The sequence below is a fragment of the Cryptomeria japonica genome, chromosome 3, assembly GCF_030272615.1.
Source record: "Cryptomeria japonica chromosome 3, Sugi_1.0, whole genome shotgun sequence".
Taxonomy (NCBI): Eukaryota; Viridiplantae; Streptophyta; class Pinopsida; order Cupressales; family Cupressaceae; genus Cryptomeria; species Cryptomeria japonica.
The window spans coordinates 489,554,861-489,626,949 of record NC_081407.1 but is presented as its reverse complement, the minus strand read 5'-3'; the positions used below and the strand labels follow the sequence as shown (position 1 = coordinate 489,626,949).

General features: G+C 34.6%; 1 pseudogene; it reads left to right on the top strand.

The window, feature by feature from the left end:
* The first annotated feature begins 14,901 nt into the window (after window positions 1–14,901).
* Window positions 14,902–70,306, top strand: LOC131045957 (NAD(P)H-quinone oxidoreductase subunit 2 A, chloroplastic-like; annotated as a pseudogene).
* Window positions 70,307–72,089: the final 1,783 nt, after the last annotated feature.

Sequence of the window (72,089 nt, the reverse complement as noted above, 5' to 3'; positions counted from 1 at the left end):
TGCCAATATGTATGGTGATGCTTATAAGTGTTATGTGATGTATGTGCAATGCAATGCTTTCTATTTTTAAGATATTTTTATGATTTTCTCATGCATGTTAATATGAGATGGATACAATGCAATGCAATGGTGCTATTTTATATGATTTGAGATTAGATGAATGTCATGCAATGATCTAACTAAATGAATGAATGATTTGATGCTTTATATGAATGATGCGTTAGCATGCAATGGTTACATGAAATGAACTAACTTATCATGCAGGATGAATGAATTGATTATTTTTGTTATTGCCCAATGTACTTAATCATGTAATAAGAGAGATAACACCATGTTAGTCTTTTTCCTTGGAAAGGATGAGCATCGTGATCCCATGCAAAATTAAATGCAAATCTATTTTAAAATACAAATGCAAAAATAAATGTAATGCAGTGATCAGACCAGTCATGGAGTCATTGCTTTGTTTCACCATCGAGCCTTTAAGATGTGGGAAGTGAGTGAAAACATCAATGGTATAATTGAACCATGATGACCTGAGCACTACTTTCCTTGGTTTTTATATTGCAAGTTAGCACAAGCATCAAGGTATAATTGAACCAAGATGACCTAAGTGTTGCTTGCGTAAAACAAGCAGTATTAACCATTTCTATATGCAAGTCTGAAATGCCTTCCATGATACTTCAATGATCATGTCCTGAGGCAACTTTGCACATATTAATGATTAATTTACAGATAGTAGACAAGAAAAATATCATGTTCCTTCCTCGTTCCTCTAGTCAAAGACATCCTAGAGTTACTCAAAAATCCTGATAGTGAAAATCAAAATAAAATAGTTGAACCATTATTACCAAAGTGTTAAAATCATGAGTCAAGATATATCATCCATTGATATGTGTTTTCTCATGTTTAGATTGATATGTGATAGTTAATGGTTGACAATGTGATCTTATGTTCAATGTTGGATGTGTCTCAGTTTTTTGCTTGACCAGTGTTGTCTAACTCTTGTTCTCCCTATTTGATTAAGCTCAAAATGATCGAAACTTTTGGCCCCCAGCCAGGTTCAGGATTTTTCCCCCAGCCTAGAAACAAACCTTTATTATGATATATATAATGATCCAAACCATGACGATAAATCACCTGGGATGCCTGCATATGTACAAAGGATTTATGATGGATATGACCAACGCTAATGGAAATGAATGCAAGTGGAAGGATGCATGAACCAATAGATGGAAGAGCTAGCTAACAGATAGCGCATGTTTGCCAAGTTTTCACCATTTGTTTTTATTGCACTTTTTCTCATATTTGATTTTTTTTCATTATTTTTCACTTTTTTTGTATTTTCTGCTTTTTCACTATTTTTGGATTTTTTTGCTTTTTCAGTGTTTTTGGATTTTTTGCTTTTTCACTGTTTTTGGATTTTTCTGCCTTTTCAAATATAAAAATTCTTCAGATGCATGTTATTGATGGGTTCCTCAAGCTGATCTTCATCTTGTGTTGATAGCTGATATGCTCCTGATCCAAATACTGTTGTGACCACAAATGGACCTAACCAGTTTGGTTCAAACTTTCCTTTATTTTCTCGATCTGCCTGGTTGTGTGGATTTTCTTTTAGTACTAGTTCTCCAACTTGAAATACTTGTGGTTTAACCTTATGATTATAACTCTGACACATTCTTTGCTGATATACCTTTAAATAATCAAAGGCCTTTTGTCTTCGTTCAGGGATCAATTCTAACTCTTACAGTCTAGATACTCATTGATTAATATGGGGAGACATTAATTAATCAAAGGGGGATATGAAATGAACTATATAAATAAATCATGTAGATTTATTTACTAGTAGATGAATAGAGAAATTAATTAAATTTCTTGTGAATTTAATCAATTGGGAAGGGGAATTAATCAAATAACTATGTATTTAATTAACTATCTTCAAACCATTTTTAGGTGTATACATTTTGCCCCTCTTTCAAGCGATGTGTGACGATGCGTTGGTTCAAAGAAAACTTGATTGATGATGTTGTTGATATTGATTTTGATAGGAAGTAGATTCGATCTTGATTTGATGCAGATTTGGTTTCGATATGATACTGATTTGATTTTGAGATGATAAATCATGATATGATGCATGTTTGATCTTTGAGATGATAAATCTTGATATGATGCAGATTTGATGCAGTTTTGATCTTTAAGATGATAAATATCATAAATTGATATGAGACAGGATATCCATCCCTTGCATTCATAGTTTTAGCATCATTACTATAGGCAATTTTCATTTCAATTATCTAGCATTTTGCTTTTGGATTAATCATAGCATGTTAATCTAGTTTCTTAAATCATGCATTTCATATCATCTCCATAGTCAATCAAGATCAAATAGCTACTCAGCTCTTGAGTTGCCACTTTGGAGGTCATTGCTCCACTGAGAGCCCATCAATCCAACACCTTCAAGGTCCTCAAGAATAGAGGAAAATGGGACATTTCAAGGAAGGCTTATGGTTTGCATTTCTAATCTAGTTTTTAATTAAACTTTTCAATTACATTTTATTGTCTCATTATTATATGTGTATGCCTCCTATATACCTAATTTCTAGCATCACATTAATTGGCACCCACATGGTTTGGAGGAATTTCAGTAATGCATCTTCTAGTCAAGTGGGTGCCAAATTTTGTAGTCGCAAAAAGGAAAATAAAGAAAACAATATCAGGTCTAATGTTGAAAACCATTTCTTGGCAACATTAGATCAGGAAAAAGTAAAAAGAAAGGATGCATCTAACGGTCAAAACCTCCTCGAGGAACCGAAAGATGGGAGATTCGACACTTTACTTGAGTACTATCAAGAAAGGTCATCAATTTTGATCAAACCAACATAGGTAGTTAACATTGGGACAATGGAGCAACCAAAGATCTTACATCCAGCAACTTCTCTGTCAGAAGAAGAAAGGAAACAATATATGGATTTTTTCAAATGAAGGAAAATCAATTTCGCTTGGTCATATACAGACATGCCAGGTTTGGATCCAGAGCTTATTATGCATCACTTAAATGTCAATCTAGGAGCCAAACCAGTCAAACAAAAATTAAGAAAGATGCATCCACATATCACTCTCCTGGTCAAAGATGAACTAAAGAAATTACTGGATGTAGGATTCATCAGACCTATAGCATATCCTCAATGGGTATCAAACATCATTCCTATTTCAGAACCAGACAAAAGTATCAGAGTATGCACAGACTTTAGATATCTTAATAATGCATGTCCAAAGGATGACTTTCCTTTTCTTAACATTAAAATCATTGTAGATTTAACAGCTGGACACTCCATGTTTTCTCTAATGGATGGTTTCTCCAGATACAATCAGATTAAAATAGCACCCAAAGATCAAAAAAAGACAACTTTCACATGTCCGAGGGTTACTTTCTGCTGGAACATCATGCCTTTTGGGATAAAGAACACAAGTGCCACATATCAGAGAGCTATGACAATGATATTCCATGACAGGATGCATACATTCATGGAAGACTATGTGGATGACATCTTGGCCAAATCATACAACAAAGAAGAACATATCAAGATACTAGAAAAAATCTTTGACCACTTAGAACAGTACAAGCTATGGCTAAATCCTAAGAAATATGCCTTTGGTGTCACTTAAGGCAAGCTATTGGGATACATTGTTTCAGCTAGAGGTATCAAAGTAAATCTAGCTAAGGTCAAAGCAATCATAGAAATGGCATCTCCCAAGAATATAAGTCAACTCAGATCACTCCAAGGAAGACTCGAGTCAATCAAAAGATTTGTGGCTCAACTAGTAGATAAATGTCAACCATTTACTCATCTATTGCATAAAAATGTTCATTTCAAATGGGACCACCAATGTGAAGACACATTCAACAAGATCAAGGCATATCTCATTAATCAATGAGTATCTAGACTGCAAGAGTTAGAATTGATCCATGAACAAAGACAAAATGCCTTTGATTATTTAAAGGTGTATCAGCAAAGAATGTGTCAGAGTTATAATCATAAGGTTAAACCACAAGTCTTTCAAGTTGGAGAAATAGTACTAAAGGAAAATCCATGCAACCAGGCAGATCGAGAAAAGAAAGGAAAGTTTCAACCAAACTAGTTAGGTCCATTTGTGGTCACAATAGTATTTGGATCAGGAGCATATCAGCTATCAACACAAGATGAAGATCAACTCGAGGAACCCATCAATAGCATGCATCTGAAGAATTTTTATGTTTGAAAAAGCGAAAAATTCCAAAAACAGTGAAAAAGCAAAAAATCCAAAAACACTGAAAAAGCAGAAAAATCCAAAAACAGTGAAAAAGCAGAAAATACAAAAACAGTGAAAAACAATGAAAAAAAAAATCAAATATGAGAAAAAGTGCAATAAAAACAAATGATGAAAACCTAGCAAACAACTCTATCTATCAGCTAGCTCTTCCATCTATTGGTTCATGCATCCTTCCACTTGCATTCATTTCCATCAGCGTTGTTCATATCCATCGTAAATCCTTTGTACATATGCAAGCATCCCAGGTGATTTCTCATCATGGTTTGGATCATTATATATATCATAATAAAGGTTTGTTTCTAGGCTAGGGGAAAAATCCTGAACCTGGCTGGGGGCAAAAAGTTTTGATCATTTTGAGCTTAATCAAATAGGTAGAACAATAGTTAGACAACACTCGTCAAACAAAAAATTGAGACACATCCAATGTTGAACATAAGATCACATTGTCAACCATTAACTATAACATATCAATCTAAATATGAGAAAACACATATCAATGGATGATATATCTTGACTCGTGATTTTAACACTTTGGTAATAATGGTTCAACTATTTTATTTTGATTTTCACTAGCATGATTTCTGAGTAACTCCAAGATGTCTTTGAATAGAGGAACAAGGAAGGAACATGATATTTTTCTTGTCTACTATCTATAAATTAATCATTAATATGTGCAAAGTTGTCTTAGGATATGATCATCGAAGTATCATGGAAGACATTTCGGACTTGCATATAGAAATGGTTAATACTGCTTGTTTTACACAAGCAACACTCAGGTCATCTTGGTTCAATTATACCTCGACGCTTGTGCTAACTTGCAATATCAAAAACAAGGAAAGTAGTGCTCAGGTCATCATGGTTCAATTATATCATTGATGTTTGCACTCACTTCCAACATCTTAAAGGCTTAATGATGAAAAAAAGCAATGGCTCCATGACCAGTCCGATCACTGCATTCGATTTCATTTTTGCATTTGCATTTTAAAATAGATTTGCATTTCATTTTGCATGGGATCACGATGCTCATCCTTTCCAAGGCAAAAGACTAACATGGTGTTATCTCTCTTATTACGTGATTAAGTACATTGGGCAATAACAAAAATAATCAATTCATTCATCCTGCATAATAAGTTAGTTCATTTCATGTAACCATTGCATACTAAGGCATCATTCATATAAAGCATCAAATCATTCATTCATTTAGTTAGATCATTGCATGACATTCATCTAATCTCAAATCATATAAAGTAGCACCATTGCATTGCATTGCATCCATCTCATATTAACATGCATGAGAAAATCATAATAATAGAAAGCATTGCATTGCACATACATCACATATCACTGATGTGTATCACCATACATATTGGCATTTGCATACATCATGTAAATACTGCATCATCATATATCCATCATCTAGAATTCATAAAGCATATAGAAATTAAAGCATACATTAAGCATACATCATGAAAGTAACTGCACAGCATAATCATTTATCAAATAGAATGCATCTATCATCTCATAGGTCATGTACAGCGCATAGGATCAACTGCATATCATATCATCAAAACAAGATCAATGTCCAAGGTACAATGATATCACAAAATATATGAGATACATCACAGGAATCATCAATATCTCATCACAAAAAGGTGTGTACATAGATGGATCAATCTCCCATATCAGTGTGACCACTAGGACGTGGAGCAGAACTCTCTCCTGAGGCAGCAAGTAGAATAACACTAGATGCTACCCCTATACCTGAGTCCCCACCTGGGGGAACTCTCTAAAGTGGCCCTATCACTCCTTGACTCTCAATTTGGCTCTGTCTTGATCTCCTGCTCAGCTCTGAAAAATCCTGGAGACCTCCAATCAGTAGGAACAACAGTAAATTATAAAGTCCTACAATACTTAGCCTCTCGGATCCCCTGGTGCATCATCTTCAGGGCAGTCTTCCTTGAAATAGATTCTCCTAACAACTGTACCTGTGCCTCGGCCTGCCGACACCTATACCGAGCTGCGTCTCAAGAGTTGAGTAGCTATTTGATCATGATTGACTATGGAGATGATATGAAATGCAAGATTTAAGAAACTAGATTAACATGCTATGATTAATCCAAATGCTAATTACTAGATAAATGAAATGAAAATTGCCTATAGTAATGATGCTAAATCTATGAATGTAAGGGATGGATATGCCTATAGTAAAAATGCCTAAATTGATATGAGATGGGATCCTTATTTCTCAAAAAATGGGGGATATTTATAGGAATTCCAAGGCCAAATCTGAGGTGGCAGGAATTAACGGTCCAGATCTGATATGAAGATATCAAGGGTCAAGATTGAGGAAGCTGGAGAAGAGGTTGGAGGAAGGGACACTTGAGACATTAGAAATAGAGTGTCAAGGAGCCTTGCTCATGAGAGGTAAAGTGTCCAAGGGAGGAGACATGTGGCAAAAGTGCCATGTGTCTCAAGGAGAGAATATCCAGACCATAGGAGGCTAGGATAAGGAGGTTAGGATGTACAAGATAGGATAGGGTTAGCTAGACCAAGGATTAGGTGGAATGGGTTATGTTAGGGGATGGTTAGGTTAGGTGGTTAAAAGTTAGGAGCCATGTGCTCATTTGAATTTAGAAATTCAAATAATTGGAAAATTATAATTAATCTCAACAAACTTGAGTTTGCTAATTTTAATTAAAGATTAGAAGAATTGATTAATATGGCAAGACATTAATTAATTTAAAATTAATTAATCAAAGCGGGATATGAAATTAACTATATAAATAAATCATGTAGATTTATTTACTAGTAGATGAGTAGAGAAATTAATTAAATTTCTTGTGAATTTAATTAATTGGGAAGGGGAATTAATCAGATAACTATGTATTTAATTAACTATTTTCAGACCATGTTTAGGTGTATACATTTTGGCCCTCTTTGAAGCAATGTGTGATGATGTGTTGGTTCAAAGAAAACTTGAGTGATGATGTTGCTGATATTGATTTTGATAGGAAGTAGATTCGATCTTGATTTGATGCGGATTTGGTTTCGATATGATACTGATTTGATTTTCAAATGATAAATCTTGATATGATGCGGTGGACGCCAATTAATGTGATGCTAAAAATGTGGTATATAGGAGGCATACACATATAATGAGACAATAAAATGTAATTGAAAAGCTTAATTAAAAACCAGATTAGAAATGCAAACCATAAGCCTTCCTTGAAATGTCTCATTTTCCTCTATTCTTGAGGACCTTGAAGGTGTTGGATTGATGGGCTCTCAGTAGAGTAATGACCTCCAAAGTGGCAACTCAAGAGTTGAGTAGCTATTTGATCATGATTGACTATGGAGATGATATGAAATGCATGATTTAAGAAACTAGATTAACATGCTATGATTAATCCAAAAGCTAAATGCTAGATAATTGAAATGAAAATTATCTATAGTAATGATGCTAAAGATATGAATGCAAGGGATGGATATTCCTATAGTAACAATGCCTAAATTTATATGAGATGGGATCCTTATTGCTCCAAAATGGGGGATATTTATAGGAATTCCAAGGCCAAAGCTGAGGTGGTAGGAATCAACGGTCCAGATCTGATCTGAAGATGTCAAGGGCCAAGATTGAGGAAGTTGGAGAAGAGGTTGGAGGAAGGGACACTTGTCATCTCTATGGTGACAAGTGTCAAGGAGCCTTTATCATGAGAGGGCAAGTGTCCAAGGGAGGACACATGTGGAAAAAGTGCCATGTATCTCAAGGGGAGAATATCCACACCATAGGAGGTTAGGATAAGGAGGTTAGTTAGGGGCCATGTGCTCATTTCAATTTAGAAATTCAAATAATTGGAAAATGATAATTAATCTCAACAAACTTGAGTTTGTTAATTTTAATCAAGGATTAGAAGAATTGATTAATATGGGGAGACATTAATTAATTTAGAATTAATTAATCGAAGGGGGATATGAAATAAACTATATAAATATATCATGTAGATTTATTTACTAGTAGATGAATAGAAAAATTAATTAAATTGCTTGTGAATTTAATTAATTGGGAAGGGGAATTAATCAAATAACTGCATATTTAATTAACTATCAAATTAATGTGATTCTAAAAATGTGATATATAGGAGGCATACACATATAATGAGACAATAAAATGTAATTGAAAAGCTTAATTAAAAACTAGATTAGAAATGCAAACCATAAGACTTCCTTGAAATGTCCCATTTTCCTCTATTCTTGAGGACCTTGAAGGTGTTGGATTGATGCGATCTCAATGGAGCAATGACCTCCAAAGTGGAAACTCAAGAGTTGAGTAGCTATTTGATCATGATTGACTATGGAGATGATATGAAATGCATTATTTAAGAAACTAGATTAACATGCTATGATTAATCCAAAAGCTAAATGCTAGATAATTGAATTGAAAATTGCCTATAGTAATTATGCTAAAGATATGAATGCAAGGGATGGATATGCCTATAGTAACAATGCCTAAATTGATATGAGATGGGATGCTTATTGCTCCAAAATGGGGGATATTTATGGGAATTTCAAGACCAAAGTTGAGGTGGCAGGAATCAATGGTCCAGATCTGATCTGAAGATATTAAGGGCCAAGATTGAGGAAGTTGGAGAAGAGGTTGGAGCAAGGGACACTTGTCATCTCTGTGGTGACAAGTGTCAATGAGACTTGATCATGAGAGGGCAAGTGTCCAAGGGAGGAGACATGTGGCAAAAGTGCAATGTCTCTCAAGGGGAGAATATCCACACCATAGGAGGTTAGGATAAGGAGCTTAGGATGTGCAAGATAGGATAGGGTTAGTTAAACCCAAGGTTAGGTGTAATGGGTTAGGTTAGGGGATGGTTAGGTTAGGCAGTTAAAATTTAGGAGCCATGTGCTCATTTGAATTTAGAAATTCAAATAATTGGAAAATGATAATTAATCTCAACAAACTTGAGTTTGTTAATTTTAATTAAGGATTAGAAGAATTGATTAATATGGGGAGAAATTAATTAATTTAGAATTAATTAATCAAAGGGGGATATGAAATTAACTATATAAATAAATCATGTAGATTTATTTACTAGTAGATGAATAGAGAAATTAATTAAATTTCTTGTGAATTTAATTAATTAAGGGGAATTAATTAGATAACTTCATATTTAATTAACTATCTTTAGACCATTTTTAGGTGTATATAGGTATAATACATGGGAATGAAACCTAAACTATTGCACATGGAAAATGATTAGAAGAAAAATATCTTCAGGAATTGTCAATGTGTTGGCAGTTCCATATTTTCTCCATCCATATTTTTCAAAAAATATGAATCTGCTCCATTTCTTTCAATGACGACAAAAGGACTAATCCACAATGCCTAAAATTTTCCATGTTTCCCTTTGTACTAAGCCCTGGCATTCCACATGAGAACTAATTCACTTTGTTGGAACTTCCTATCCTTGGTTCTTTTATCAAAAGATATTTTTCCTTTTGTTGTTCCTTAATATTCAATTTTTGTGCTTATAGTCTTACTTCATTGAGTTCTACAATTTGTTCCATTATTTCTTTCATTGGTTCAGGGACATCTAAGCCTTCCTTGACTATAAATTTATTTATAGGCAAGAGATTGTGCATGGGCATCCTTTCTTGTGTTCCATAAACTAATTCAAATGGAGACTTGCATGTAGCCTTGTTGATTGTGATCCTATATGCTCAAGGTGCAAGCCTCAGTTTTGCTTCCCATGCTCTTTTGTGTTTGCCTAAGATCTTCTTTATTATTTTCAGAAGATTTTTGTTGCTAGATTCAGCCTACCCATTTGCTTGAGGGTGGTATAGTGAAGAATATAAAATTGTGATGCCATAACTACCACTAAATGAAGTGAACTCATCAGAACGGAAACACATACTATTATCAATAGTGATCCTTGTGGGTACTTCAAATCTCATTATGATGTTATCTTCTAAGAATTTTATCACCACCTTACTATTAGCTTGATTAGTGGGGATTGCTTCAACCCATTTAGTGAAATACTTGGTGGCAACCAAGATCCAAATGTGTCCTCCACTTGATTTTTCTGATATTTTTCCTATAAAGTCTATACCCCATTGGTTGAAAGGTGCTTATTTATGTATTGGCCTCAAAGATAAATCTCCCTGGTATTTGAGTTTTCCTGAATTTTTTTGACAGGGCTCACATCTCCTTACATAATCATGGGCATCATTAAAAATTCTAGGCCAATAATATCCTGATCTGAGCATTTTATGAGAAGTGGTCTTTGCTGAGAAATGTCCCCCACATACACCCGAATGCCACTCCTCTAGGACCTTCTTAGGTTGGCATTCATCCAAGCAAAGAAATAACATTCCATCCCTATTTTATAATACAAATCCCCCTGTAGTATGACATATTTAGATGCTCATAATTTTAATGTCCTTTTTTGGTTTTCATTCATCTCCTTGAGGCACTTCATATGTTTTAGGTAATATATTATGTTAGTATACCATGAGGTGTTTTCAAGGCTAAGAGAAGAATTCTCCCATTCCACATTATTCACTTGCACTACTTCCAGATTTGAATTTTCCATTAGTTTATCCAGATCTTGTCCCCTAACTAACTTAGTGATTTGAATGTCTATGTTGAACTCTTGGATCTGATTTATCCATCTGCACCTCCTTCCAGTTACCTCTATTTGTCTAAAAATATCTTTCACTTCTACATTAGAAACATAGGCCACCACTTCTGCACCAACTAAATATGGTCTGAAATGTTGTACAACTTTGACTAGAGCATAGGCTTACTTCTCATTGATGTCATATTTTAGCTTGGCTTCCTGGAGTGACTTAATAAAGAAGGCTATTGGTTACTCATGTACCTCATCATTATTTTTTAACACAACAACATCAATAGAATGAAAAGATGTAAAGGAAAAAAATTGGAATGGCTTACTAAAATCCAGTGATTTCAAGACCAGAGCATAAATTTTTAAGTCTCTTTTTTTTAAACTTTTTTATTATTATTTTTTTTTGTTTTTATGATATATATATATATATATATATATGTATGTATGTATCAGACTCTAGGGTTAGAATTTCTTGTTCTTTTTTACATGTAGGAAATACCAAAATAGTGACAGCATATAACAGATACACATTCATTTCTTCTTTTTTTCTTTTGCAAAAAGTGATCTAGTTAAACATGTATACAATATTCATTTAGTTAGATAAAATAGATTTTTATTATGCAACTCTAACAATATTATGTCTGTCAGTTTTAACAGTTTGATAAACATATCAACCAGTTCATTTCCTCTTTTAAAATAGTCATAAATCTATTTGCAGATTTCTGGTTTTCTAAGTCTATGTATGCATATATTTTCTTTTTAAAAATCACATAACAATAGACTTTTCTAAACTAGCAGATTTATCTAACAACATTTCTTTTCATTTTAACTTCTAATAGTTAACTGTAGGGAAAGGTAAATTTAAATTTGTCTACTTTAGCTTTCTGCATTTTTTTTAAGTAGAAAAATGACAGTAATAAATACAATAACAACAACATTTAAATAGTACAGAAAAACACTTAAAACATTATCATTTATCTTTCTGCATTTCTTTTTTTTTTGAAAATATGACAGAGATAGATAAATGACAGATTTCAATATAAGACATTTAAATAAAAGGCAGCAGCATAATACATTTTTTATTTTTTATTTTTATCTGCAACTCTTACAAAACAGAATCAATCAAATGCATTCTTTTTATATATATTTAAATGATCCATACATCAATAAAGTACAACTTAAAACTCAGTTAATAATGCAATTTCTTATTCTTTTACAATATCATTACAACAAAAAAACTCCTTCCTTTCCCTTCTTTTCTTTTCAACAAAAATACAATATTACATTCTTTTTCTTTCTGCAACTAAAGTAAAATCAGCAACTCCTAGCTTTCTTTTTTTTCTTCTTTTCCAAGCAACCTGCATACAAAATATTAAGGCTGTGACCATGGAATGCTCACCTCCCAACCTAGGCTTACTAGAAGCCACCCCTGAGCTTGGAGAGCCAAGTCCTAGATGGGTTACACTCAAGAAAACACAAACAAGCATGAGAAAACCTCAACAAACATTGTCCCATCCCAAGGCTGGAACTTCATCACATAATGTGATGTTTAAAAGGATGGAAGTGGACCAAGTACCTTGAGGAGAACTGCAAGATAGTAGATCATGGCAACCAAGAACACAACAAAAATCCATCTTAACCCAACATCCTTATGACCCCCAAGGCATACATGCCATACTTTCTCCCCTTATGACCCCCGAATGCATAAACAAAACTATGCATCAAGGGTCACATAAACAAACCCTTGAGATCACTCTCATAATGAGAGCCTCTCACTCTAAGGTTGTCAAACTCATTCCACCCCCAAGACCATTCTACCCTCCCAAGGGTAAGAAGGCCTTGGATACTCTCAAAACACAAGAAAATGCATAAAAAGAAATAAGAGAAAGATCACACAATATTTTCACAAAGGAGAAACAAGGAAAAACAACATTTACATTCAAGCAATCCTACAAACAGATTTCCAACATACAAGTAAGAAAATACACCAACCTTGAATCTGCCAAGGGTTTTCTAGGGATAGCTTGGAGAAGAGCAACCCAATTCCACAATTCTTTTCTACAACACTTAACCAAAATTCTATTCTAAAACTGGTTTTTTTTTCAAAATTGCAAGATCTCCAAAGATGGAGAGTGGGTGATTAACTCACTAAGTCTCAATCTCTTGCCTAAGAAGGCTTCTCCCACTCTTTCCAACCTCTTGGATAGAGTGAGAGGCTTCCATTGGTTGGCCCTAGGTCTTACACACTCCCTAACCAAGGCACCTCAAGAAGAGGAATGTAATGGGGAGGAGGAATGCTACATACCAAGAAGGCTATCTACCCAAGGATGGCACTCCTAAAGATGAAATTCGGCCATCTAGGAAAACGTACTTTTTTGGGAGGTTAAACAAGTCCTAGGGGAAGGACACATAGCCAAATTTGGCCTTCACCCATAGGTACCCCATGAGGCCCAATAAAAATGCTCCAAAACTGACTCTAGGAGTTGGTTTAACCCTTTGAAAGTCCACCTAAAGTTTACCTACGGGTCAACTCTAAGTTGACCCTCCTTATGGCTCACTATCCTAGATTTCTTGGAACCTTCAAGGATAATTTGGAAATATATCAATTAAACAAAAATAAATCTCTCAAAAGGTGACATGACAATTGCCAACACAACATACAACATATGTGTCAAGTGACACTACAAAAATAATTCCACATCACAAATACACACATGGCAATTGTCTCTTGAATGATTTAAACAATTTAATAAATACAATTTACACACATGCAAAGATTTACGTTTATGAATAAAATACGATACATACAAGGTGTTGTCTCTCCAAATAGACAACCCCTGGTTTTACGAACGTACATAGGCCTAGGCTTGATTCTCCATAATGTTTCCATGGTCCCATGGATAATTTTCCTGCGCATCTCAATTACACATTAGTACTTCCCAATATCCTCATATAATATTAAACACATAAATAAGAATACAAATCAATCACTCTGCATACAATTGACATCATACAAATCAATTTACCATATAACAAGGCAAATCCACATAAGCAATTATCATAATCCTCATAAATTTAATCCATTCATAAGATATGCATCATATTTATAGCATCATAATAAAGTCCTGCAAATCAAATAATGACCTACACCATCTCAATGTTATCCTATTCTAGAATCATATAAAATTCTATATCCACAATGCATAGAAATGAAGCATCAATATATCAATGTTATCCAATTCCTGGGATCATATAAAGTTCTATATCCATAATGCCTAAAAATAAAGCATCCATAATAGTTCCAACATGAAAAACACTGAAATGCTAGGATGGGTCAGGGTAGGGCCTCACAACGTCCTATTTAATTTGAGGGATTAAACAAATTTTGACTCCCACCCCGAAGTCATTCTCATAAATTGGCTATATTAATAAACTAGCCATATACATATAAGCATTTCAAAAAAAACAAAAACACACACACACACACACACAGATATATATATATATATATATATATATATTCTTCTTCTTTTTCCATGTTATTTTTTTGTCTTTTCTTTTTTAACATGGAAATTGTGTCCTTAACTTATCGACTATCAAAATAATACTTCATTGTATCAATCAAATAAAAATATGAACCTCTCTATTCAAAAGTATATAAACATATTTTGAAATAGATCCACAGATTTGTTGCATTCTAGCCAATTAAAGAAAACTTACTTTGTCAAAAAATTTCCGAATTTTCTTTTATTGGAACGAAAACGAAAGGAAAACAAGAATGAAAAATAAATTGTAGATAAATGATAATAAGGAGATTATGAATGAATATTCAATCTTATTCATCAAGTTTATAGATATGTAAATGAAAGAAAATGTTACTTGAAGATTCATTGAAGTTTCTAAATTATGATCCAGACAAAATGAAAAATTAATTTTCAATTAATACTTTTAAATCATTTTTATGAAAGAATTTCATTTGCTTCTCTTCTATGGAAGTTACATTTTTCTAGAATGTATCCTGATTTTCAGCCTATTCCTTCTAGTGAGACTTCATTTCTGATAAAAAAAAGACAACTTGGTTTTATTTCATATCTTTAACAAGTTTAGTGCTAAGCACAACCTTTTTGTTATTTCAATGGAGAGAAGAACCTACAATCAGTTTTTTTGGTAATTTCCAGACAAACAATTTTAATAAAATATTTCGATTTCTCATTTTATTATGTTCCACTTTATATATTCCTCTATCCGTGCAATACATTCAATGTACAGAAATGGTTGTAACAAATTTTTTGTTATTCATATTAACAGCTACTCTAGGAGGAATGTTTTTATGTGGTGCTAATGATTTAACAACTATCTTCGTATTTAGAATGTTTAAGTCTATGTTCTTATCTATTATCTGGATATACCAAAAGAGATGTATGGTCTAATGAGGCTATTATGAAATATTTACTTATGGGTGGAACAAGTTCTTCCATTCTTGCTTATGGTCTTTCTTGGCTATATGGTCTATCTGGAGGAGAGATTGAACTTAAAGAAATAGCCAATAGTCTTATAAATACACAAATATATAACTCTCGAGGAATTTGGATTACACTTCTATCTATAACAGTAGGAATTGCATTCAAGATTTCTCAAGTTCCTTTTCATCAATGGACCCCCGATGTATATGAAGGTGTAATGCCCTACCAGGAAACCCCGAAGGGATTAAGCCATAACACAAGAATAGAGTGCAATAATTTTTTTTTTAAGTTACACAACATTAAGATACAACAAGATATCAAAGATTTAGATTACATAGCGGAAGACATCAACTAACACCTAAAGAGTTTCCCAATGTGATTACTTAATTACACATTTAACTTAACTCACACTAATAAATCTAATAAGTTGATTATCTTATAACGAGATAATTCTTAAACAAGGATAATTTCTTTTAGATAGATGAAAATATAGATCACAATATAAGGTTCATCCATTAAGATTTATCTATTCCTTTCGTTCATACTTTTCATTAAAATATAAGCCATGCATCTAATATTCTAACACACAAGAATTTCATCATAAACTTATGAGATCTTTCCATGCATACTTAATTTCCTTAACCACAACTGAATATATTCCATTACTCTAAGCTACATTCTTTCATGATACAATTTACAACATTTAAAAGGTGACTGCATACATGCATTTAAGATTAATTCCATCTTATCCACTTATACATTATATCAAAATGTCGATTCATACATGCTAACACTAAACATGAAACATAAGAATAAAAGCATCACATAACACCAAGATGATCTCGGAGTTCACCCCTAAAGGGCTACATCTCTAGGTCTGCTCAACTACAAGACCCCTCTAATAATAAATAAAGTTAAGAATACATGAGGTTCTCATAATTTACAATCCTGCCATCAAGGTGAAACATAATCAATATACAAATGACCACATCAGTCAATAAATACATAAATGATCCCTGAAAAGGAAAGGATCCAGCTGAACATAATCGAAGCAAATACAAAGGTCCAATTGAGCATCCACAAAACGGAGTCATCACCACCCAAAGTTTAACGTGAAACCAGGTACTCACAAGGGCATAGACAATAGGATGACCCACAAACATGCTCGTATCAGACAATACAACAACACACTAGTGAACGTAGGGACAAGTGTCATCACACAACCTGGTATGGTTACCATGGCAGGTCTTCATAGGTTCTAGCCCCATACACTGGGTTACCCTGACAACCTAATCCGAGCCTCCGGCCCATCCAAGCTTCATGTGGACCCACACATCCTTTCATGAAGACAAGGATGATGGTTTGCCATTTCAGGCCTTCTCACAGCATATCGAGTCTGTGTTAGCACTCTTCCATGTGTGAGGCACAATTATCTTACTTAGAGATTACATTCTAATCTACTGTTAGGTTATCACTTATTAGACTCACTTTCGATGGGTTACCCAGCAGCCACTTTGGGCGCGGCCCCCAATCGAAAGCCACTTTCCCATACGACACTAGACTATACTCAGACAAACTCAAAACCCAAGGAATACACATGGTTAAGCGAATGAAGTTCGAAATGGAGAAAACAACCATTTGGTCAAATATGACATCATATGAGGTGCATTGATAGATGGTACTCTAACTAGAGACTTGACCAATTATGGTCAACTATGAGTCATCATTCGACACCCTCATAAAGGATATGACCAATACAACACCACAATAAAAATAACAATCGACTCGAGATCGAGGATAGAAATAGGTACCCAAATCAACCATACGACAGGGTCCAGTCAAACAAAGCAAGGCTTGCCATTACTGAAGCAAAAGCGAATACAGAAATTAAACTCGCATAGGCAACCATTGGTAAATACAATCTTTTTTTTTCAAATTGATTTAAACATGAAATGTCGATCAAGTTTTCTAAAAGATCTAAGTTAGATTGCAGTTATCTACCTCATCTAGGTACAGGTTGTTCTTGGTTTTCTAACTCTCTAAAGTTCAATTGCCTCAAACATTCATAAATATGCCATTATGAGTTCTTAAACCAATTTCACGTAAATATAATTAAACAACCACCCTCCTTCCACGTGATGGGGAAACTCATCCACGTGGGGGGGGGTATTATTATTTTATTTTTTTTGTTTTTATTCTATTTTTTAAAAATTACTGTTAAACAAACAGTAAAAATTTAAAAAAAAAACCAATCCCAGTGACTTTAAATAAAATTTTATTTTATTTTTTATTTTTATTTTCCAAATACCCAGATTTGGGAAGGAAAATCTTTCCAACACAATACCATACTGGCAAAATGAGATGGATTTACATAATTTAACATCAAATCTGCCAAATCCCAATCTAAATTTCATTTTTAAACTCATATAAGAGAGATTCATTGGAGTTTTAGACAAATATTTCTTAAGAACAGCCAAACCCCAAAATTTGGTTTTAATTTTTGAGAATCCATTTATACAAACAAAAAATTGACATCTGGAGGTTTGGAAAGGAAGCAAGGAGGATTTAAGATCCATAGATTCAAACTACATCTCCTCCATTTCCCAAAAGCATAAGATCTTTCAAACTTCCCAAACAGATTTCTTCAAAATCAAAACAATTTCTGATAAACAAAGAAACAAAAAAAAAATATAAACCAAAATCTTACCTCATATAGCATTCTTGGAAAGGATCTGATGAAGAGCCCCAACCTATAGCTCAATAAATTTCTCCTACTCCAAAACCCCCAAATTTTCCTCCAAAATATTTTTCCAAAAAATATATTTTTCCCCAAAAAATTCAATCCCCAATATTTTCCAAAAGTCTAGGTTAAATGGGAAAGATTTGACCAATATTTATTTTTGGAATTAAATTTTTTATTTAAAATAATTCACAAAAATCATTCTTTTAAACTATATCAATAATTTAAATTTGCTCTTCAATTTAAAAATTGATTTTCTCAATTAACGGAAATTAACCTTTCTATTTCAAAAATGCCAAAAGATTAAATTAATTCTATTGCAATTGAATTTAAATCTTTCTTTCTTTTCAACAGCATAAACATAACAAATTTAACATTAAAATTAACTATTTAATTGAACTTGCTCCCAATTTAAATCGAACAATTCAATTTAATGATAATCGCATAAAGGAACTTTGTTCAATATAATCTCTTAATCTTTAATTCATAAATACATATTTAATCGAATTAAATACTAAGGACTAATTACTCAATTTAACCATACACACCAAACATGTAAACCAAGAAGGTCAACCAGACAGACGACTCGTAAACCCAACCAAAAGGGAATACCGATGACGACTGACGATGCTCTCTTGAGCATGACTATGGTCAAACAAGGATAACATGACCACCTAATCCAACTCTAAGGATTAAAGAGGTACACTCAAACCTGCGAATCCAGGTGAAGATGAACCTTGCACTCATGTGGTACTGTACCTAAAATCTCCTACAACCAAGAGTCATACATGCATACATATATAAACTTAATGAAAGCGTTAGCCCGAGATAATAACACGAAATAGGAGAATTAATTAACTTACATACAAATTGGTGCAAAAACCACATTAACAGCTATGCACTAAATCAAAACAACTGACTATAATCATTATATTATGATAAACTAACCAAGGTCAAACCGAGATTAGGAATTGATTAGGGTAGGGGTACTACAGAAGGAGTGCGATTCATTTTAAAAATTATGACATTTCTAAATATTTTTCTAGAGATGTTTCTATTCATAAAAACTCTATAGACATGTGGCATAAAGGCTATTATTCCCAGTTGGGCTAAGACACTAGTTTTACCAAAAATTCAATTTAATTAAATTAAGGTAAAGGAAAGTAAGAAACAAACTAAATTGTTTGATTGAATCAACAAATAGCTTTTACAAGTTAGTTATTACGGGTAGTTTTTACAAAGGATCATATTAATGACGTGTACAATATTTTTATTCTTTACGTAGATGCTACATAGTAAGTTTCCATTCTTAGAAAACTATGAGTGTAAAAAAGAAGGCATCCATTGACAAAAAGATTACCCTAAGATGAGCATCGCATGACTATTCAAAACGATTTAAATCAGATGGTTTTCTTTTTTCTTTTTAATTCTTTCATAACTGCTGAACTTAAAAAAAAAAAAAGGATTTACTATAATAACCATTGAGTAAGGATTGTTGGTATTTTGGATATGTTGATATGGTTTTGTCATTGATGTCAACACTTGTCAACACTTATCAGCACTTGGAGATCTTTGGTTATGTTCACTGGTATGATCAGTGACTTATGCATAGTCACCACTATCTGGTTCACCGACAGGTTATATTGTTCACTGGCACTTGGAATGACTTGGATATTACTTGGTTATGTCGAAGACATCATTTGGACACTTGGTTTTGGTGGTTTTTTCATTGGTCTAATTGGGTTTGCATATTTGTTGTTACCGGTAAATAGGTCTAGGTTATGGACCAACAAGTATATCTATTCCAGATCAGCATGACATGTCATGAAGATGATATATTGTTATTGTAAATGCATTGAGACGACATCATGCATCACATATTGATTCATTTGTAATTGATTTTATTGTAATATCTTAGTGAGCCAGCCTACTCATTTGGTCTTAGGTTTTGGTGTATATGTAAGATCTCATTTATGAGATTGTGTGGTAGAGTGTGGAAAAGGATTATAATAAGGTATATATGAATATAAGTAGATCTATACACACAGAAATCATTCAAGATTGAAGGAAGGTTTGAAGAAGGCAAATCAGAGTTTAACCGGTATTGAATCTAGCATATGCAGATGCTATTTTGAGTAGTACATTATCATTGGATTTAACCATCCAATTGTAGTCAATGTGACTCCCATTTTGTGATTGAGCAGTGAGCTCTAGGTAGTTGGCCTTTCTACATGTGCAGACAACATATTGTACACACAAACTATTTGCAGTAGTATCATCTGATTGTGGGTAAGGTTTCCCACCGTGGTTTTTCCCCTTATAGGTTTTCCACGTACAAATAACTATGTTATGTGTTGTGTATGTTATTTGTCTTTCTGTTTCATGCATTAAACTTTACCAGTACTGCAATTAACTATTAAACTGTCTATCGACATTAAAGTTTGGTTTACCGGCATTAAGCATTAAGTTTGGTTAAGTTAGTTTTGGTTTGTATTTATTGGATAACTAATTCACCCCCCCCACTCTCAGTTTCATTCGGGACTTAACAATTGGTATCAAAGCCTAGTCCTCTTTTTGCAGAAGTCTAACAACTTGAGGAGATCCAATGTCCTCTAACTATTTCAAGAAGGACAGTCTGAAGCTTGATGGAACCAACTATGTCATGTTGAAAATCAGGATGGAGACACATCTGAATTGTATTGGAAAGGACATTTGGGATGTTACAAAGAATGACTATGTTGTTCCTACTGAAGGTCAACCTATTCCACCAACCTTGGCTAAAGATGAGGAAAATGATTGCAAAGCAAGAGAAGCACTTTTGAGCGCATTGTCTGATCAGGAAATCATGGGATTATTAGATAGATCTACTGCTAAAGCTATTTGGGATAAATTGGAAACATTGAATGAAGGTGATACCACAGTCAAAATTGCAAAACTGGAATGCTTCTGGGTCAGGTATGAAAATTTGAAAATGGAAGAAGATGAAAGAATTTCTGCTTTTATGGAAAGAGTAAATGAAATTGTTTTGGGTATACAATGTTGTGGAGGAATCTTAAGTGAAGATGAAATTGTTTCTAAAGTTTTAAGAGAATTTCCACTAGCATATAAAATGAAAGTAACTGCTATTAATGAATTGAGAACAATGCCTAATGCATCAGTATCTAGAGACACTTTGGTTGGAAAATTTTCAGCTTTTGAACTTGAGGAATTTGGTCTTGTTGCTACTATTAAGATAGATTTAGCTTTCAAAACATCATCATCATCTGTAGCATCATCATCATCATCTCAGAAATCTGATTGGAAAGCCTTTATGCAAGAGAACTTGAAGAAATTAGAAAGGAGAATGAAGAACTGGAAGAGCTTGAAGCACTATTTGCAAGGAAAATGCCTAAAGGTCCAATTGGAAGTAAGTATGAAGGTAAAGCACAATTTAAATGTTTTAACTGCAATAAGATAGGTCATATGGCTTCTAGGTGACCTGATAGACATGCAAGATTGAAAGAAGAAGCTAAAAGGACATATAAGCCTACCCCTGAATATCAAAGGTACAGATTTAAGAAGAATAGAGACAAATCATGTTACTATGTTGATGAAGAAGTTACTGATCATTCTTATGAGGAACCAGAAGACAATGGATGAGCTTTTGTTTCTATAATAGAAGATCAACCAACACCCACTATTCAACCGGTAGAGTAGGCCTTGGCAGCTAAAATGTGAAGATTGATGAATAGTTTAGAAGGTCTATAGACTCTGAACCGGTAGTTGAGATAATCACAAATGAACCTACTATAAGCACACCGGTACAGAATGTTGATCCAGTCACACCTACATCATCTGATAATTCTAGAGTGACTGAAGAACAATAACAAGTGAAAACACCCTGGTATGTAAGATTGAATCACTCTAAAAATAAGATAATTGGGAGCAAGTATTAAGGAGTTATGACTAGAGGAAGACTAGCAAATGAAGAGGTATGTCTTATTTCTCAAATTGAACTAGCATCAATTAATGAGGCATGTGAAGATAAACATTGGATTAAAGCTATGGAAGATGAATTGGAACAAATTGAAAAGAATAACACATGGACATTAGTTCCCCGGCCTAAAGACAAAATTGTAATTGGAACTAAATGGGTATTTAGGATAAACTTAATGAAGATGGTAAGGTAATCAGAAATAAAGCAAGATTAGTGTGTAAGGGTTATTCACAGAAGGAAGGAATTGATTATAATGAAACCTTTGCACCGGTAGCTAGAATTGAGGCAGTCATAATATTCTTAGCTTTTGGAGAACACAAGAACTATAAAGTATATCAAATGGATGTTAAATGTGCATTTCTGAATGGTGATCTTGAAGAAGAAGTTTACATTGAACAACCTGATGGACTTTCTTTGACAGATGACAAAGATATGGTTTGCGGGTTAAGGAAATCTTTTTATGGATTGAAGCAAGCTCCTAGAGCTTGGTATGCTAGATTGGACAAATATCTTTTGAAGATTGGTTTTACTAAAGGTAATGTTGAAAGCAATCTATATTACAAAGTAACTAATGATGACATCTTGGTTATTGAATTTTTTGTTGATGATAATATTTGGAGGAGAAGATGGTTTATGTAAAGACTTTTCTAAAAAGATGCAGGAAGAATTTGAAATGTCTATGATTGGGGAGATAAAATTCTTTTTAGGATTGTAGATCTCACAAACTAATAAAGGTATATTCATAAATCAATCAAATTACTTGAAGGAATTACTAAAGAAATTTGGCATGGAAAACTCTAAAACGGTAAGCATGCCTATGACTACAATAGATAAACTATCATTGAAGGATGAATCAACACCTGTTAATCCGACTAGGTACAAGTCTATGATAGGAGGTTTACTATATTTGACACAAACAAGACCTGATATTATGAATGCAGTATGTATTGTTTCAAGATTTCAGAGTAATCCTAAAGAAAATCATGAATCAACAGTGAAAAGGATTTTCTGGTATGTACAAGGAACTACAAATCTTGGTTTATGGTATCCTAGAGATGAAAACTTTGATTTATGTGCATACACAGATGTAAATTGGGCAGGAGATGTAGATGACAGAAAAAGCACCACCGGTGGAGCATTTTTTCTTGGCAGTAGATTAATCTCTTGGTTGAGCAAGAAACAAAGTTGTACATATTTATCAACAATAGAATCTGAATATGTTGCAGCAGCAACTAACTGTACATAGGTATTATGGATCAAGCAAATGTTGAAGGACATAAAGGTAAAATGCAAGGAACCTATAACAATTTACTATGATAATATGGCAGCAATTGATATATCAAATAATCTGGTATTTCACTCTAAAACTAAACATGTTTCTATCAAATTCAATTTTCTAAAAGAGAATGTTGAAGAAAAAGAAGTGAAATTGGTTTATGTGAATAGTAAAGAGCATATTGCAGATATCTTTACTAAGCCTTTGCCTAAGGAAACTTTTGAATATCTAAGAGAGAAACTTGGAGTTATACCCTCACCGATAGAAACTTAGATAATTGATGATTGTCATCAACTGGCAGAATTAACAGAGAAATCTTTTTTCCGGATTTGATGAGGAGAGCTACTTCTCAAGGGAAGTAGTTGGATAAATTGATACGTTGGTATTTTGTGATAAGTTCTTTGAACTGATTGAATTTGGTTTTGTATTGCTTTGGCATTTGATGTCAAAGGGGGGGATATATCTATGGAAAAACACTTTATCTTTTGGGGAGAGATTATTCCTTGGGGGAAAGATATTATGTATTTTGATTTCTGGTTAATGATCTCTTTGGGAGATTGTTGGTCTTTGATTTTTGGCATTTCTATTTTGACACTTTGATGGTTTTTCCATCTTGTGTTGCCTTCGATGCCAAAGGGGGAGATTGTTGGTATTTTGGATATGTTGATATGGTTTTGTCATTGATTTCAACACTTGTCAACACTTATCAGCACTTGGAGATCTTTGGTTATGTTCACCGAAATGATCAGTGACTTATTCACAATCACCGGTATCTAGTTCACCGGCAAGTTATATTGTTCACCGACACTTGGAATGAATTGGAGATTACTTGGTTATGTCAAAGACATCATTTGGACACTTGGTTTTGGTGATTTGTTCATTGGTCTAATCGGGTTTTCATATTTGTTGTTATTGGTAAATAGGTCTAGGTTATGGATCGACAAGCATATCTATTCTAGATCAGCACGACACGTCATGAAGATGATTTATTGTTATTGTAAATGCATTGAGACAACATCATGCATCGCATATTGATTCATTTGTAATTAATTTTATTGTAATATCTTAGTGAGCCGACCTACTCATTTGGTCTTAGGTTTTGGTATATATGTAAGATCTCATTTATGAGATTGTGTGGTAGAGTGTGGGAAAAGATTATAATAAGGTATATGCGAACATAAGTAGAGCTATACACACAGACATCATTCAAGATTGAAGAAAGGTTTGAAGAAGGCAAATCAGAGCTTAACCGGTACTGAATCTATCATATGAAGATGTTATTCTGAGCAGTACATTATAATTGGATTTAACCATCCAATTGTAGTCAGTGTGACTCCCATTTTGTGATTGAGTAGTGAGCTCTAGGTAGTTGGCTTTTCTGCATGTGTAGACTCCATATTGTACACATATACTATCTGCAATAGTATCATCTAATTGTGGGTAAGGTTTCCCATCATGGTTTTTCCCCTTATAGGGTTTCTGCATACAAATAATTGTGTTGTCTTGTGTATGTTATTTGTCTTTCTGTTTCATGCATTAAACTTTACCGATACTGCAATTAACTATTAAACTATCTATCGGCATTAAAGTTTGGTTTACCGACATTAAGAATTAAGTTTGGTTAAGTTAGTTTTGGTTTGTATTTATTGGACAACTGATTTTGTTAGGTCCCGGAGACAACTGAGAGGGGGGGGTGAATCAGTTGTCAAATAAATTCAAAACAAAACAACTTAACCAACTTACTGCTTAATACCGGTGAACGAGTGTTTTATACCGGTGGATGGTTTTATCAAATAATTGCAATACCGATAAAGATTAATGCATGAAACAAAAGGCAAAGTCATCCACAACACTTAACACCAATATTTGTACATGGAAACCCTGTAAGGGGAAAAACCACAGTGGGAAACCTTACCCACAATCAGATGATACTACTGCAGATAGTAAGTGTATACAAATGGGGTCTGCACATGTAGAAAGGCCAAGCACCTAGAGCTCACTGCTCAAACACAAAATAGGAGTCACACTGACTACAATTGGATGGTTAAATCCAATAAGGATGTACTGGTCAAAATAGCATCTTCATATGCTGGATTCAGTACCGGTGTAGTTCTGATATGCTTTCACAAAAACCTTGCTTCACCTTCAAATGATGTCTGCAAGTATAGCTCTACTTATTCTCGCATATACCTTCACACAATTCTTCTTCACATTCCTCTGCCGATCTTACAAATAAGATCTTACATTTATATCATAACCTAGGACCAATTTTAGTAGGTCGGCTCTAAAAGATATTACAATAAAATCAATTTACAAATAAATTGATGCCCGATGCAATAATTGATTCAACATGTCAGCTTAATGCATTTACAACAATAATAAGTCATCTCCATAGCGTGCCATGCTGATCTGGAAAAGATAAACCTACCGGTGTATAACCTAGACCTATTTGCTGGTAAGAACAAATATGCAAATATGAATATACCAATAAACAAATCTCCAAGACAATGTCTTCGACATAACCAAGTGTTTTCCATGCCCTTCCAAGTTTCGGTGATCATTATATCCTATCGGTGTACTAGATACAAGTGACTATGCATAAGTCACTTGCTTGCTGGTGAATATTGTTGATTCTCCAAAGTGCTAGAGTTGATAAAGTTTAGTAGGTGTTGAAATCAATGACAAAACCATACCAAAATACCAACAATCTCCCCCTTTGGCATTGATGGCAACACAAGTTTGAAAAACCATCAAAGTGCCAAAACAAAAATGCCAAATACCAAAATACCAATAATTATCAAAATATAAGTAAGCTCTCCCAAAGTGACAATCTCTCCCCCTGAGAGTGACATATGTTTCCTTTTGTTTTTCCATACCAATCTCTCCCCCTTTGACAACAAATGCCAAAGTTACTAAAAAAACAAGTTCATATACAAAATACCAACCAATTTAGTATACCAACTACTCCCCCTGAGAAGTAGCTTCCTCATCAAAGCTGGAATAAAGAGATTTCTCTGTTAATTTTGTCAGTTGATGATAAACATCAACTTTCTAAGTATCTACCAGTGGGGGAATGACCCCAAGCTAATCTCTAAGATATTCAAAGGTATCCTTAGGAAAAGGTTTAGTGAAAATATCTGCAATCTGCTTTTTAGTATTCACATAAACCAGTTTAATTTCTTTTGCTTCAACATTCTCCCTTAGAAAATTCAGTTTGATAGAAACATGTTTGGTTTTAGAATGTAGTACTGGGTTCTTTGATATATCAATTGTTATAGTGTTGTCACAATAGATAGTAATAGGTTCCTTGCATTTTACCTTTATGTCTTTCAACATTTGTTTAAGCAATAGTACCTGTGTACAATTAGTTGCTACTGCAACATATTCTGATTTTATTGTTGATAAGGATGTACTACTTTGTTTCTTACTCAACCAAGAAGCTAGTCTACTTCCAAGAAAAAATGCTCCTCCAGTGGTGCTTTTTCTATCATCCACATCTCCTACCCAATTTGCATCTGTGTATGCACATAATTCAAAGTTTTCATCTCTAGGATACCATAATCCAAGATTTGTTGTGCCTTGTAAGTACCGGACAATGTTTTTTTACTGTCGATTCATGATTTTCTCTAGGATTACTCTGAAATCTTGGAACAATACATACTGCATTCATGATATCAAGTCTGGTTTGTGTCAAATACAGTAAACCTCCTATCATAGATTTGTACCTAGTTGGATTAATAGGTGTAGATTCATCCCTTAGTGATAGTTTGTCACTTGTAGTCATAGGTGTGCTTACCGGTTTAGAGTTCCCCATCCCAAATTTCTTTAGTAACTCATTTAAGTACTTGGATTGACTCAATAATATACCTTTTTCAGTCTGTGTAATCTACAATCTTAAAAAGAATTTTATCTCTCCAATCATAGACATTTCAAATTCTTGTTGCATTTCAATAGAAAATTCTTTACATAGTCCATCTTCTCCTCCAAAGATTATATCATCAAAAAAAACTTCTATAACCAAGATGTCATCATTAGTCACTTTATAATATAAGTTGTTGTCAGCATTACCTTTAGAAAAATCAATCTTCAAAAGATACTTATCCAATCTTGCATACCAAGCTCTTGGAGCTTGTTTCAATCCATACAAAGCTTTCCATAGCCTGCAAACCATATCTTTGTTATCTGTCAAAGAAAATCCATCAGGTTGTTCAATGTAAACTTCTTCTTCAAGATCTCCATTTAGAAATGCACATTTAATATCCATTTGATATATTTTGTAGTTCTTGTGTGCTGCAAAAGCCAAAACTAATCTGACTGCCTCAATTCTGGCTACCGGTGCAAAGGTCTCATTGTAATCAATTCCTTCTTTCTGAGAATATCCCTTACACACTAGCCTTGCTTTATTTCGGATAACCTTACCATCTTTATTAATTTTGTTTCTGAATACCCATTTAGTTCCAATTACATTTTTATCTTTAGGCCGGGGAACTAATGTCCAAGTTGTATTCTTCTCAATTTGTTCTAATTCTTCTTCCATAGCTTTAATCCAGTATTTATCTTTACATGCCTCATTAACTGATGATGGTTCTATTTGAGAAATAAGACATACCTCTTCATTTTCCAATCTTCCTCTTGTTATAACTCCTTTATACTTGTTTCCAATTATCTGATCTTGAGAGTGATTCAATCTTACATACCAGGGTGTCTTAGTTTGTTGTTGTTCCTCAGTCACAGTAGAATTTTCAGATGATACCAGTGTAACTGTGTAATGCCCATACCCTAGTCGGACTTTTAAAACCCGTTTAACCTTGATTGACTTCCTATGTGGCATTCTTGAATGGTAGATTAACCGATATGCAATGTGTAGTTTAGATAATATAAATAAATGGTGCATACTTATTATTGTGCTTTTGCATTGATTTTTGTGTAAATGTAATTGATTCCTAACCTTTGAGATAAATCTTGAGCTAACGCCTTCATTGAATATGTATATGTATATGCATGCTTGTATGAATTCATGGGTGCAGGGGATTGCAGGTACAACACCGCTTAGGGCAAGGTTTATCCCCTTTGGAATTTGCAAGGTTGAGTATGCTCCTTCATCTTTTGAATTCGGATTTAGTGGTCATATAACTCTCATCTTGCCTTAGCCATGGTTAGGTGAGCATCGTGTGTGGATTCGTGGGGCTTGCCTTTCATTGGGATGCGTGTCGAGAGATTTGGAGGACTTCCTCGATTTGCGTGCCTTGCGCGAGGTAAGTGAGGTTTGTTATCCTAAGTATTAAATTTAAAATTATGATTAAACGTACACATTAGAGATATAGAAATTTAAAAAGGTAGTTTCTTTTATACGATTAATCAGTAATTAAAGAGATTTGCTTTAAATTATTATTGTAGCTAGCTTAAGGTATTTAACTGGGGTTAGTGTGCTCATTTACGCATTTGTAACATTTATGCATTTGTAGTTGAGAGATTTGAATAAACAAGACCCTTGCATTAGATTAGTCATTTATTTAAAAATGTCGCTTTATTATGTTATAGAGAGTTAATTTGATAGCTAATTTTAAAATAACGAATTTATTGAGTTATACGTTTTAGAAAGGAAAAATTTTAAAGTCGTTTGGGAGATAGAAATAAATTACTCATTTTCGCATTTTGGAAGAAAAAAAAAGGGGTAAATTATTATTATTAAACGAGATTATTTCCTTTTTACTTGTAAAGTCAATAAAGTATAAAAGTTTGACTTTTAGAAAATTAAATTAATCAAATGCCTTACCCCGGGTCAATAGTTCCAAAATATAAAAGTAGCTCTAAAATTAATACTGAGGAATTAAAAATTTTAAAACTCAATAAGAAAAGAAGCATTTTAATTTTAATAAGGGAAAACATATAAGATTAATAAATAATGGTAATGAATGACTTCCATTTGGGATTTCCATTCATTTTTATTTTAAAAACAAATGCCTAATTTCGAAATTAAAAATTAGGGCAAAATTAGGGCTTTTTCTTTTTAACCTAGTTTTGGAGACTTTTGGGGGGTTCTTGGCTTGGGAGTTTTTTTGAAGAAAAATGGGGGACTTGCAATGGAGCAGCAGATTGGGGAAACTCTTCATCAAGATTCATGCCCGGAATTGCACTATGAGGTAGGATTTGAATCTACCTTTCTACTTCTTGTTAAAAAAAAAGAGAGAGAGAGAATATTACTCATGAATGTGTTTTCTTTGAAGAATAGTTGCAGTTGTTCTTTTAAGCTTGGTTGATTTAGAATGAAGTTTGATTTTGTGTTTCAGCCTGATGAGGAAATATAGTTTTCTCATAATGAAGTTTATTTTTTGGAAAAATTTGATAAAAAAATGGGGCTGTGAATAAGAAATGAAGGAAAGAAAAATAATAATAGTAAATGCAAAATGGGAGAATGAGGGTTTTTACATTTGTTTTGGTTGCTTGGTTCATGGTCATTTCAAAAAATACAGCTTCCCCAATTGGTTGTTTGCTATGAGAAATCTGGAAATTTATTTGAAGACTGTAAAAAAATGGGGGTTTATTTTAAATTTCATTTTGAGTGTTTTGTTCATGATATTCAAAAAATATATAAAAACAGAGAAGCTGCTGGAAACTGTTCTTTTTTTTTCCCTGTCTGGCTGTGTGGGTGCACTGGGAATTTATTATATTCTTTAGACTGTTTTCTTTATTTATTATGGAAAATAAATTTTTTTTAAAAAAATTAAAAAAAAAATGTTTTTGTTGTGCCCCACAGCAGCTGCTACCAGCTAGTAGCAGCGCTACCAGAGGTAGCGAACTGCTACCAAATGGTAGCAGCGCTACCAAAGGTAGCGCTCTGCTACCATTTGGTAGCAGCGCTACCAATGGTAGCTAGGCTGCCAGGGGGGAGGGCCCACGTGGGTGTCCACGTGGGTACCCTCCCACTCTCTATTTTTTTTTTTTTTTTAAATTTAAAAAAAAAGAAGTTTATCGTATTTTATTTTTTTAAAGAAATTTATTTATTTTTATTTATTTTATATAATTGTTTTAAAAATAAATAAATGAATATATGCTTATAAGATATAAAAAAAAAATAGAGAAGAATCATATTAACAAGTGAATTCAAGGTTAGTACAAGGGATTTACATTTAGTTCCTTGATAATATTCAATTTTAAATTCAGTTCTTATACTATTAATCTTGGATTATAAATTAATATATTTGGACTTTAGGGAATCAACATTAGTAAATCCATACTTGAATACAAGTTTTCTTTTAAATTTCATATTGGTTTCAGCATACCCAAGTTAACACTTATTTTTTTACATGGACTAAATAGTCATGGTGGACTAGTACGAATTTTTGAATAAAAGTTAAATTATCAAACCCGTAAACTTGTTCGACATTAATGGTTAGACAGATATGGTAAACGAACACCTCTTCCGGATTATGCTTATGTAGGTTTAAATTTCTATAATAGAATTTGGTTATGGAATGGCAAGACTTGTTATGATAGTGATTGGTTATAAGTCGGTTAAACCCCTTAGTTAGGCTACCGTCAAGCAATAGCATCTAGGTTGTTGTTTTCTCTTGGTTATAAATCAATTTGACCTGTTTTTTAAAAGGGATAACTATGTAATGATCAATCGGGGTAGATGTTGAATAGTGTATGTGTTCGCCTAAAGGGCAAAGTTGTAAAGACATGTAAATATGTAACCTTAACTATATTAAATGCCAAAGGGGTCTTGCAGTTGAGCAGACCCGGAGATGTAGCCCATCCGGGGTGAACTCCGAGATCATATCTATGTTATGTGATGTTTATAGCGTGCTTTGTTTTATGTTTTAAATTATCATGAATGGTTGTATTCTTGCATGAGTGTATGGTGGAAATTTAATGAATTCAAATTAAAGTGCATGACATTATTCATATGGATAAATGTAGTTATTTAAATTCATAAAACTTTGTGAATCATGGTTATGGCAAGCATTTAAAATATTGTAATTAGAGTTGTGGAAAGGAGTATTGTGATAAGGTTAAATAAACGTAGTAATAATGGAAGGAACCTTGCTAGTTTTCATTAATGGAATGAATGTAAAGGGGAAAACAAAGTTAAAATTTATGTCACAATTCCTAGATTGAAAACTAAAGGATGAACATCATATAATATCTATCCTTTTTTACCTTAGTAAATGAATTACGCCATGTCAATTATGTTCATTACATTGGATAAATTTGTTAAATTATTTCACATTTTAATCTTAACAATAATCCTCACCGGATTAATTTGATAATCGTGTGGACTCAATCAAGTATTCATGTTGTATATTGAATGAATATACTTAGTAATTTATGTTGTAATTACAATCAATAACCCTCACCAGATTTAATTTATAATTGGGTGAACTCAATTAGATATCCTTACTCTAATCTTTATAAAAGGAATTCCCTCATGATTTCTAAAGTTGATCTAAAATGGGAAATAATTGATTTGTAGTTTATACATTAAAACTTAGTAAAAGTATCTCTCTCATTTTAGGTTCATCTAACAAAAAGAGAAAAAAAAAAGATATGCAAAAAGATAATTGTATTTTAATCCGAATAGAAGAACGTCACTATGATCCTATTACTCAATTCTTGAAATGATGAATGCCATCTAGTAACGATACTTTAATTTAAAGGATGCTCTCGTTTGTCCTAATGCATACCCATCTTAATGAAATTAGTCCATTTAATTGCATTATCAAAACTCCTAATGAATTCCATGGCTACTCACATCATACCTTTCATAAAAGAACTTCAACTCATCAGTTGGCTATGCACGAAATCTAATGAAGGGAATCTCATTCTATTAACTGTAGTTAATCTTTAAGGAATGAATTTCTCTTATCAACCATGCTTTTAATATTTAAGAAGGATATCAAACGAGGGTGAATATTTTAAAATCAAATGAAGGAATCCTCGTATAACTAATCGTAGTTTAACCTTAAAGGAATGAATCTCAATAGGCATATTTTTAAACATTAAAGGATGAAATCAACTATGAATGGATACCACAAAACCAAGGAATGAACTTCATCATATTAAACACATGAACCCTTTTGGGGGCCTCATAATGTAATTATGAAATTAAGTGCATTGGATAAATAACTCCTCGATGGCCTCCTAACCACTAAAGTAAATGAACGCCTCCTAAAATTTTAAGATGTCATATCCCTGAACACATATGTAATTAAGATCTATGCATTATCCCATAATTAAGATATCCAGATTAATGGATCTGTTGACGCAAGTTGGGTTAGGTGTAAGGTTATGTAATCACGTTAGGAAACTCCTTAGGATTGTTTGAGCCTTCCGCTGTGATATCTAAGTTGACAGATAACTCCAATGTATTTTAATGTCGTGCCTAATTATGAATTGAGTTAACTTCAACTATCTTAATGTTGTAACTTTGTATTAACGCTCTTAATTATTATTAAAAAAAAAAAAATTGCACTCTAATTGAGTGTTTTTAACTTAAACCCTTAGGGGTTTCCTGGCGGGGTATTACACTTGGTATCAGAGCCCATGTTGCAACACTGGGATCTCTGGTTTTGCTTGTGCCCTTAGTTGTTATGTGTGTGTTTATCTTATGTTGTATGCTTGTCCACCTTGATGTGAGGGTGTGATTTAACAAACCCTGCTTGTGTGTAACGTGTGCGTTCACACCTTGCTTTCACCTTCTTGATGTGGGTGTTTTGTGAATGGTTATAGGTGTTTTGTCTCCTTAATGAGGTCTTGGTCTATGATTTCTCTTACTTCAAAAGGGAGTCGTATGTACCTTCATTTTCGATTTATTTTCCTCTTTGACTAATCCATCTAAGTTGGTTGTTAATGTCTTGAACCTAAAAGTACGAAATGTGTTTGTTTGTGGTTTTGGCTCTATCTTCATGATTGTCCACTTGAAAGACTAGTATGGCAAATGTTAATGCTTATCATGTAGTACATTGAGTGATTATGACTCATCTTCTTTTCTCTCTCTCTAAGTAAATTAAAATGAATTGATATGTGTAGTTACCTCTTAGTTAAGTTTTCTAATTGCAAGAGAAAGGATGATATTTCTTGAGCTTTGTGTGAGCTTCATAACGTTTTTGTGCTTTAGATTGTGAAAAGGATTGATTTAGGAGTTAATTTTTGGTTAATGATAGAAAATTGTATGGTTGCATTAAAGGGTGCTCCATGTGCTTGGTAGGAGTAATATAATTAAATTTCATCTTAAGTAAGGTGCTTCAAAATGCGTAAAGTTGATTTTGTGAAAATTGCTTGATGTGGAAGGAAAACCAAAAGGGGACATGTTGTAGTAGCTTCAAGAGTAAATTGATGTGCTCCTCAAAAGATTTTTTTATGTGCTTACTCAACTAGTGTGATTAGGACCTATTAAGTGGCGCACTTTTAACTTACTTTGGATATGGGTAATTGTCTTGTTTCGAAATGAGTAAATAAAAGACTTGCTGATTTGTATGCATTAAATGTGTAAAAAAGTCTAGGAGATAGCTCTTCATTTACCTCCTTGTTATATTATGAATTTCCAATGTTAGATTTGATGTATTATTGTATTGTATTGTATTACGAATAGTGATTGTGCTCTAGAAGACTTGTGTTACAAAAAGAAAATTTGGTCATTTTGAATTCTTGTTCGGAAAACTAGAACATTATAGTGCAGCAATAATGATTAGAAATGTCATGTTAGGATGCTTTGACACCTTCCTAAAAGATAGCAAAATGAAAACCGTGCAACTCAAATGATAAACTTATGTCCGAGCATATGGTGTGATTTTGAAATTCTTGTGTATTCGTAGGAAATAGTTGATTTTCCAACTCTCTTCCTCCTCTCGTTTAAAATATAGGAATTGTTGTTTTTGAAACACTATTTAGAATGCAGTGATTTAAGAAGAAGTTTTGCTATAATGCATGTGAAATTTTATGTTGCTTTGGGCTTCTAATTGAAAGGGGAAAGTTTTTCATCTTGAAAAGGGAAATTGCATAGTTAGTAACGTGAATGAAAATGCTTAGGGAATATTGAGAAAGATATCAGAATGATGTTATTTCTTTGTGTAAATTTGAATTGTTGAAAATATCAGTACGTGGATCTAGAGTAAACTTTGTTTGGTGATTCATGTGTAAAGCATAAATAAAGCTTCCCTTAAGTATATGTTAGCAGAATGTAAAGTACTCCCCGTAAATGTGACTAAACCAGTAATAGTGCTATTCTGTGTGTGTTGTGAGAAAACCCGTACATGTTTTGTGTGCCCATGGGGTGGTGAAGTAATCAACCATGGGGAATATGTTTGCTTATGAGTATGGGAGACCATACCTATCTATGTGATGTTGCTTATTTGTTTCCTTACTGAGTGCCAACCCACGGGTTGTTGATAAGTCAGTATGTGAAGGGGTAGTAGTAGAAGACACCGTTCCTTGAATAGTATGAACAGCGTACGAGTAATGTCGACGCGAAGCGACTTTAGCTTCCCTATTTCGAGGAAAAGCATGGTTTTGTAACGAAACTATAACATAGGTGTACTCAATACTTCCCCTTGTGATGAACCAATTTACGAGGTTCATATGTGCCAGCCTATTCCTATCCTTTATCTTGAGCATATTGATGACAGTTTTTGGGCATATTGTTGGATTCCATTGGAGCATTTGTTGCCTTGTCTTCATGAGAGGCGTGTTATTTTCTTACATAAGTTGCCAACTAACTAGTGTTGGTAGACTTGTGGGTAGACCTTAGCCATGTATACCTCTGGCTTACGGCGAGTATCCTGAGAGGAACATCGCTATGCGGAGTGTGACCAGCGCGTGCCTTATCCGCGGGGTACACTGCCATGCGGGATACGTCCATTGCGTGCTTTGTCTGCTTGGAGTATTGCCATGCCGTGCTGAGACACGATGCGGGATGTAGTAGACATTTCCATGTGGCCTACCGCTAGGTATTGGGTAGAGCCATGCCACGTGACGACGTGATGCGGGGTGATGTCGAGGTGCACACTGTCATGCCATGTGGATGTGTGACTTGGCCACACCACATGATGAGCTACTAGGATAGCTAGATGATTGTTCCTTCCTTCCTCGTTGGTGGCTATCTATTAGTCACATAGTGATGTAATGTGCACTTATGAAATTCTTTTATTTATTTATTTATTTACTTTCTTGTGGGCCAGCAATTTATTTTACTTTGACCTTGACAGTTTAGCCACGATCTTGCGATCTTGATTTTACTTGATTTGAAGTTGCAAATCCAGAAATTATTTTCTTGTTTTATTGTTGGATTTGACCAATATTATCTTTAATCTTTTGTACTTTGGTGGCTAAACCGGTTTATCCTTGTTGTTTTCGTATATGGGTCTTGTGTTGTAATGTGAATTCCTCTCCAAGAACGTAGGAGACGGGCTTGGATGAGCGTATACGAGGAAGTAGACGCAAGGAACCTTGAGGATGGAGGTATGTGAGGCTGTGAAAACAGCTAGAATCCACTACCTACCTATGAGTGGTGACTATCTCTTGGAGGCTAAACACCTTACACAACAAGGGATATTCACGAGGGACTTGTATGGAAGGTGGCACCGCTATGGTGTACCCTAGCACCATCAAGCCCTCGAGTAAGATGTTGGATATTTGTTGATCATGTATTTATTCTGAGAGCAGGCATAGAGATGTGGATCATATATGTTACCTTTGATCGAGCATTTGACATGCTCACATGTGGCCTATTGTGTTGTGCAAACCGGTCTTGTGGACGGATATTATGTGTGATCATGGATTAAATGGTACTAACTTGTCACTATGTTATGGGGCATAGTCATTGGAACGGTTCCTGTATGTTTGAAAAAAGTAAACAATTGAGTTCTTACGTTGTTCTTATTTGTTGAAAAGTTAACTTGGTGGTAGAAATTGTTATTTGAGGCTAGTTTTATGTGATAAAGTTTTGTGAAAGAGAAGAATTGGTGAGAGAAATTGACCATGAGAGCATATTTTCTTGTCATGATTGATAAAGGAGGATGATAACTGTGCTTATATATTTCAATTGCTTTAAATTTGGTGAAATAAAAAGGGAAAAGTCTCGTATCCTTGCTATGATTGAGTGTAGATTATAGAATGTTTGAAGGTGTGAATGATGTTAGATGCATTTTTATTGGTGAATAATGTTTTAAATTGTTGACAAAATAGTTGTTTGTGCGAATTGATAATTGTTAATTGAGTTTAAGGACTAATAAGTGTTGCAGGACTTCCGTTTAACTTTGCGACTTCCAGGAGTAAGTCGGAACCTAGGGGGGGAGAATGTAATGCCCATACCCTAGTCGGACTTTTAAAACCCGTTTAACCTTGATTGACTTCCTATGTGGCATTCTTGAATGGTAGATTAACCGATATGCAATGTGTAGTTTAGATAATATAAATAAATGGTGCATACTTATTATTGTGCTTTTGCATCGATTTTCATGTAAATGTAATTGATTCCTAACCCTTGAGATAAATCTTGAGCTAACACCTTCATTGAATATGTATATGTATATGCATGCTTGTATGAATTCATGGGTGCAGGGGATTGCAGGTACAACACCGCTTAGGGCAAGGTTTATCCCCTTTGGAATTTGCAAGGTTGAGTATGCTCCTTCATCTTTTGAATTCGGATTTAGTGGTCATATAACTCTCGTCTTGCCTTAGCCATGGTTAGGTGAGCATCGTGTGTGGATTCGTGGGGCTTGCCTTTCATTGGGATGCGTGTCGAGAGATTTGGAGGACTTCCTCGATTTGCGTGCCTTGCGCGAGGTAAGTGAGGTTTGTTATCCTAAGTATTAAATTTAAAATTATGATTAAACGTACACATTAGAGATATAGAAATTTAAAAAGGTAGTTTCTTTTATACGATTAATCAGTAATTAAAGAGATTTGCTTTAAATTATTATTGTAGCTAGCTTAAGGTATTTAACTGGGGTTAGTGTGCTCATTTACGCATTTGTAACATTTATGCATTTGTAGTTGAGAGATTTGAATAAACAAGACCCTTGCATTAGATTAGTCATTTATTTAAAAATGTCGCTTTATTATGTTATAGCGAGTTAATTTGATAGCTAATTTTAAAATAACGAATTTATTGAGTTATACGTTTTAGAAAGGAAAAATTTTAAAGTCGTTTGGGAGATAGAAATAAATTACTCATTTTCGCATTTTGGAAGAAAAAAAAAGGGGTAAATTATTATTATTAAGCGAGATTATTTCCTTTTTACTTGTAAAGTCGATAAAGTATAAAAGTTTGACTTTTAGAAAATTAAATTAATCAAATGCCTTACCCCGGGTCAATAGTTCCGAAATATAAAAGTAGCTCTTAAATTAATACTGAGGAATTAAATTTTTTAAAACTCAATAAGAAAAGAAGCATTTTAATTTTAATAAGGGAAAACATATAAGATTAATAAACAATGGTAATGAATGACTTCCATTTGGGATTTCCATTCATTTTTATTTTAAAAACAAATGCCTAATTTCGAAATTAAAAATTAGGGCAAAATTAGGGCTTTTTCTTTTTAACCTAGTTTTGGAGACTTTTTGGGGGTTCTTGGCTTGGGAGTTTTTTTGAAGAAAAATGGGGGACTTGCAATGGAGCAATAGATTGGGGAAAATCTTCATCAAGATTCATGCCCGGAATTGCACTATGAGGTAGGATTTGAATCTACCTTTCTACTTCTTGTTAAAAAAAAAAGAGAGAGAATATTACTCATGAATGTGTTTTCTTTGAAGAATAGTTGCAGTTGTTCTTTTAAGCTTGGTTGATTTAGAATGAAGTTTGATTTTGTGTTTCAGCCTGATGAGGAAATATAGTTTTCTCATAATGAAGTTTATTTTTTGGAAAAATTTGATAAAAGAATGGGGCTGTGAATAAGAAATGAAGGAAAGAAAAATAATAATAGTAAATGCAAAATGGGAGAATGAGGGTTTTTACATTTGTTTTGGTTGCTTGGTTCATGGTCATTTCAAAAAATACAGCTTCCCCAATTGGTTGTTTGCTATGAGAAATATGGAAATTTATTTGAAGACTGTAAAAAAATGGGAGTTTATTTTACATTTTCATTTTGAGTGTTTTGTTCATGATATTCAAAAAATATATAAAAATAGAGAAGCTGCTGGAAACTGTTCTTTTTTTTTCCCTGTCTGGCTGTGTGGGTGCACTGGGAATTTATTATATTCTTTAGACTGTTTTCTTTATTTATTATGGCAAATAAATTTTTTTTTAAAAAAAAATTTAAAAAAAATGTTTTTGTTGTGCCCCACGGCAGCTGCTACCAGCTGGTAGCAGCGCTACCAGAGGTAGCGAACTGCTACCAAATGGTAGCAGCGCTACCAAAGGTAGCGCTCTGCTACCATTTGGTAGCAGCGCTACCAATGGTAGTTGGGCTGCCAGGGGGGAGGGCCCACGTGGGTGTCCACGTGGGTACCCTCCCACTCTCTATTTTTTTTTTTTTTTTTAATTTAAAAAAAAAGAAGTTTATCGTATTTTATTTTTTTAAAGAAATTTATTTATTTTTATTTATTTTATATAATTGTTTTAAAAATAAATAAATGAATATATGCTTATAAGATATTAAAAAAAAATAGAGAAGAATCATATTAACAAGTGAATTCAAGGTTAGTACAAGGGATTTACATTTAGTTCCTTGATAATATTCAATTTTAAATTCAGTTCTTATACTATTAATCTTGGATTATAAATTAATATATTTGGACTTTAGGGAATCAACATTAGTAAATCCATACTTGAATACAAGTTTTCTTTTAAATTTCATATTGGTTTCAGCATACCCAAGTTAACACTTATTTTTTTACATGCACTAAATAGTCATGGTGGACTAGTACGAATTTTTGAATAAAAGTTAAATTATCAAACCCGTAAACTTGTTCGACATTAATGGTTAGACAGATATTGTAAACGAACACCTCTTCCGGATTATGCTTATGTAGGTTTAAATTTCTATAAATGAATTTGGTTATGGAATGGCAAGACTTGTTATGATAGTGATTGGTTATAAGTCGGTTAAACCCCTTAGTTAGGCTACCGTCAAGCAATTGCATCTAGGTTGTTGTTTTCTCTTGGTTATAAATCAATTTGACCCATTTTTTAAAAGGGATAACTATGTAATGATCAATCGGGGTAGATGTTGAATAGTGTATGTGTTCGCCTAAAGGGCAAAGTTGTAAAGACATGTAAATATGTAACCTTAACTATATTAAATGCCAAAGGGGTCTTGTAGTTGAGCACACCCGAAGATGTAGCCCATCCGGGGTGAACTCCGAGATCATATCTGTGTTATGTGATGTTTATAGCGTGCTTTGTTTTATGTTTTAAATTATCATGAATGGTTGTATTCTTGCATGAGTGTATGGTGGAAATTTAATGAATTCAAATTAAAGTGCATGACATTATTCATATGGATAAATGTAGTTATTTAAATTCATAAAACTTTGTGAATCATGGTTATGGCAAGCATTTAAAATATTGTAATTAGAGTTGTGGAAAGGAGTATTGTGATAAGGTTAAATAAACGTAGTAATAATGGAAGGAACCTTGATAGTTTTCATTATTGGGTTAATTTGTTAATAAGTATGTTAATGGAATGAATGTAAAGGGGAAAACAAAGTTAAAATTTATGTCACAATTCCTAGATTGAAAACTAAAGGATGAACATCATATAATATCTATCCTTTTTTACCTTAGTAAATGAATCACGCCATGTCAATTATGTTCATTACATTGGATAAATTTGTTAAGTTATTTCACGTTTTAATCTTAACAATAATCCTCACCGGATTAATTTGATAATCGTGTGGACTCAATCAAGTATTCATGTTGTATATTGAATGAATATACTTAGTAATTTATGTTGTAATTACAATCAATAACCCTCACCAGATTTAATTTATAATTGGGTGAACTCAATTAGATATCCTTACTCTAATCTTTATAAAAGGAATTCCCTCATGATTTCTAAAGTTGATCTAAAATGGGAAATAATTGATTTGTAGTTTATACATTAAAACTTAGTAAAAGTATCTCTCTCATTTTAGGTTCATCTAACAAAAAGAGAAAAAAAAAAGATATGCAAAAAGATAATTGTATTTTAATCCGAATAGAAGAACGTCACTATGATCTTATTACTCAATTCTTGAAATGATGAATGCCATCTAGTAACGATACTTTAATTTAAAGGATGCTCTCGTTTGTCCTAATGCATACCCATCTTAATGAAATTAGTCCATTTAATTGCATTATCAAAACTCCTAATGAATTCCATGGCTACTCACATCATACCTTTCATAAAAGAACTTCAACTCATCAGTTGGCTATGCACGAAATCTAATGAAGGGAATCTCATTCTATTAACTGTAGTTAATCTTTAAGGAATGAATTTCTCTTATCAACCATGCTTTTAATATTTAAGAAGGATATCAAACGAGGGTGAATATTTTAAAATCAAATGAAGGAATCCTCGTATAACTAATCGTAGTTTAACCTTAAAGGAATGAATCTCAATAGGCATATTTTTAAACATTAAAGGATGAAATCAACTGTGAATGGATACCACAAAACCAAGGAATGAACTTCATCATATTAAACACATGAACCCTTTTGGGGGCCTCATAATGTAATTATGAAATTAAGTGCATTGGATAAATAACTCCTCGATGGCCTCCTAACCACTAAAGTAAATGAACGCCTCCTAAAATTTTAAGATGTCATATCCCTGAACACATATGTAATTAAGATCTATGCATTATCCCATAATTAAGATATCCAGATTAATGGATCTGTTGACGCAAGTTGGGTTAGGTGTAAGGTTATGTAATCGCGTTAGGAAACTCCTTAGGATTGTTTGAGCCTTCCGCTGTGATATCTAAGTTGACAGATAACTCCAATGTATTTTAATGTCGTGCCTAATTATGAATTGAGTTAACTTCAACTATCTTAATGTTGTAACTTTGTATTAACGCTCTTAATTATTATTAAAAAAAAAAAAATTGCACTCTAATTGAGTGTTTTTAACTTAAACCCTTAGGGGTTTCCTGGCGGGGCATTACAAACTGGATCTTCATTCTGTACCGGTGGGTTCAGTTTAGGTTCATTTGTTAAAATTTCTATTGGCAATTCAGAATCTATATACCTTGAAGTTCTTCTGAATTGTTCATCAATATTCACATTTGTACTCTCAACAATTTTCTGCAATCTTTTGTTAAAACATCTATATGCTTTACTTTTAGATGAATAACTAAGAAATATTCCTTCATCACTTCTAGGATCAAATTTCCCAATATATTCATCTCTTCTAATATAGCATTTACTTCCAAATATTCTGAAATATTTAAGAGTAGGAGTAATACCAAACCATAGTTCATGAGGGGTCTTACCGGTTTCACCTTTGATGTGAACTTTGTTGAATGTATAGACCATCGTACTTACTGCCTCTCTCCAATATACATGTGGTAGGTTTTCTTCTGATAACATACTTCTAGCTGCATCCAAGATAGTTCTATTTTTCCTTTCAACAACTCCGTTTTGTTGTGGTGTTCGAGGTTTTGATAGTTGTCTTCTGATTCCATTTACTTCACAAAATGCATTAAATTCCCTAGATGTAAATTCTCCTCCTTGATCTGATCTTCGACATTTGATTTTCTTACTAGTTTCATTTTCTACCATTGCTTTGAACAATTTGAACTTTCCAAGTGCTTCTAATTTTTCTCTCAGAAAAGTAACCCAACACATTCTAGAATAGTCATCAATGATTAGCATGAAATATCTATCACCTTGCAAGCTTTTGGTTCTAGCTGGACCACATAAGTTAGTATGAATTAAGTCAAGAGCATTATTGGATTTTTCTAGAATACTTTTAAAGGTAGTTCTAACTTCTTTTCCAAATTGACATTCCTTACATACTGTATTGTGAGGTTTGACAATTTTAGGTAAATCTCTAACTGCCTTAGTAGTATTGATTTTCACCATGCAATCAAAGTTTACATGATAGAGTCTCTTATGCCATAGCCAAATTTCATCAATATGTGCAATCAAGCATGTCTTTTCACTGTTATTCAAATGAAAGATATTACCTCTAGTTTGATTACTGGTTGCAATTTCTAAACCAGTTCTATTCATGATTTTGCATTTTCCATTTTTGAATTTTAATTGAAATCCTTTCTCAACTAATTGACCAACACTCAAAAGATTATTCTTTAAACCTTCACATAGTAAACATTTTCAGTGTTATGCTTACCATCAAGAGATATTGTACCTTTACCTTTGATCAAACAAGCTTTTTCATCTCCAAATCTCACTAGACCTCCATTATATTCTTGAAAGTTCAAGAATTTACCTTTAGCTCCTGTCATATGATGTGAGCATCCTAAATCAATGATCCATTCATCCTTTACTTCAATTTTAGCTGCCAAGGTTTGCTCTACCGATTGGACTGTAGGTGTTGGTTGATCTTCTGTTATAGCAACAAAAACCCATCCATTGTCTATTGGATCCTCATCATAATCATTAGTCACTCCTTCATCAGCAAGATAACAAGATTTGTCTTTATTTTTCTTAAATTTGTATCTCTGATATTCAGGGTTAGGCTTGTATGTCCTTCTATCTTCTTCTCTTAGTCTAGCATGTCTATCAGGGCATCTTGAAGCCATATGACCAATCTTATTATAGTTAAAACATTTAAAGGGTGCTTTACCTTCATACTTACTTCCAACTGGACCTTTAGGCATTTTCCTTGCAAATAGTGCTTCAAGTTTTTCATTTTCTTTCCTGCTTTCTTCAAGTTCTCTTGCATAAAAGGTTTTCCAATCATATTTGTCAAATGATGATGCAGATGATGTTGATGCTTTAAAGGCTAAATCTGTCTTTATAGTAGCAACATGACCAAATTCCTCAATTTCAAAGGCTGAAAGTTTTCCAATCAATGTATCTCTAGTTACTGATGTATTAGGCATTGTTCTTAACTCATTTATAGCAGTGACCTTCATTTTGTATTCCGGTGGCAATCCTCTTAAAACTTTTGAAACAATTTCATCTTCACTTAAGGTTCCTCCACAACATTTAATACCCAAAACAATTTCATTAACTCTTTCCATAAAAGCAGAAATCGTTTCATCTTCTTCCATTTTCAGATTTTCATACCTGACCCAGAAGCTTTCAAGCTTTGCAATTTTGACTGTGGAATCTCCTTCATTCAGTGTTTCCAAATGATCCCAAATAGCTTTAGCAGTTGATCTATCTGATAATTCCATGATTTGCTGATCTGTTAATGCGCTCAAAAGTGCTTCTCTTGCTTTGCAGTCATTTTCTTCATCTTTAGTCAAGTTGGGTGGATTAGGCTGGCTTTGGGTAGGAGTAGTATAGACATTCTTTGTAACATCCCAGATGTCCTTTCCAATGCAATTTAAATGTGTCTCCATTCTGATCTTCCATATGCCATAGTTGGTTCCATCAAGTTTAGGACTGTCCTTCCTGAAATAGCTAGTAGACATTGGATCTCCTCAAGCTGTTAAACTTCTGCAAAAGAGGACTAAGCTCTGATACCAATTGTTAGGTCCCGGAGACAATTGAGAGAGGGGGGGTGAATCAATTGTCAAATAAATTCAAAACAAAACAACTTAACCAACTTACTACTTAATACCAGTGAACCTGTCTTTTATACCGGTGGACAGTTTTATCAAATAATTACAATACCAGTAAAGATTAATGCATGAAACAAAATGCAAAGTCATCCACAACACTTAACACCAATATTTGTATGTGGAAACCCTGTAAGGGGAAAAACCATGGTGGGAAACCTTACCCACAATCAGATGATACTACTGCAGATAGTAAGTGTATACAAATGGGGTTTGCACATGCAGAAAGGCCAAGCGCCTAGAGTTCACTGCTCAAACACAAAATAGGAGTCACACTGACTACAATTGGATGGTTAAATCCAATAAGGATGTACTACTCAAAATAGAATCTTCATATGTTGGATTCAGTACCGGTGTAGTTCTGATATTCTTTCACAAAAACCTTGCTTCACCTTCAAATGATGTTTGCATGTATAGCTCTACTTATTCTCGCATATACCTTCACACAATTCTTCTTCGCATTCCTCTGCCGATCTTACAAATAAGATCTTACATTTATATCATAACCTAGGACCAATTTTAGTAGGTCGGCTCTAAAAGATATTACAATAAAATCAATTTACAAATAAATTAATGCCTGATGCAATAACCGATTCAACATGTCGGCTTAATGCATTTACAACAATAATAAGTCATCTCCATAGCGTGCCATGCTAATCTGGAAACGATAAACCTGTCAGTGTATAACTTGGACCTATTTGTCGGTAACAACAAATATGCAAATACAAATATACCAATAAACAAATTTCCAAGACAAGGTGTCCACACAATGTCTTAGAGATAACCAAGTGTTTTCCATGCCCTTACAAGTGCTAGTGATCATTATATCCTGTCAGTGTACCAGATACTAGTGACTGCATAAGTCACTTGCTTGCCGGTGAATATTGTTGATTCTCCAAAGTGCTAGAGTTGATAAAGTTTAGTAGGTGTTGACATCAATGACAAAACCATACCAAAATACCAACAAATTCACCCCCCCCCCTCTCAGTTGCCTTCAAGATCTAACAAGGATTCCTCAGAAAGTTAAGGATTAGCAATTCTTTCTATCAATTGAATAGATTCAATCTTATACATACACGAGGAAGGTAATAAAAAAGAGAGAATCCACTAATCCTTTTTATCACTTAGGAGCCGTGCAAGAAGAAAATCTCATGCATGGTTCTGAATGAGAGAAAGGAGGGGGAATTGAACCTGCGACTTCCCAATTATGAGTTGGGTGATTTAAACATTCATGCATGGATGCCATGGTAAAGCAGAAATTAAAAAAAGTTGATTTTATTATAATAAGTATGGTAATCAATTGAATTCTAATTTTCAATAAGAAATAGATTTGGGATTGTTAGCAATTTCTATAGGATAAAATGCTAATTAATGGAACAATACAAATAGATAAGATCTAATTGGGGGGTACAAATAGAGATTCTTAAATTAATGAAAATTGAATGAAAGAAGTATTGTTCTAAATAGGGTCTAAAAATCCTATTTTATTTTCGGTATGTTTGGTTTTGTATAATAGATACCTATCTATTTTTTGCCCTTTTAAAAAAAGTATCCACAAAAAATCTTCCTCGCTTATGTAGGTATTATTATTAATGTCTAAATATTACATTGTTTACTAATTAAACTCTCTCTCTGTAAACAGGGGAGACAAATCGTCTTTGCCTCTATCTATTCTATAAATAACAAGAACTTTTTTTGTACAAATTAATTTTACAAAGTTAGTTGAATAAGTTGCATTAATTGCGTATTTCTTATTATAATTCAATTTGATTAGTAATGATCACATTCTATCATTTACAAACATACATTCTATTATTTACAATACAAAAGAACTCTATGAAAAAACATGAGAACCCGTGGTCTATAGACCCTATTGAAAAGAACCAAGAAATAGTTTGGTTCTTTAGCATTCAGTCAAAATTTAAAGATAACATGATGGAAATATTCATTCCATGGAACCGATCCAATTTGGTGAGATTGCTAATTCAAATATTTTCTAGTCGAGAAAGTGTTGTTAAGCTTTTTGACTTTCGGATTCTTAGTAAATTACTTATACGGGATATACGTATATTTATTTTGAAATGGCAAGCAATAAAAGTTGTAATGATAATAGCATTACCATTACTTTTCTATTTTTTAAATACTCGAGCTTTAATTGAAAGAGACAAATCATCATATAATTTGATGAAGATATTTCCATCTGTACAACATTTTGGAGCTAGAAAGAAATTTCTTTTGCTTGTTTCGCATCTTTTTATGTCTTTGCCAAAAGGCAAAAGGTGATATCAACGTTTCTTGCTCAATCCAAAAGAACATGTTTGGATTTTATCAAGTTCTAACACAAATCTAAATCAGATAGATGATAGAATATCTGAGAAGCACAAAACAATAAGTTGGGAAAGTCCTTCGGAGAAGGAATTGAATGGCATCGAATGGGAGATTGATTCATCTTTTAATTCAATTCCAAACGAATATTGGGAACTTGAAAAAGAACTTGAAAACCTTTATGAATGGAGGGAATCAATAATTCATAAAAATGAAATTATTGAGGGACTAGAAAATGAAATTGAGCAACTAGAAAAAAAAATTAGTTCAAATAGAAGAATTTGATTTCTCTTCAAGGTCAGAAGATTCCATAATTTCAGAAAGGGAAGAAATAGTTGAAGAAATCAAAAACTACAAAGAGCAGCTGCAAAAAATCAAGGAAATAAGGGATAAATGTAAGAAAATATTGGAAGAAATTTTCCAAGAAAAAATGGAACAAGAAGAATCAGATCGAATAAGAGAATCTTATTCCTTTTCAGAATCAAAATTTTTAAAAGGGTTCTTTGATGATTTGTCAATAGATGAATCATGTATAAGTATTAATTATACTAAGAAACCTAGTGAAAATTTAAAATTGTTGAAAGGGCGACAAGATGCTTTTCAATATTTCAAGGGATTAGAAACGAATAGAATACTTGATTTATGGAAGGTTAAAACATTTCTTAAAAATCCTTCTGTAAATTATGATATTTTATCAGATCCCAGATGGAATCATAGAAAATTGATAAACCAATTAAATTGTATTCGATTTCTGAATCAGAATTTATCTTCAAGATCTTCTTCATCCTATGATCAAAATAAAGAATAATTAACATTAAATGATGATTTTTAATTGAAAAAAATTATTCTTAAAATAACGGATCAATTTACTCTATCAATAACTAAGCCTAATCAGGGTTACTATAATCAAATTGTCCTGGATGTGGATTATCGTGTGAATGAATTATATGAACTTAACAAGAATATATTATTGAAAAAGATCTTCAATTACAGAGATAAATTAAAGCATCATTCTTTCTTTATGCTGCTCATTATTCTTGATAAAGATAATAAATATACAAATCAAATAGAAAAGGATGATAACATCCAAATTTTCATTCAACTAATATTGAATAAATACAAGATTCAAATTGACGAGCATTTTGAAAAAACATTTAAGAGATTCCATTTGTTGAAGAACGTCGTTTTATCAAAAGTATATAATGAATACTCTAAGTATTATTTAAAATCAGATTATGTATTGGACGATTTAGAATCCAAAACTATACTGGATGAGTATGATTTTTCAAAATTGTTCCAGAAGTATTATTTGGAATGGAAAAAAGTATTGAAAATATTCTATAATGAATTTGTAAAAACATTAAATAGATATTCTTTTCAATTGACAAAAGTATGGAATAAATACTATTTGAAATTACAAAAAGTATGGAACAAATACTATTTGAAATTACAAAAAGTATGGAATAAATACTATTTGGAATTCAATTTTGAATTACGAAAAATATTAAATAGAATCTATTTAATCAAAACATTAAGTCGCAATTTAAAATTTCCAATTCGAACAAATTGGATAAAATTGAATAATGTAACACAAGATACAATTACCCAACATTCATCAAGTTGGAGAAAATGTCAAAAAGAATGGTTCAATCGCTCTATTTTTCAAACTGTTGAAAATAAAAATAAAAATTTGAATGCTTTTGTATTGTCCATTAAGATCAAAATCTTTCAAAAAAGATTAGAATATGTTTTGTCCATTTCCAAACAAAACAATTTAAAAAATAGATTGTTCGATCCAATTGAATTATGGACTACTCAACATTGGGGTTGGTTTGGAAATCCCAATAAAAATTTTAATAATAAAATTTATAAGATCATCTCGGATGAGATTAATATCAATCCGATTGAAAATGAAAAAAAATCTAGATCAATTCCTAATCTTGAATCCTTGATCGATGAACAAACAATAGCACCATTAGGTTTGAATGAGAAACCAATAATTGAATCGATTATTGATGTATTCGATAATGGAAAAAATTACATGGAATTATTGAATAACACGTGTCTTTTGGCAATATTCGATGATCGAGACAATTGGTTGAATCCTTTAACACTCTCTAATCAAAATTCATTGAGAGATTCTTTTTACAAAGCAAACACATTTGAATTTTTAGATTATTTACACCATTCTCATTTAAATTATAAAAAAAGATTTGCTTCTTACATGGAGAGGATTCATATAAAAAATAAGAATGTAACATATGGACAATTATTAAATTTAGTTCCCAATTTAGTTCTGATTCGTAACAATCTATTTTATTTGTGTATTGGTGAGATGAGAGCTGTGTACTTAGAGAAAGAAACTATCTCACTCATAAAGTCACAAGTAAATAGATTATTGGATCAATATTTACGTGACCAAGCCCTAATCCATGATTTGCATAAATCAACTAATTTATTTAATAAATTGAACTCTATTATTCATAGTAGTATATACTTTTTCTCGATTGAAGATATTTATAAAACTCCTTTAATAAGCCCACAAATTGTCAATTTTGACAAAAACTCTTGCTATCCTTTTTTAAATACTTCAGATTCAGAAGGAAACATCTATAACTAGTATTTTAAAAATAGTTTTAGTTCCAACATAGATCTTATTCAAACTTCTTACCAAGATGATCTACTGTCCGAAATATCTTTGCGAATGAATCAATTTGCAAAAAAACAAAAATATAGTTCAGCAAAAATTTTGAAACACATAATGGAAGACAAAACCATAGGTAACTTTTTCAGTAAAGAAAAACTAAAGTTTTTTTTTTCAGAACTAAAGTTTTTAGTTTCTTTTAAGACCCTTCAAATAAATATTCTTTTTGAGAAATGGGGTCTATTTCAAACATATAGGGCATGGTTATGGCTTTTTATTTCCATAGGCTGGAAATATACTAAAAATATGCTTTTAGCTACTTTTCTGGAAATACCAATAAATAGTAGTGATTAGTTGGTATCAATCTTGCACAATATTAGGCAAAATTTGGATCACAATTTGAATATTTTGTGGGCACTTTATCATCAATTTTGAAGACTTTAAAAGTGGGAATTTAGAGACAAAATTCTCCTGAAATTGAATCTTTTGATATCCCATTTGGATGTATCCAATTTATTGAAATCAATAAGAAAATAGTAGTTGAGGGAAAGGGTACATCAATATCATTTGATACATGGAAATATATACTCAATATTCGGGAATATGATTATTTTCTTTGTATCTTCACTGGATTTTTCTTTTATATTTATTGCATAATTCCCTTATTGTTGGTTCAGTTTTATAGGAACTTCTATCTCATCAAATTTTTGTTGTATAATTACTCCTGCTTTAACAGAGTAGGAGAAATGATTAGATCTTTTAGAATGCTTAGAATTTTTTATAATTTAAATTGGTATGGTTCTTGACTTACATTTCTGGACTATATCAAGATGGAATCAGATCCTAATGATATAGGATTATTGCTACTATTGAATATTTGGTATGTCAAAAATATTAAATGGTGTTTAAAAGACTCTAGTCAATTTCACTCAATTGTAAAAACAATTTTGTACGAATTTTAAGTGAATGATTTCCTTTTGAGAGTGAGATTTTGCCAAGATCAAGGGCACAATGAAAAGCATAAAGAGAGACAATAGAATGACATGAACAAATTGTATTCTCATCAATATACAAATGATCAACTGGATTAACCAATACAATGAATATGAGCCTTCTTATATAGGCAAGGCCATATGGATGTACGAGCACACAATCATGACATGTGGCTCAATGAGAAACAAGGGTAGGTAAGAAATACTAGGGGTAGGTAGGAGAAATAATATAATATTCCACAAGAGGTGGATGACCCACCAAATGTGGAGTGTAACAGGAAAATAAGACCACAAAAGGTGGAATTTCTCCTACAAGCTATATCCCTATGTGCACACTTTCCTAAGTGTCTCATATCCAAACTATGAAGAGATGAATTATCCTAAGTTAACTTAAGTAAAGTGTAATAATATCCATAAAGAATATTTATTTACACCAACACCCCCCCTTAAGTGCAACTTAGGGGAATGAAGACTCAAGTCAACAATGCAAGATGGGTCTTGACTACTAGACCATGATAGGTACCCATGTACAATATGCAAATGCAAGCAAAACTATGCAATGCAAACTCTCACAAACGGAGAAAGGGAGAAAACCCAGTGGGCAAAAACTCCCCCCCCAAAAGAGAGATGAATGTACAAAAGACTCTCAAAGAAGAAGGACAAAACCTCAATGAGGAAAAAGGCCCCCCCATAAGAGAGGAAGGAGAAGTCAGCTGACCCCCCCTAATGAGACATCTCGCACCCCCAAGAGAGCTCGCAACTGTTGGAACTTACTCTCGGTGAAAGGTTTGGTGAATATGTCTGCAACCTGCTCCATTGTAGGACAATACTGCAAATCAATGACCTGCTCCTGAATCAACTCTCGGATATGGTGTATATGGATCTCGATGTGTTTGGTTCGCTAATGTTGGACCATGTTCTTCAAGATTGCAATAGCACTCTAATTGTCACAATGTATAACTGTCGATCATGGAATGGTGAACCCAAACTCTATGAGAATCTACTGAAACCAAATGATCTCAGTCACTGCATTAACAGCTCCTCGATACTCAGCCTCAGTCAAAGAGAGAGAAATAGCATTCTTCTTCTTGCTCTGCCAGCTAATGGGGCCTAAACCAAGGTGAAAACTATAACCTAAAGTAGACTTACGATCATCAAGATCGCTAGCCCAATTGGAGTTTGTGTAACCAACCAAGCAAAGTCTTGTGCCTGCTACATAGTGAATCCCATAGTAATGTGTACCCTGGATGTAATGAAGGATGCATTTGGCAGATTTCTAATGAATCTCATGTGGTTTCTGCATGAAGCGGAAAACTATGCCAACTGCAAATGAAATATTAGGGTGTGTGTGAGTCAAGTAAATGAGACTACACACAAGTTGACAATACAATGTGGCATCAACTGGTGGAGAAGAGAATTGAGCCTCAAGCTTGACTCCTAAAAGAAAGGGAGTCGGGGCAGGCTTATAATCAGCCATATGAAAGTGTGCAAGAAGATTAAGAGCATACTTGATCTGTGATAGTATAATCCCAGAAGGTGACTGTGAAATCTCTATCCCAAGAAAGTAGTGCAAAAGACCCAAGTCAGTCATAGAAAATATGTCATGCAAAGCAGATTTGACCCTGCTGATGATGGATAAGGTGCTCCTTGTAATGATCAAATCATCAACATAGAGAACAAGTATCAAGTGAGAGTCATCATGTTGCAAAATGTAGACATTCAGATAGAAATGACACTTGGTGAACCCTGTTGAGAGAAGAAAGGAATCCATCTTGGTGTACAAAGCCTTGGGGGCCTTCTTAAGGCCATAGAGAGATTTCCTTAGTCTGTAAACCAAGGAAGAATCCTGGATGAAACCCTATGGCTGCTCCATATAAATCTCCTCATCAAGATCCCTATGAGTAAAAGCACTCTTCACATCCATCTGATGTACAACCCAACCATGAGTTGTGGTAATAGCAAGTGTCAAGTGAATGGAGTTCATCTTGGCTACGGGTGCAAAGGTCTTAGTATAGTCAACACCTAGAACTTGAGCCTTATACTTATCCACACTACCATCCACTGCAAACTTGGTCCAATAGATCCACTTACATCAAAACATCTTTCTTTCCTTAGGGAGAGGGACTCAATACCATGTGTTGTTCCTCATCAAGGAACTATACTCTTCCTCCATAGCTTGGTCCCACTCAGGAACCCCTGATGCTTCCTGAAATTTCTATGGATCAGAAGAGGTAGCAATGAATGCATGTGGAAGGTACTGATGTTGTGATCGAGTCCTCTGTGTATCTAAAGGATCCCCAACAAGATAACCTGCTAGCTCAAGTGTTTGTCGAGCCCAACAAGGTCTAGGTGGAGGTGGAGAATGAAGCTCCTCAACTGCATGTGGACCCTACAGAGGTGTAATGTTGTGAGTCAGAGTTGAAGGAGTCTCATCATCAGAATCACTATCATCACTATCCACAATGGAGGAAGGTGGAGGAGGTATAGAGGCTAAGCTAGGAGAGATTTCCTCAAAATTTAACTCCTCTCAATAAACACCTCATGTATCTCAGGATCTATCAATCTATATGCCTTAACACCCTCAAGATATCCAACAAATATGCAAGGCTGACTCTGAGGTTCCAATGCCTTGCGTTTCTATGGAGGTATGCGAGCCCATGTTGGACACCCAAAGACTCTGAAATTTCTCACAATCGGTTTCCTACCAGCCCAAGCCTCAAAAGGAGTAATACCTTGTAAAGCTTTGTGAGGAATCTGATTCTGGATGTGTGTGGCACAACTGATAGCCTTTGCCCAAAATGTGGGATCAAGAGAACGTGCATGTATCATACAACTAGCCATTTGTTTGAGAGTTCTATTCTTGTGCTCTGCAACTCTGTTCTACTGTGGAGTGTATGCAATAGAATGTTGAAGATCAATCCCCTCAAATATACAAAAATCCTCAAGTCTTTTGTTCACATATTCCCTTACATTATCTATATGAAGAATCTTGACCACTTTCTTGGATTGCTTCTCCCCACAAGTCTTGAAGTCCTGAAATCTATCAAATACTTCACTCTTATGAATAATAAAGTAGACCCAAGTGAAGCAGGAGTAGTCATCAATGAAGGTGAGGATATAATGGTCCTTATTAAATGAAGGTGCTGGAAATGGACTTGCTACATTGCTATGAACAAGTTGAAGAACTTCCAAATCTCTCCAAGCTTTCCCTTATCAAAATTCTCCTCGGGATGCTTGCCCATGGAACAACTTGAACATACACCCTCTAAAAAATTGATTTGAGGTAGACCTATGACCATGTCTTTAGTGTTGAGCTGTTGAAGATAGCGGTAGTTGAGGTGACCAAATCGCTCATGCCCTAGCTTACTTTCTAAATTTGAATGAGTAAGCAAGGCCCTAGAAGGAGAACTTGGCACAAAGTGGGAGAATGAATAAAGCCTTGAGTTGTCATTGACTTGTCCCACTGCTATGAAGGCATCATCATCAAGTTCCTTTAACACAACTGAATCAGGTGTAAACTCAACCTTTTTCCCATTCCCATAGTGAGTGATTTGTAAGATAGAGAGAAGGTTGGTAGACAAGTTAGGAACATAGAGAACATTCTCAAATGTTCCATCATCTATGTCAACTGAACCTTTCCCTTCAACCTCAACTTGTGTATCATCACCTATGTAAATGTGAGGTACCTTTGATGGCTCTAATGAAGAAAACTGCTCCTTTGTAGAACCCATGTGATAACAGGCACCCGAGTCAAGTATCCACTATTGTGAAGAACCTATTGTTACCACAAATGCTTTCCCTTTTCCCTTAGACTATGAGGAAGAGGAAGGAGATGAATCCTTCTTTGTGTAGGCAGATGGCAAGTTGATGTTGTTTTTCTTAAGAAGTTTTTTCAACTCATCAACTTGCTTGGTGTGGCATCGATGCTCATCATGACCATACTTCCTGCAATAAGAACAAGTTGGTGTATCCTTCTTAGGTGGATTCCCCTTCTTGGAAGAGGATGAAAAATCGCCTTGTGATGGAGAGGATGATTTCCCTTTTTCCTTTTGTGGATTTGACTTAGATTGCTTCTTCTTCTTGTTGGAATCTTTTCCTTGACTCCCTTGACTTCCTTGATTAGCCACCAAAGCCTTAGACTTTGAAGACTTGAGAAGCCCCATGTTCAACAACTTAGATTGTTCCAATATCAACATTTCTATGAAAGCATCAAATGAAGGCATCTATACTAAACCATGTTAACTCTACATAGGGGAAGAGCATGGCAGAATGTGTCCTGGTTTTACAGATGCCCCTTCCAACATTAGATGTATGAAAACCACTAATTTTTCCTTGGGTTGACCATTACATTCAAAAGAGGGAGAATCCAATAGATTTAATCAAAAATCAGCAAAGATTAAGACTGGATACTGATTGGATTGATTAGGGGTTTTCCTCTTTTGTGAGTTGAAATGTTCAATTAAGGTATAGTGCTAAAAAATGAAGGTAAAAATGAGAAAATAGTGAGTTACAAAAATGAAATTTTTGCATGCACCTAGATATGAGCAGAATATGCAGATTCAGATCTAATCCTTGAAAAAGATTCAAAAATGTCGAGACTGGTGTGCCCATAGCCTTGTTCCTACTTTTTCGCATGCCAAAGAGGGTTGATTCATCTCTACAAATAATCCCTAATCTAAAAAGTACAATGAAATACCTATTTCCTGGACATAGAAAGAAAGGGAAATAGGTTGGGAATAAGGGCCTGCCTTTGTTCAAACCCTGGTTTTGGAATCAACCATGAAATTGAGATAAAGATAATTGAAATTGTTGTAATAGAAGATTCTCCTTTTGAGGGAGATGTTGAATAATGACTGAAAATCAAGTGATATACCTCCTTCTAAAGTTTTATTTGTCTCCACACGGAATTAGGGGTTGATGAAGTCTTCAACAAAATAAGATGAATGATAACTTCCTCAATGCTAGAATCTTGAAATTTTATTGCTGATCCAAGGCTTGAAATTGGCCATTTGAATGGTTTGCATTGATTGTTTTGTTGTTGTCATGCAAAATAGTTATGCTAGGCCCTATTGTTTATTATGCTTCATGCGAGATCCTTCAAGTGAAATGAGAAAGTATGCTTTGGTTGAACAATATTTTTGTTGATCGATCCACTTTCATGGGCAATGCCATCCACACAAGTGCTTTTATGGAAGCCTTGAAGCAAAGGGATTGTATCATATAAAATGGTTGAGAATTATCATTGGTACATCTTCAAGATGTAAAAAAAAATATAAATTTTAGGAAATGATTGACTGGAGCAGCGTTGTATGGGTCGGTATGCGATGTAATGTTTGCTTGATGCCTATAGAGGGTTAATGGTCTTCAATAATATTTTCCACGCTTCCACTCTAGTAGTTATTGCAAGGAAATTGAGGTTTGCATCGCCCATGTCTGTGAGCCCACGTATAGAAAAGATATCATAGTCTGGATAATGTTGAGAGAGAATGTTGTAGATGTTTCAAATGGTGTATCAAAGTTATGTTTCAACAATAATGCACCCATTCTTGCAATATTCTGGTTGTTTTGGCAGATGGCAAATACAAATATTAATGGGCATAATTTGTAATAAAGTGATTTATTGCCTCATAAATCTACAATGGGTGGCATCAAGGGTAGGAATCTAGAACTATAGAGAGGTGTGTGGAGCCCATATCCCCTCACTATTGGGAATCGATCAAACAATGTGAGTTGATGATGGGAGATTCATAGTCCAACTTGATGATTGAAGTGATACACATGCAATGGTCCAATTTGTAGAGTTGAAGATGCCAATATGTGATGAGGGTTTGGTGTGAGTAATTATGAAGAGGGAGAAAAAATGTGGATGGATTTGGAACAAAATCTTATTGTTGATGTGAGAATTGTGGGGATCCCAAATGTTAGCAAAAGCACTTTCTTCAATGCTATAATTATAGCTTAGCCAACTATTTCAAATTACCCATTTACAACATTATTGCCTAATCTTCTTGTGGTATCATTGGATTATGATGTCACTATGATTGTCATAGATTTACCTAAGCTCCCTGAAGGTGTACATCATGTTTTTGGCTTAGGTCATGATTTTTTGTGGAATATTGAAAGATATCATGCCCTAGGATGTGTTGTTGATGTCATTAGCCAACAACTTGAATGTGAGTTTGATGTCTTCCATATGGAACTTAATTTTTTTTAAAACTCAAATCTTGCATATCAACCATGCGTATTTGCATATAATAAGATGGACATTCTAGAAGCAGCTGAGGATTGGAAAAAATTCAAAAAAAATATGCAAAAAGAGAGGAATTCATCCATTGTGCATGAGTGTAGCAACAACAAGTGATATTGTGGAGGTAGTTTATGCATCATATGAACTACTAAAAAGGAGATAGGATACATCAATTGGCAACAACACTCAAGAAAATGGAAGGAACTAAAACTCAGTGAACCTTTTTATTCATTAAGAGAATAGCTATAGTATTATTTTGGGGATGTGATAGAATGAAAGGAAAATGGTTTAACATGTGTACTTACAAGGAAAAAAAATCATATGGGGGGGATGAAAGGAAAAATTTTACCATTGAAAGGATAATGTGCAGATGTAAGTAAGTGTGTCACTCAAAAATAAAATACAGTTGGGAGGATAAAAGTTCAATCAAAAGGTGAATTGTATGAGGCAAAATTTATTACATTTGCAAGGTAGATTGGATATGAATTAATAGGATTTTCCCTTATGTGAAATATTTTCATATGAGATTTGAGACGTAGTTGCAAATGATAACCATTGGGAATTATTCATCCACCTGAGAATCAAATGAAAAATATGACTCTGCAATCCTGAGTTCTCGCCAAAGTCGGATTTGCATTCACAAGAGATGATTGATTAAGACAAATGTGAACAAGGAATTAATTTCATATGAAAACAAATGATGGTTGATTTTATTGCTAAAATGTTGCAATGCATCCATCTAGAAATAAAATATTATTATATGAGGAAATGAGTAGGTAGGAAAGGTGTGAGATATTCTCTGGCAAGTGAATACCAAAGGAACATTATTTCCACCTAGGGTGAAATGTTTTGTGTAAGAATTTTTTGTCATAGTGTGGGAGTCCATACGAATAAAAGTTTCTATCCTAAATTTATGGGAAATATTATATTCACAATTGAGGTGTAATTTCACTAAAAAAGATCTATACAGATAGAGACATGGCAGCCACCATTGTAGAAAGGGGATGTCTATTTTTAGTCAAAGACAAAAAATGGGTGTAATGGTGAAAAATTAGTGTTTCCAACATTAGATGTATTAAAACCACTACTTTTTTATTGGTTTGACCATTACATTCAAAAGAGAGAGAATCCAATAGAGTCAATAAAAAATCAGCAAAGATTAAGACTGGATACTAATTGGATTGATTAGGGGTTTTCCTCTTTTTTGAGTTGAAATGTTGAATTAAGGTAAAGTGCTAGAAAATGAAGGTAAAACTGAGAAAATAGTGTTACAAACGCAAAATGTTTGGATGCACTTGGATATGAGCAGAATATGCAGATTCAGATCTAATCCTTGAAAAAGCTCCAAAAATGTTGGGACTGGTGTGCCCATCGCCTTGGTCCTCCTACTTTTTCACATGCTAAAGAGGGTTTATTTGTCTCTATGAATAATGCCTAATCTAAAGAGTACAACTCTGTACTTGTTTCCTAGACATAGAAAGAAAGGGAAATAGGTTGGAAATTCCTTAGGCCAAACCCCGGTTTTGCAATTAACCATGAAATTGAGATAAATATAATTTAAATTGTTGTAATGGAAGATTCTCCTTTTGAGGGAGATGTTGAATAATAACTAAAAATCAAGTGATATACCTCCTTTTGAAGTTCTTTTTGTCTGCACATGGAATTAGGGGGTGATAAATTCTTCAACAAAAAAAGATGAATGATATCTTCTTCAATGCTTGAATCTAGACTTTATTGTTGCTTCAAGGCTTGAAGGAATTTTCATTAATGCTCAATTTCTCTTGAATGCTTGAAAGCTTGATGTTATATAATTGTCAAATGATTGATAGATGATATATTTATTATAAAATGAGAGGGGAAAACCTCCTTTTATACTTGCTTCCTAGATAAATTACTAATTTCCCAACATGTGCCAACACAGACCAACAAATTCCATTCAAATTTGAAATAGGACCAAGGGGTCAAATGGGGCCTAATTTAGGGGGGACCAAGGCGTGGTGCCTTAGTCCTACCCTTATTTAGGGCTATGATAAGATGTAAAATGCATGGGAAAAGTAAAAAATAATGCATTTTTTAAGGTGCATGAGCATAATCAGGTCCCAATCAGGGAAAAGGGGTGCAAACGCTAAGGTGGGGACCCAATGCGATCAAAATTGTACAAGGGTGTAATTTTAGGATGCTACAATGGGCTACAGGTAAAGGCATGAAGGATGATACAAAAGGGGAAATTCTAGACTGTTGGCTTGATGATGATTGTATTGAATTCATCATATGTTGTCATTGATGAAACAAATACACACACATATGTTCATATTGTCTACTGGTATAACTTCAAAGTTGTCTGTACTACAACCGGTATACTAGAGGTTTATTTCTAACCGGTACTTGGTGACAACCAATATATTTATATGGAGACAACCAGTGGATATACATAACTCGGCAGTAACACGAAGATCCAGTGGAGATTATCACAGGAGCATCAAGGATAACGGTTTATATGTTTAACTCCAACCGGTATTCATTGATTATGTGATGAGTTATCACAACTCGTCGTGAGTTATCCTTACCGACAAGTTTTGGTGGTATTTTTATGATGAGTTATGATCACTTGACCAGATTCACTACACCTAGGTAACTATGTTATGAGTTCTAGAGGCCAACATGAAACCTAAAATGTCTATATATTGACATCACAATGAATTATTTTGTATGAGTGAAAGTGATATGCTATGTGTAAAGGCAAAGTGTTAAGTCATAGAGTATGCTGGTAATGAGGAGTTAAGTGTGCAGAAGAGGATCTATACAAGAAATTTTTGCTACTACTAGATCACATCACCTGTTGTTTTCTAATCACTACAACAGTCAAATCCCCTAACCGGGTAAGCTCTAACAAGCTTTAGTGTTCAAATCCTCTAAACAGGTGATCCATTAGTTTGGATTTATAAATCCTCCACCGAGGTTACTCCTTATAGGGTACTACCTTTTACATGGTATAGCTTTTAACTAAGCTTTGGGATCTTTAACAAAATTCCCTCCTAGCCTAGCCTTTGTAGACCCTAACCGGCCAGTTATCTATTACTGCAGATAGTTAACTTGTGAGTCCCATCTCACCGTTGTTTTTACCTATTTGGGTTTTCCATATATAAACACTTGTGTTATGGTGGATGTTTTACTTATTATGGATGTTGTTATATTATTTTTTATTGCATGCATATTGTTTAACAAACTTGTCAAGTTTATCTACTGGTCAGTGTTTAAAGTAGTACTATTTTTGGTGTCACTGATTCACCCCCCTCTCAATGATTTGCAAGTCCATCAATTGGTATTAGAGCCTAACTTCCTTAAAGCCTAATCACTTGGAAGAAAACCTTAAAGCTATCATTGGGGATATGAGCTACTTTGAGATGGCTAGAGAGCTTGAGGCTAGAGGGAATGAGCTTGAAACCCTAAGGGTCAAACTGAAAGATTCTCAAGTCAAAAGAAGAGAGCTAACTAAACAACTATTAGAAATATCAGATAATAGTTCTTCAGATGAGGCCAATATTGATGCTTTAGTTGAGGAAGTTGAAAAACTAAACAATGAAAAGCTAAATCTGAGGAGAGAGCTAGAAGGTCTTACTATCCACATGAGTCAGGAACTGGAAGCCAAGAGAACTGCTGAAGATCTCACCAAAGAAAGAGATCATGAGATTTCCAAGATCAAGTGAGAGAATACTACCTTGCATGAGCATTTGAATGCAGAAAGAGAAGAAAAAGAAAACCTACAACTAGATCTTGAATTAGCATCATCTCTGAGAGAGAACCTATCAAAACATAATGAAGATCTCTCCAGACAACTCACTGAAGCAAATGGGAAATTGGAAAAGTTCAACAGAAGTTCTATCTGGTACCAAGAGCAACACTCTTAAGAATAAATATTCTCCTAAGGTCAAAAAGCCTATCGGTAAGAAGGTCTTTAAACCTATTTTTTTTGTTTGCCATAAACTTGGTCACACTGCAAATGTTTGTAGAGATAGACCTAATAGAAATACAAACTACAATACTAATGCTAGGTATGTGTCTAAGAAATTTGAAGGTCATTACTTCACATGTAAAATGTTTGGACATAGATTAGTTGAATGTAGATATGGAGCGAATAATCCTATACCACATATGCATTCAAGACCAAATGGCAACTGGATGAGAATTTTTGACAACCGGGTCAACATGAACTAGCAAAGACCCTACGGAAACTGGTTTAGTCCATTTGAGATGGAAAAGGTAAAAAATGTCATTTGCACCATGTGTAACAACTTTGGTCATGTGGCTATGAATTGCAGAAGAAGAACCAAGAGAGATAATGCAGGACCTTGGAAATCATCTGGTATGGCCTGCTATCACTGTCACAAACTAGGACACTTGGAAAAATTCTATAGATCCAAAAAAAGCAAATTGGTCAACCCTTCTAAAGATCAGAAAGGAAAGAAGAAAGTTAATGTTGAATAAACCAGAGAAGATATAAATTGAATATGGAAGAAGAAGAAGAGTGATGACTCACCTAGAGAAGAAATTGTTCCTTCACCAGATGTGGAGAATCCTACACCGATGAATTAAGCCTTTTTAATATGGCTAAGGGGAACTTTGATGCAGAGGTAGTAGCAGTAGGGTGGCAAAACCCCCCCACACACACACATTTTACTCCTTCTATCTCAAGCCCTTAAAGGCTTCAACACACCCCAGACTCAAAATTGAACTTTTACCCCTTAAAAGGGTTGGTACTCACCTTCACAATGTTCTTAGGTCCTAACAAGACCTTTCACAACCTTCTTGGTTCACAAGGGAAAAGGATTTGCTCATTACCCCTAATCACACCTACCCGACTAGTAGCCTTATTTTCTTGATTTTTTGAACTTTACTCCATAAAGTGCCAAAAAAGGTCCCAAACAAATTTTATTTTTGAATACCCTTTTTGAACTTCTATCAGAATCCAAAGAATTAGACCCCCAACCTGCTCCAGCACTCCTAGACACCTACTTGGCTCACATACCTAACTGATCAAGTTAGGTCTGATTTGCAAAGGAGGTATAAGTGAATGGCATCACAAGAAGGATACAATGATTTAGAGGGCCTTTATAATGTCCACCTACACCAATTCAATCATCTAACTCAATTTCCCATTCTTGTTCATCTTGTAATCAATCGATCTCTAATTGTTCTAATCTAAACCCTCACAAAGTTTAGACTAGGGCTTAGTGGAAATATGCCAAACCAACTCCTCTGATCTCACCCCTTTGGAATCTCATAATACACCCTCCTAAATTGTATTCTACCAATGGCCATTGAAAACCAATGACTAGATTGTAAGTTAGGGCTTCATCTATGCAACACCCTAGAAAATAGAGGGTTTCAGACCTGCAAAGGGTAAAATGACAATATCTTCCTTCAAACACCACTTAAAGGGGTTAGACCAAGTTCATCTGAAAGGTAACTCAGTGATCTTTCCTACCAAGACAAATTTTCATGAAAAAAATCAATTCCCTATATAGACAGTACAAAAATGTAACACAGTTCTGGCAAAATCAAATTTGTTTATTGTAAATGCTCCACCAAACTTCTCAAAACATCAACCACTATCAACAACCTTTCTTCTTCAGTTGTGCAAGAATATATGGACTCCTCTCAACAAACACAACCAAATTTTAAATGGTTATGACTATTGGAAGGAAGTTACACTCCTACTGGCAACTTTTGAAAAGTTGCTTGACAACAATGACAATAATTTTCAAACATTTTGCACCTTTGATCACCAAACACCTAGACCTTGTCAAACACATCCAAGGTCGCCATTAGGCTTCAAAACACCTAAGACAACATTCTAGGTCCATCACACACAAAATTTCATAACTCAAGCCCACATGGCCTAATAGACCTCTCGGTTTATATGTGTACTTGACAAGTTATTGACCACACAAAGGGCATTTTATTACATCAAGGGTAATCTTTGAGATCCAACCCATTATTGCAACAAAAGAAAACATGAGACACTCACTATACACCCCTAAGTCATGAAAACACTATGAAAAGTAGAGGTGCCTTGCACCAGACTCCCTGGGCCAAAGAAAGTCAAGTCCCTTGAGTTGGAATGTCTGTAATTTTAGCACATGTCTTCTCAATGGCCTCAAGAGTCATCCATGTAGGATCTTCTAAAGGTTTGTGCCTCCATTTGAATAAGTACTCCAAGTAATTCTTCCTCCTTGTTTTCTTGTTGACCCTTTGATCCAAAATACATTCAATCTTGAGTTTTAGTTATGTGGGAAGTCCTTCAATCATGTCAACAGTAGATGAATCAGACTGACCAGCATCACAAACATCATCAACAAGACCTTTGTATGCATATATATCAGAAACATTGAATATAGGAGATAGTCCCACATTCGGGGGTAGGTCTATTTTTTATGCATTAGTTCCACATCTTTTGAGGACCTTGAAAGGACCTATCTTCTTCATGAGTAGCTTGGTGTATTTCTCCTTAGGGAGTCTCTCTTTGTTGAGGTGAATTATCACCATATCTCCTACCTTAAACTGAACATCTCTCCTTTTTATATATGTTGATTGCTTGTATTTCTCAAAGGTGTGAATCAGCTTGTCTCTAACTTATTGGTGTATATCCTTCATGACTTCAGAAAATTCATCTACCTGAGCACTCCTTCTATCAATATTCTTCACATCTCTAAGTTCAAGAACACCCCTGGGATGTGTGCCATACACAATTTGGAAAGGACTTAACCCTATACTTTTGTTCACAGAGTCATTATAAGAAAATTATGCCTGTGAAAGAATGGTATCCCAAGAAGTTCCATGATCCTTGGTCAAGCACCTTAACAAGTTCCCAAGGGAACTATTTATTACCTCAGTCTGCCCATCAGATTGAGGATGATAAGCAAAAGAGAAAGACAATTTAGTCCCCAACTTATGCCACAAGGTTCTCCAAAAATGTCCTAAAAATTTATGATCCATGTCCAAGATGATGCTCAAGGGTAACCCATGAAGTATGACAACCTCCTTGAAGAATAAACTTGCAATATTAGAAGCATCATGTGTAACCTTGCATGGCAAAAAGTGTGTCATCTTTGAAAACTAGTCCACCACAACATATACACTATCATACCTTGATTTAGTCCTAGGAAGACCTAAGACAAAGTCCATGCTGACCGAATCCCAAGGTTTGGTAGGGATTGTTAAAGGAGTATAAAGACCTACATTTGAGCTTGTGTGTTTAGCCCTTTGACACACTACACATTTTGAAACAAATTTCCTCACATCTAATTGCATTCTTGGCCAAAAATAGAATCTTCTAACTAACTCAAGTGCCTTATCAAGTCCAAAATGTCCTAATAAACTCCCACAATGCTTTTCTTTGACAATATTCTCCCCCATTGAGCAATTAGGAATACAAAGCTGACTACCTTTGAAAAGTAAACCTTCTTAAAGAATGTACTTAGAAAAATCAGTATGATACCTTTCATTCATAGCTTGACAAACCTCATAAGCCTCCTTGAAATTTGCATCCTCTTGGTACATATCCTTCATAGAAGTGATCCCCATGCTCTCCAATTGAATCTCTTGGATTATCAAGTTCCTCCTACTAAGAGCATCTTCAACTTTATTTGTCACTCCTTTCTTATGCTTGATAGTGAATGTGAAATCTTGAAGGTACTCCATCCACTTCATGTTTCTGTGATTTAGTCTCTCTTGCCTGTTCAAAAATCTTAGAGCATGGTTGTCAGTATATATAACAAATTCCATAGGCAATAGATAATGCCTCCACTTCCTAAGAGATTGTACCAAAGGATACATCTCTAGATCATAGGTTGAGTATTTTTGTTTTGTTTCATTTAACTTTTCACTGAAAAAGGCCACTGGTCTACCCTCCTGACTCAAGACTCCTCCTATAGCCTTCTTAGATGCATCACACTCAATAGTGAAAACTTTATGAAAATTGGGGAGGATTAAGATGGGTTGCTCTGCAATTTTTGTTTTCAAGAACTCAAAAGACTTATTAGCTTCAACATTCCAAGCAAATTGACACTTCCTTCCACCTTTGATGGTATCTATCATAGGTGCACTATCCCCACTGAAATTCTTAAAACTTTCTATAAAAGCTTGCTAAGCCATGGAAACTTTTTACCTCACTTGCAAACCTAGGTGTTGGCCAATTGAGGATGGCCTCCACCTTAGATGGATCCATTCTCATATTACCTTTGCAAATAACAAATCCAAGAAACACTAGTTCTTCCTGCAAGAAGACACATTTATCCAAGTTGATCTTCAGCTGCTCCTCATGCAACCTTTTTAACACCAAATCCAAGTGCATTAGATGTTCATTTCTATCTTTACTAAAAATCAGTATATCATCCAAGTATACTACAACAAAATGATTGATAAAGGGCTTAAGAACCTCATTCATTAATCTCATAAATGTACTAGGGGAATTGGAAAGCCCAAATGGCATTACCATCCACTCAAATAAGCCTTCATTGGTTTTAAATGTTGTCTTCCATTGGTCTCCATCTCTGATCCTAATTTGGTGATAACCACTTTTCAAGTCTATCTTGGAATACTACTTGGCCCCTCCTAGACAATCCATCAAGTCCTCTATTGTCAGCAATGAGAATCTATACCTTATTATTATCCTATTAATAGCCATAGAATCCATACACAACCTCCATGTTCCTTCTTTCTTAGGAGCTAGCACTGTCGAGACTACACATGGACTTATAATCTTCCTAATGAACCCTTTCTCTAGAAATTCTTGGATCTGTCTTGCAACTTCTGCATTTTTCTCAGGGGTTAGTTTGTAGGCTGCCTTATTAGGCAATGTAGCACCTGGTATAAGGTCAATGCAATGACTAATTTCCCTTTGAGGAGGTAAAGTATTTTTGGTACTTGTAGCATTGTAAATTGTACACACTTGCTAGGGTGGTACAATTTCACACCTAGTTTAGCACCCGCCTTGGCGCATCTTGCACTTTGCATCGCATTTCCCCTTTAGCACTTAATTAATCAAATTAATTAGGTCTAAGGTCCTATTTCATCATCTTCCACATCATAAAGTTGGGCCCTTTCATTAAAGTGTGCCCCTTTCATTTTATTCCTCCAATACATCATTTAATCAAAAACCCTAATTAGGTCCTATTTTGAACTTGGGGGCTTGATTTCGGGGGTCAAAACATCTCGAAGTCACCTGTAACTTCGGGATTCTCTCTAAAATCATCATATCCAACGGCCCTGAAAATTTGGTGAAAAGTTGTCGGGACCATGGTGCCTGGAGTGCACATGGTCCCAGACATTTCTCCCAAAATTTTAGGAGCGCAATCCAATCATAAAATAAAGCTTAACCCCAAGAAATTGCCGGGAGATTCAATCTCTAGGTGGGCTAAAAGTTGAAATTAAGACCTAGGGTTTCATATATAAGAGCTCTCTTTCTTCATTTGAAAGGATCCAAATTTTGGTTTCAGGGACCTTCTATGTAGCGAAAGAGCAGATCTTTGGAGACTTCAACAACATTCAACATCCATCCATCAAGCATTCATCAATTTCATTCATCCATTTAGGGCTTTGAAGACATTGAAGAGCAATAGGGGATTACCGACTGAAGATTGGCTTGTACCCCTCCCTTGGGGTTGGGTATGATTTCATGTTGTTTTCATGTCTTTGCATAAGCCTCATTGTATCATTTGTATTCATGCTTTAGATCACTTTACATCTTGATTTGGAGCATTTACATTATCATTTACAAGCAATTAGGGTTTACTTTCTAGGTTGCTCTAGTTTGCTTACTTTCATTTTAGGATCTTGCACACACACAAGGTCTGCACACACAACTTTTACTATACAACTTGGCTATTCGTGGAGGTGGAAATCACCAAAGCGGGGGTTTGACTAAGGCAAAACCCTATATAGCCACCTACAACCCTTTTCAGATATAAGTGCAGATTTCTGAATTCGAAGGACACCGCAAGTTGCAGATCCGATGGGAGCGGACCGAGACAAAACTTCACACCAAATTCCAACCCAGAAAGCTAGGACAGGGGTGTGGGGCGCCCTGGTCCTACCAGGATAGGGGCGCTAGGCGCCCTGTTCCCTGGGACAGGGGCGCTGGGCGCCCTGGTCCTTGTCCATTTCAGTGAATTTTAGCAGTTTCAGAGGTAGCAACTTCGGTATTTTAGGCTTCCGGCTTCAGTGGCAGATCTTGCAGAATCAAATCCATTCAAGGTACACATTTACATTTCTCCTCTTATCCTTACAATTGTTCATCATTAAATCTCAATTCTACAATCTTGTGCTCAAAGTTCTAGTTCATACTTACACTTTAGGGTTAATAGTTGAACTTGCATCATTCTATCTATCATTTGCAACAAAGGAATATAAATTCTAATAGGTAGCCCGTGGCTCTCTCTTCCACAAAAAGAAGTAGCCAATTGTGTGATACCTCTAGGCTCTTTCGTATTCCACAAGTGTGTGATTGAAAGTGAGATTAGGGCATGTTTGCTTAGTGTCACTTTTTCCCCTACACAGTACTGTCTACAACTATTCCCTTATACTTATCTAGTAGATCTTGAACCTCCTTAGGGCCTACTTTCCTCTTTGGCTCTTGACTCTTAGGCTACTTCTTAGGTTCATCCTTAGTCTTGAAAACTATTGCAAAGCAAGGGGTATCTTTCTCCTTCAATACCTTCATGAACTCCGGGAGAGGGGTCATGGTGAAGTTCTCTCCATTTTTGGTGATGGTATAGACATTCTTCCTACCTTCATGCCTAGCATCTACATCATATTGTGAAGGCCTGCCAAGTAACAAATGACAAGCATCCATTTCTACCACATCACACAACACTTAATCTTTGTATTCAACAATTTAAAAGTCTATCCAAACTTGCTCACTAATCAAGGCTTGTTGACCTTTGTTCAACCAGGACACCTTATAGGGATGGGGTATGAGGTAATCTTTGCAAGTTAAGTTTAGTAACCATTTCAATAGAAGCTATGTTATTTGTGGACCTTGAATCCACAATGACTTTACATACCTTGCCTTGTACCTTGAAAGAGGTTCTAAAAAGAGATTTCCTCTGAGGGGGTTCTTTGGTGGTTGGTATCTTCAAGAGGGTCCTATTAATCATCAAGAGTTCTCCTTGCTCCAGATCTGCAGACTTTGAGGTTGATGTGTGGTAGGAGGTCATACTTTGACTATCTTCTTCTTGTATTAGATTTTCTCTTCTAACACCTCCTTGGCTACTATTGCTTAGCTTCTTTGGACACCTAAATGACTGATGCCCAACTTGGTTGCATGAAAAATACTTACCGGTGAAGACACTAGGTCCTCTTCTACCAAATCTTCCTCTAACATTCCCCCTTCTTCCTCTAAACTTACCTTTGTTCCCCGATTCTCCTTCATGTTCATAATGATTGGACTCTCCTTGGGGTTTAGGAGATGGTCCCCTACCATTGAATCTGCCCTTACCTCTGAAATTTGCACCCCTTCCTCTATTATTGTGTTCTCCTCTCCTCTTTTGCTTCTCCTCAATTTTAAGTGCCATTTGATAACACTTGTGCATTGATTCAGGACTAAAAACTTAGTTCATCTTGAATGTTGAACTTAAGGCCCTTCATGTACCTTGCTAGCTTTTGTGTCTTGCTTTCTATCATCTTTTCCTTGAGCGACATCTAGTGGAACTCCCCATTGTAGGTACTGACATCCAAATCCCTTTGCCTTAGGTTTTGTAATCTCTTGTGTAATATGATCTCATAGTCCTCAGGCACAAATTTTCTTTTGATCTCTACCACCATCTTTTTTGATTAAGTTATAGGTTTCTTTCCTTCTCCATCTCTTTCATTTTGCAAGAAGTTCCACCAACTAAGAGCTAGACCCTTCATTTTGGATTTATCTACCTTCACCCTTTGGTTATCAGGTACCTCCTCACATTCAAAATAATTAACCATTACTTCTATCCAATCCATACATTCTTCTAGATTCATTTTCCCAGAGAATGTAGGTAATTCTGCTCTATTGTCTCTTCTTCCCAACCTATTAAGGGCTTCAACAAATTGTCTTTGGTCTGCCAATATATCTTGTCTCTCTTCTTCCTCTTCTCCTTCTCCATCAAAGGTTGATGCAACTTCTTTGCCTACTTGTTCTTTCTTCAACTTCTCTATCTCCTCCATCTTTTTATTCTTGGCCACCTACTCCCTCAGTATCTTGGCCAACTCCATGTTTGTCATAGGTCTAGTGGGGATCTCCTCACTATTCTCTATTGTTTCTTCCATTTCTTTATCTTTCCCGAGGTTCTTCTGAGGCTTTGATACCACCTGATGCAGAGGTAGCAGCAATAGGGTGGAAAAACCCCCCCACACACACACCTTTTACTCCTTCTATCTCAAGCCCTTAAAGGCAAATTCCTAAAGGGAACCTCTAAGCCTTCATGGACTATCAATAACATAATAAAGGCTGCTAGAGATCTTATCAACACTTTTGAGAAATGATTCATATCTCACATTTATCATGAAGCTAATGGTTGAGCTGACTGGGCAGCCAACGTGGTGGTCAATCACAAAAATATGGTTACCTGGAAGGGGGAAGATGGCCTCCTCGATGACGTCAGATCGATCATATTTAAGGATCAATACAATAGTACCCCAAATATCATACATGAAAAAAAAAATGATGAAACGGATTAATAGGAGTGCTACGAGTAATTATAATAATTTCAATACCATTTATTACAAGACACAAGACACCTTTTCCCATGCTTTTTGGGTATAAGTGGTAGTTTTGAGAAATTTCTTGCCTAAAGATCTTTGCAATTCTTGGCCTTCTGTTCTGAAAAGTGAAAAAATGGGAGGAAATAGACGCCATTATGAACCCAACAACTGTAAGGAGTGGAAGCAAAAGGAGGTTGTTTGGAACATTTTGCAGAAGGGCAGGTTTTCAAAGTTTATGGAGAGGCTCCATGGGAGGGACGCCACAATTACTAAATTCTTCTGCAAAAAATGGAGAAAGGGTACTCTGAAGATGGGAGATCAAACAATCTCCATTGATGAATACCTCATCACTCAAGCCATGGGTCTCTGCAGGGAATAAAGCAATTACTACAAAGACAGAAAATTGAGCAAGGAATCTATTGAGCGATATCCCGAAATGATAAAGGAGAAAAAGCGCCTAGTTAAACTAAGTAAAACTTACTATCCACCTAGGGCATTTGTTAATCCATGGAGAGAGGTTCTATTTGCTATTATGTGCTATGTTACCTTGGATGGTAGATTCACAAAAGTGTATGGCTATCATTTTGTTTTGCTTAACCATTTCAGGTATGATGAAAACATTAATATCCCTTATCTCCTGTTGTGCTCTATGAATGCTACCATTAAGGCCCATAAAGAGAACCCTAAGGGTGATACAACCATGCATCAAGGTCTAATGGGTGTTAATTTATGACCACCTAAAAGCTAACCAAATTTCCCACCCTCAGCCTTCAATCTCTAAGTCTGAGGAGGAAGGGTCAGATTCTATTTTTTCTATGGGTGAGGAGTTTGAAAGCGACTTGATGATTGAGTCAGAGGAGATTTTGGATAAATCTGAAGCTAAAATTAGTAAGAAAAGAAAACAAGTGAGTACCAGGCCTTCCTCCTCGAAGGGAAATAAAAATTCTAAAGAAATTTTTTTTCAGATTTGTTCCTCCTCAGAGGAAGAGGTCTCTGAGGATTTTGAGAAGGATGAACCCCAGTCTCCTCAGAAAAAGAAAACCAAAGTTTCTATTCAGACCAGGAACAAACAGAAGAGACAGGAAGATAATGTTATTGAGCTAGAGGAACAAGTGCAGAGAAAGGATTCTGAAGTCGACCAGAATTTGGAGGAGGTGACCATAGGGGAAGGTTTTGATCAGAGGATTGATGGCAAAGATGACAAAATCACTTGTGGTGACCCCCCAAAAAGGAATAGGATAATTCTGGTGAGAAAAATTCCCCCTCAAATCCTCCCCCTGAGGGTTTGAAAGGTTTCATGGACACCATTGACTGGTTAATTAACAGTTACAAGAAAGTTGTGGAGGATAATAAGAAGCTTAACCACAAGGTTCAAATTCAAGAAACAATCAGTATTGGTGGAGACAAATCTATGGCGGAATATGTTGAGGATTTGACTAAAACTATTGCCAGAGCTAAAGAAATCAGAGATTCCTTTAACCCTAGGTTCAAGCAAATTGAGAAGGACCTGAAAGAGAGAAAAACTAGTGATAATGTTATGGATCAAAGAATGGCAGAAACTGATAACAAATTCAACAAAATTGAAAAGTTCCTCAAAAGTATTGCTGAACAAAGCTTTAATATTTTGAAGGCTTCAGTTGACAATACCAAAATCGTCATCAACAAATTGGAGGATGAGAAGGATTCCCTAGAGCTTGAACCATACATTGAAGGTACGAGAGAAGTGCAAGGACCCAGCACAAGAATCAGAGGCAAAAAGAAGGAAAAGAAGCCAAACAAGGATATGGAAGAACTCAAAGTTGTTGTGGCAAACTATGACCAGCTGGTCAATAAGGCGGCGGACCTTCTTAAGTCCTTATAGTTGTTTTGTGTCTTCTCTGGTTGTTCTTCTTTGCTATTCCTTTCTTTTGCTGCCCATTCAGTTTACTAGTCTTTTTGTCAGTCGGTTTGTAAGTTGTTTCTAGCAGGTCTGGATGCTTTTTAATGAACTATTTTACGCTCCTATGTTAAAGGTTTTGGGTCCTTAAAAACTATTTTTCATATTAATCAGAACACACCCCAGACTCAAAATTAAACTTTTACCCCTTACAAGGGTTGGTACTCAACTTCACAATGTTCTTAGGTCCTAACAAGACCTATCACAACCTTCTTCGTTCACAAGGGCAGTAGCTTTGCTTATTACCCCTAATCACACCTACCTAGCTAGTAGCTCTATTTTCCTAGATTTTTGAACTTTACTCCAGAAAGTGCCAAACAAGGTCCCAAAACCTCTATAAGACTCCAAAGAATTAGACCCCCAACCTGCTCCAGCACTCCTAGACACCTACTTGGGTCACAGACCTAATTGATCAAGTTAGGCCTGGTTTACAAAGGAGGTATAAGTGAATGGGGTCACAAGAAAGATCCAATTCTTTAGAGGGCTTGTCTAATGTCCAAATACACCAATTCAATCATCTAACTCAATTTCCCATTGTTGCGCATCTTTCAATCAATCAATCTCTAATTGTTCTAATATAAACCCTCACAAAGTTTAGACTAGGGCTTGGTGGCAAAATGCCAAACCAACTCCTTTGATCCTGCCCCTTTGGAATCTCATAATACACCCTCCTAGCTTGCATTCTACTAGTGGCCATTGAAAACCAATGACTAGATTGCAAGTTAGGGCTTCATCTATGCAACACCCTAGAAAATAGAGGGTTTCGGACCTGCAGAAGGTAAAATGATAATATCTTCCTTCAAACACCACTTCAAGGGGTTAGACCAAGTTCATCTGAAAAGTAACTCGGAGTTCTTTCCTACCAAGCCAAAGTTTCATGAAAATATTCAATGCCCTGTACGGACAGTGCGGAAATGTAACACAGTTCTAGAAAAATCAGATTTGTTAATTGTAAATGCTCCAGCAAACTTCTCAAAACATCAACCACTATCAACAACCTTTCTTCTTCGATTGTGAAAGCATACATGGACTCCTCTCAATGACCACAACCAACTTTTAAATGGTTCTAACCATTGGAATGAAGTTACACTCCTACCAGCAACTTTTGAAAAGTTGCTTGACAACAATGACAATAA